This window comes from Pinus tabuliformis, chromosome 6 (assembly GCF_031772625.1).
Source record: "Pinus tabuliformis cultivar Carrire ecotype Pingquan chromosome 6, CPIR1, whole genome shotgun sequence".
In the NCBI taxonomy this organism is placed as follows: Eukaryota; Viridiplantae; Streptophyta; class Pinopsida; order Pinales; family Pinaceae; genus Pinus; species Pinus tabuliformis.
The window spans coordinates 790,846,531-790,918,619 of NC_142292.1; the positions used below are offsets into that span (position 1 = coordinate 790,846,531).

General features: G+C 39.2%; 1 pseudogene; it reads left to right on the forward strand.

Annotated features, from left to right (window-relative positions):
• The first annotated feature begins 18,978 nt into the window (after positions 1–18,978).
• LOC149261141 (uncharacterized) lies at positions 18,979–51,125 on the forward strand (annotated as a pseudogene).
• The last annotated feature ends 20,964 nt before the right edge of the window (positions 51,126–72,089 follow it).

Here is a 72,089-nt window from a genome sequence, read left to right on the forward strand (position 1 = left end):
ATTGAAAAGTTTCCCCGAGATGGAGACATCTTCCAGTGAATGGTCAAGCGAGGAGAGAGAAAAGACTCAACACGAGCTCATGGGATGAGCCCGAGGGTTTGCAAACATCAAGGAAAAAACCAAGGAAGGCTTCGAAATTGGATGCAAGCCAAAATTTTGGAGGGTGTTGCAGCCGCTACAATAGGTTCCCATTGGGGTGTGTTGGGAAAATCTTGTTCAGGTTCCCATGGCAAAGGTTCTGGGCATTCCTTCGGTTATGGGGCAGATGACCTTGTTTATTGTGGGCCTTGGAATTCCCCCTTTGTGCCATCGTCAATTATATGTACCTACAGACGCTCATTAGGGGTTGGTATACATTAATCCACCAACCAATCATTCATTATTTGTGACACTACATTCTCATCAAGCTTGTAACAACACTTCCACCATCACTTGTCAGGGTCTACACGTGCATGTACATACATGTGGTGAGGAGTTGCATGGAGCATTGTGATTTCCTTATATGCTTCAACAACCTATACCGAAATGTGTGATACCTTGAAAATATCATAATTAATGACTTATTTCCATATATAAAATTTCAAATTTGTATTCACCTAGCTCTTTTTATCATAAGTATACTAGAGTGATCCAAACCACAACGCAATGAATTTTGTCTTGTTTGGAATAGGAAAGTTGGCATCCCGAGAGACCTGCCATTTTTACATAGCAATCAGGATCAATAGCCATGCATAATGGAACTCGACATTCCTATCCTTCGCCTACAAACAATCTTGCATAAATTGATTTAGTAGAAAGGTGATCCATTTCATCTAGACACGTGTGACACATTTCGTTGCAATAGCCACTTCTCCTACGGGTCAATGCTCCTTTTGGCACTTCCTAAGAAACTTACAAGAAATTAATAGCGTGGAAAAATTCACCTGCTCATCACTTATAGAGGATATTAATATCCCCCTCCATCCACAAACTGCACTGTATTTTTCTATCACCTCCTTACCAACATCATTTTCATTCTTTTTATCAAAGAGAGGTTATAGATCCTCTCCTACCATGGATAACCCATAAATCCTAGATATGAGTTATGAATCAATCTCTATAGGCTCACAGAGCCACATCTCTATTTTGTACACAACCAAGAGTAATTTAACACAAATATTTACTTCATCACTAGACCAAAATGGGGGATATCTAACAAATTTAAAATTCATGATTTATCAACCCCCTTAGTCCATTGTTGAGGTTCACAAACCCGTGGAAGTCTTGGTTGGACTATGATAGTCATGTACTTTTCCTGAGAAAATAGAGGAAACCTTTTGGGGTATGTGACATCGTGTTCATTAAATTTCAGCTTGTCGATCATGTTGAGCATGGCACCTTATTTGATAACACCTTTCAGAATTGAAGGTGTTAACAATTTATACTTTGGCTCTTTCAACAACTGAGTCTTTTATTTTGCAACAAGTTGTGGAGGCCGCACACCACTAGCAACTTTTGTCCTTGATTTATTGGGAACTAATGATGAGGCCATGGCATATGTATCTAACAAATACAAAATTCATCTGCAACTACATTTTGATTAGTTTTGTGCTTCATACCTCGACTTTACTCTTACAAATATGAGACAATGAGAAAAGAACTGGATGAAGTATTAGTGACTTACATGCCTTGTGCACATTTTCAAGAACAATAACTTTCAGTAATCTTGGTTATGTCTTATAATAACTTCACTAGGCAGGAACATCATTTGTGATTCTAGCCATGGTAGAAGTCATGCCAAGCAACCTTCCTAACATTGCCACTGATCTAGGACATATTTTTGTTTAATAAATTTAATGTCCTTTTTCATATATTTCCACAATATCCCATCCACATGGGTGGCACACGCTTTTTCTGGTGCCTTTTTCGACAATATCTTGGTTTCTATTGCCATCATCGACCACTAGTTGTAGTCCACTTTTCATGTTATCACTGGTACTACAGACTTTCCTTGGCTGCTTATACACCTGACTGTGCAATGTTCTTCGTGCATAGTGTGTTAGTCCTTCACTGCAACAAGATATATCTACTTTCCCAAGTTAGTCACATTGTTCCTACGAGCACAACATTCTCTGAGTTCTCTACTTCACAACTTTGACCTGTGAATGCCAATAAGGTTACAAAAACAAATATTTTTCCCCCTACAAACATATCAACTTTGGAAAGTGGGGAAATTGTCTCTATACAATTTTAGTTGGTACCCATTTAAAAGTTCATTGATGGGATCCTCATTCAGTTTCTCCAATTGTGCTTTCATTGCATTTGTGACATATTGGATAATATACAATCTAAGCCAATGCATCTAAAATTTCCTAGGGTGTTTCAGAAATTCATTGTCATACAACAACACAAGATCATCAACCTGGGATTTGTTTTTCTTGATATGGAAATCATGCCATGCCTTTTCCCTAGCCTTCACCTCCTAATAGGTCAACATTTTTCACCTTTTGAGTTCAATAAATATGGAGAACTAGAAATGAAAAGGTTCATTACTAAACTACATATCAAAGTATTTTTTTAAGAGGAAATCATTTTTCCTAACACACTTGCAAGCAATATTTCAAAATACAATATTTTCAAACATTCTATTTTGGTTTGTTTTTCTCTACAGGAGCATGTAATGTGCAACTTTATAATTTCAATACATAAAGTTGGTTTTTTAGTAAATTGGTATATAATTGTAGTCTAAAACCTCTCTAAAATGACAATTTGAGATACTAAGATTTTGAATAAATTAATGAAATAAATAACACTAATATGATTTTATGGTTATGTAATAGCCATGGTAGCTTGCAATAGAAAATCTAAACACCAAACAAACAAACTTAGGAAAAAAGGACAAGCAAACAAAAAGATAACCCCTGGGAGAACCACATTAAAGAAAAAGTCCACTATCTAATTAAACAAAACAACATATAAGTGAGAGGAAGAAGCTTACCTTAAGAATGTCATTGCAAACAGTAGCACAATAGTCTTTGTGCGATTAATATTTTCTCAAGAAATATTTTCAAGTTGGAAGTGATAGGTTTGGAGTTGAAAGTAAGATCACCAAGTGCAATTATATTCAATATGGAAAGGTCCAATTGTCCCCCACCTTGTGAAGAAGGATCATCCATTTATCTTTCGTTGTTCCTATCAAAAGAACCTTTGCTCCTTTTTTCTCCCTCCCTTTAAATTTTCTTTCAGATTCAATTATCCTTGTCAAATTCTCATAAATTGAAACTTTTCTTAATTTCCCTCACTTTAAATTCGTGTTCCCATTCCCTTTCAATTCCCCTCACAAACCTTTCAAAAATTCCTTCTTGTTTGATAGCACCGTGAAACCCTATATAGTCGCTTTCCCTTTTCGTCTCTACGTCATCCCCAATTCTGGTTCATAATTTGATCCCTCTTTGATAGCAAGCTCCCTTGACTAGACACTCAACCTTCTAGAATATATCCCTTCTCCCCTTGGCTAATTTGTTTTATAAAGCCCTCTGCAATCCATTCCAATATATTTTCTTTATTTGCTAGTGCAAAGTCACTAGGTCGAATCCCAATGAGTTTAGGGTAGTTTTTTTACGAAAAAGAAATTCTCTAACATGCCAAATAAAAGAATCCTTCGTAGGTGACAACATGCAAAAAATGAGTATATACTTTTAATATTTCTATTTTGAAACTAACATGGGTTTTTTTTTGGCTCGGGTATTTCTTGAATATTTGGCAAGTCTCTCATATAAATAAGATTTTTTATCTCTAGCTTGACCTAGCCATTTATTGAATATCTAAAAAGTATCTTGATGATCTTGTCAATAATAGTGGTAAATTCCTATCATGGACCTCTCCAAAGATCGTTATCAATCCATAACACAGTGAAATCTTAGATGGTCACATTCCCTTTCCTTTTCCCTGTTGTCCCCAATTATTGTTCCATCATTATCGTCTTTTTGATAGCAAGCTCCCTTTATCAATCATCGACCTTCCAATTAACTATATCCCTACTCCTCTAGCCTAGGTTATTTCACAAAGTCATATGCAATCCATCCTAATAGGATTTTTTTCATTTGTTAGTGGTAGGTCATGAGGTTGAAACCCTATGAATTTAGGGTAGATTTTTGGTCATTAACTAAAGCCTTTGACATTCCAAACAAAGCCAACACCAATTTACATACTTTTTAGTGTTTTTAAGCTAAAACATCTAGTTTAATACTTTTTACTTTGAAACCAACCCAAAATTTTTCTAGCATGATTATTTCTAGAATGTCTCGCGAGTCTCTCAACTTTCAAGTCAAGAATGTTTTTCTCAAATCTGGTCCAACTGTTTATGGAATATTTGGAAATCTCTCAAGAATCTTGTCAATAATAGTGGTGAATTCCCCTTATGAACATCTCCATAGACCATTCTTGTCCTATAGCACGTTGAAACCCCTGATGGTCATTTTCACTTCCCACTCCACATCATCCCCAATTCTTGTTCCATAATTATGGCCTTCTTCATAGTAATCTCCCTCCATGGTCACTCAACCTTCTAGACTCTATTCCTACTCCCAACCAAAGCCATTTCAGGGAGGCCTTTGTAATGCACTTCAATATGATTTTCTTTATTATCCAATGGTAGTTCGCAAGGTCGAAACTTGGTGAGTCCAAGAGAGCCACTTAAAATCTTTCTTGAATGTATGGGGACCCTGTCATATGAATAATGCCTTGTTTGGAGTCCATCCTGGATGTTTATTGAATTTTTGGAAAGTCTCAAAAATCTTCACAACAACAAGGGTGATTTTTGTTTCATAAATTAAAAGGAATAAATATGTCATTCATTTTTCTCTAGAAATGCTTTAGGTATTAGCTGAAAATGCCACCGAACTCTTGGAGGTGGCGAGTTAGAATCATCTCCTTGTGGGTGCTCTAGTTGGATGAAAACGAAGGAGAAGTATATTTTGCATATATACCCGACTCTTCAACTCTCAAATCAAATGAAAGAAACCTGATGAAAAATTTTTACACAATGATATGGAGGATGTGAGATGTCTTTCATGATTAATTTTGCATATAAACCCAACTCTTGAACTCTCAAATCAAACGAAAGAAATCTAATGACAACCAGAAAGATTGATTTGTTGAGCCTGGATTACAACCTTTTCCATTCGGGTAGACCAAGGGATGTTTAGATGCAAAGGAAATTTATTTAAAAGTATATATATATATATATATATAAATCATTTAATATGGAAAATGTGTAGTAATATTTGTACAAATTATTTAAATGAGTAAGGATTTCGTAATTTCTTTTAATAGAGTTTCAGTGATTTTATTATATAAAATTTGGGTGAAACATTTTTAATGTTTTTTAGAAGAGAGAGAGAGAGAGAGAGAGAATTTAATCTATGAATTAAATTTAGTCTGGAAAGTTTTGCTTATATTAAAATCTAAGTTGTTTTGAACTTCATCCTTCTCAAAATTGTTGAATAGTTGATAATTAAGATGTTATTTGTAATGATTTAAATTATTCCATCGAAGTGGATGATCATTTATCATATATTCAATGATAAATCTCAATCTCATTATGTTACCGATGACAATTATTATATATTATTATGCATGGCATATGTGCTTCTCCCCTCCCCATCACATGTCAAATGTGTTAACGGTATGGAAATCCATGAAAGTAGTGTTTAAGAAGGAGGAAATTAATGAATGAAGATGAAATCAATCTCTTTGACATTTTATAAATGGATAGTGAAGTGACACGATAATGAATGAAGAAAGAGAAGTTCGAAAACATGAACATTTTTCAGTGTATTTGCTTGTAATTCCCTTTAAGATTCCCTTTCCCAAGCTATAATAAGTTTGGTCATTATGAATGGGAGTGTGTTTTGGGCTTCTCATTTTAAATCTAGTTGTTCCCTTGGATAGGTAATTAATAAACCTAAACAACATGAATAGTTTTTTAAAATATTGTGAAACAATTCTAGAGTTGGTAACTTGATTGGTTAGGAGCATTCTCCAATTTACTAAGAACAATTTCAAAAGATAAATTTAACTTTTATTACACTCACCTAAAATATACATTCTTACTAAGTTATAAATTAGTAATATATGTACTTTAAAGCTATAGATATGTGTGTAAACAGAATTGATTTATTTATAATAAAATAAGCACAAAGTGTGAAGTGTAATTGGCCTATGCAAGGCACAAAGTGTGAAGTGTAATTGGCCTCTGCAAGACGTATTCGGGCGCCTAAGATTATCAATGTTTAACAAAAGGGTTACCCACCCTTAGATTATTACAACCATTGAATTATGACAAAATTATCTTCATCACAAAAATTGGCAATCCAAGATCATGTCCCCACAAAGTGTTTTTTCGTTGAGCTGGGAACAAAATTATCTTCACAAAAACTGGCAATCCAAGATCATGTCCCCACAAAGTGCTTTTTTGTTGCGCTGGCAGTCAAGAAAAGTGCTTTTGTTTTGCAGAGGTGGCAGTCAAGAAAAGCTTGACCGTTGAATCCAACGAATATTTGTTTCCGATCCGTGTCCCCATCTTTACCTTTTACGAATCTGCTCCTCCTCCTCCTCCCATGGCTACTGCGCTTCGCTGTATGAGTCTTGTCTTGGAGCTCCATGTCATGTATGTTTGTGAGTCTGGTCTGGTCTCTGTATGAGTTTTGTGTGGTGTGGTCTGGTCTGGTCTCTGTATGAGTTTTGTGTTGTCTGGTATGGTCTGGTTTGCGTGTTGTTGTGTTGCGCGGTACGGGGAGGTGAAGGTAGACATACATCACATCAATTTTCAAGGTAGACAGACATCACAGGCGCGAAAGGTATATGAACGAGGAGATATCCACCCAGATCCTTCTCAATCCCAGGTATGCAAATTTCTGTACATGTAACCTTCACACAGATGTTAGATTGGCTTAGTAATTGGCATACACTGCAAGAATTAGAATTAATATGATTTTGTAATTATTTCATGCAATTAGCTCTGTTCTCGCATATATTGAATTACCAGGCTAAACGCATAAATATGAATGGGCATCCACAGAAATTGCCTAATTATGAATTGGTACATGCCCTGCTTCAGTTTTTGAATGCACATAAATTTCTAGGCTAAACGTATTTATATGAATTCATATTTGCATGGGATGGGATTCAATCAATCGCAGGTAGATTAGGTGAATTTCTATGCATCGAGTCTCTGTTTTTCTTCTTTTTCTAGTTATAAATTCAAATAGAGTCTCTGTTTTTCTTCTTTTTCTAGTTATAGATTTAAATAGAGTCTCTGTTTTTCTTCTTTTTCTAGTTATAGATTCAAATAGAGTCTCTGTTTTTCTTCTTTGGGATCAATGTTGCAGTGTGAGGATCGTTCGGCCGGCCCTTTTCAAGCTCTTAACTGGGCGGTGCAATGGCAAACAGAGACTACCCATCTCTGCGACTGCTGCAAACTACTTCACATGCCCTGCCCCTGATTGGCACAGAATTAAATCCTCCCACATCCTCCTCTCTTCTGGTAAAATCCTGTATAGTCTCTTTGTTTCAACTTTCTCCGTCTTCTTTTGTTAATTCAATTTTGTTAAATTTTGTTTCTGCGTGTCTTCTTTGGTTAATTCAATTTTGTTAGATGCATATATAAGTAGCTCTATTATCAATTCAATTTTGTTGTTAAATGCATACAAGTAGTAGCTCTGCTCTCTGTTTTATATGCAATTCTGTATGATAAGGCCGTCATTGTGCTTTTACTTATACTGTTTGTGCTTTTGCTTATGCAATTATGGATGACAAGGCTCTGTGATTGTACTGTTGTGGATGTAGCATTCCCTTACCTCGTTGGGCTTGGGAAGAAGTCCTTATACACCGATAGGGAGAAACAAAGGGTATATATCTCATTAGGGTGCGACACCCTACCTCTGCTCAAGGGAAGAACGCCGATTCAGGTATACACAGATTATATGAGAAGTTTCAGAGATACTACGTTCAGAGATTATATGCCCATCTAATTCTCTCTCCGATTAATTGAAACATAGATTTCCATAGATTAAGTCTTCGATTGATCTGAATAGGTTCTGTTTGTTTCCTTCCTTCCTGAGAATCAATCTGAATAGGCTCTGTCTGTTTTTGTTTCCTTCCTTCCTGAGAATCAATCTGAATAGTCTCTGTTTGTTTCCTTCCTGAGAATGCAAGTTTGTCATACACGCAGGAAATTCAAGTTGGAGTGGGGCCTTGCGGGGAGCTGAGATATCCCTCAGATCCTGAAAGCAACGGCACCTGAATTGGCGTGTTTCAAGGTAGAATCAGCCTTACTTTTCCAGGACAATGGGAATGCCAAATCTGTGATACAAATAGTAGAATCCAAACTATAATCACCTAAATGTTTTGAATGCCAAATGAAATTTAATACACATTCCAAAGTACATATCCAAATGTCATACACAATCATTGTAAATACACAACCATACAAATGAAACTAAAACAAAAAACATTACTGCAATCATGAATATGCATCAAAATACAAGAATACACAAACATAGAACTATCACATATCAATTAGACCCTAGAAATATTGCAAAAGCATAAGACACAAGCACATGGAGATACTAAGCATTTCCAAATGAAATTTCACACATTTCAAAGTGCATATCCAAATTACATACACAATCATACAAATGAAACTAAAACCACAATCATTGCTACAATTATGAATACACATCAAAATACAAGCATATACAATTTACATAGAAACATCATATATCAATTACACCCTAACAATATTGTAAATGCATAAGATACAAGCACATGGAGATACTAAGCATTGCCAAATGAAATTTCACACGCTTTCCACAGTACATATCCAAATGTCATACACAATCATTGTAAATAGACAACCATACAAATGACACAAAAACCACAAACTTTGCTACAATCATGAACACACATCAAAATACAAGAATACACAAACACAGAAACATCACATATCAATTACACCCTAAAAATATTGTAAATGCATAGGATACAAGCACATGGAGATACTAAGCATTGCCAAATGAAATTTCACACGCATTCCAAAGTACATATCCAAACGTCGTACACAATCATTGTAAATAAAAAACCATACAAATGAAACTAAAACCAAAAATATTGCTACAATCATGAATGCACATCGAATCTTGATCACCATACACAAATAATATTGTAAATACAAAAACATACAAATATCACCCATCAAATTTTGATTAGCACACATAAAATATTGCAAATACGCACATCACATTTTAATCATCACAAAAAACATGTTGTGAATAGTCATTGCTAAAGGACACACACACAAACATTTCAAAATACATATCAACATGCCATACATATCCATTGTAAATACAACCATTAAATATAACTCAAACAACAAACATTATCATAGACAATCATAAACAGGTACAAATTGTCATCAATCATCAAACATTAAATTAAACATTAAACTAAAATAACATGAATACACATCACTACACAAACAAGAACTATTTTAATGCATTTAAAAATTTAAAATGTGTAAAGCATGCATACTAACAATTAAGAAGTTGATTTTGGATTTCAAAATTTAAGTGTGTTCCATGATGTAGATTGATGTATCATTAAAAGTTATTAACTTAAAATCTATGATGCTAATTACTTTTAAACATAAAAAAAGAGGAAAAGTAAAAACTAAAAAGTGGAAAGGGAGAGAGGATGCACAAGCCCTTAAGAATGACCATGGTTCATTCTCAAGGGCATTGAGAAGGGGCTTTTAGCCCCTTCAAACAAAAAAATAATTTTTATTATTATGAGATTTTCAAGAGTAATTACAGAATGAATAAGTAAACGTTAATTTATTTTCTAATCCATTAATGTCATAATCATTTCATGCCTTTTGTCATGAACATGATGGGCATGTAAATGCTTCGCATGTCGTGGCCATGCACATATTCGAGTCATTCTCTGCAAAAATAATATATTTTAAAACTCAGTGAAAATTCATGCTTTCTATATAGTGGAAAAAGAAATGCATAAATTGATTTATCATTTAAGAAAGTGACTATGCTTTCTATATAGCAGAACCAAAAATGCATAAATTGATTTATCATTTAAGAAAGTGACTAACATAATTTGATGATTGAAATCGTTTTCTTAACTTAACTTCTAAAGAGAAACCCTGCTACATATTGAGCATTAGTATTGGAGCATGTACTTTTACTTCAAAAAGAAAAAAATTATTTAGATGAAAATAAATTTGAAAATTAAATAGTCTAGACTCTAATAATGAGATTAAAAAAAAAGGCACTTATTCACTGAAATTGGCTCATTTAGTAGCCTTCATTGTAAGAAGGGAAAATGCAAATGTTGGAAGGTGATGAAGAAGTTGGGATTTAAGAAGGTGAAGGAGTTGGGGCTTACTAGAATATCCATCATTTTGGGACGGCTCTAGTAGCTAGAGGCATATGGAGGCTTTTATCAAATAAGGGTCTATGAAGCCAAGTTATCCTATAAAAATACATTGAACCTAATTCATTAGAAGACCTTCCAAGAATACTCATAATATAATTTGTTGATATGTTGGAAGGTCATTGTCCAAGCCTTCCCTCTTGTGCAGAATTGGCTACTGTGGGAAGTTGGTAATGGAGAAAGAGTAAAGGGCAGGAACTAATCATTCTTAAGGTTGGAAGTGGAGAAGTAAGTCCCTGAAAACAACTATAACTTAGATTAGGCAACCTCCCTAGAATTCTAATGTATATGGCATCAAGAGTGGAAGAAAGCAAACTTCCTAGGTTTGGATGGTATTGAAGGAGATGTATGGGAGGCCTATACAAGAAAACTGAAAATGAGTCATGTTAGAATTAAGAACATAGAGGATGAATTGGTTTGGTCAAATAATGGAGCCCTGAGCCAAACATTATAGGAGAGACTATTTTTTTTAAGATAACTATAATGGAAAAAGCAACAAAAAAAATGGTAATAGTGAGCACCTTGTATCCTGAAGCCTATAAGTTGTTTGTTCCCTGCGTCCCATTCCTGCTGAGAGCCCGGCACACAGCAGCTGAAAATGAATCCCACAACAATGAAATCCAATTACTTACCGAAACAGATAAATAAATTCAGTAAGGAAGGAAACAAACAGACAGAGATATTCAGATTGATTCTCAGGAAGGAAGGAAACAAAAACAGACAGAGCCTATTCAGATTGATTCTCGGGGAGGAAGGAAACAAAAACAGACAGAGCCTATTCAGATTGATTCTCAGGGAGGAAGGAAACAAACAGAACCTATTCAGATCAATCGAAGACTTAATCTATGGAAACCTATGTTTCAATTAATCGGAGAGAGAATTAGATGTGCATATAATCTCTGAACGTAGTATCTCTGAAACTTCTCATATAATCTGTGTATACCTGAATCGGCGTTCTTCCCTCCCTTGAGCAGAGGTAGGGTGTCGCACCCTAATGAGATATATACCCTTTGTTTCTCCCTATCGGTGTATAAGGACTTGTTCCAAAGCCCAACGAGGTAAGGGAATGCTACATCCACAACACTACAAACACAGAGCCTTATCGTCCATAATTGCATAAGTAAAAGCACAAACAGTACAAGTAAAAGCACAATGACGGCCTTATCATACAGAATTGCATATAAAACAGAGAGCAGAGTTACTACTTGTATGCATTGAACAACAAAATTGAATTGATAATAGAGCTACTTATATATGCATCTAACAAAATTGAATTAACCAAAGAAGACACGCAGAAACAAAATTTAACAAAATTGAATTAACAAAAGAAGACGGAGAAAGTTGAAACAAAGAGACTATACAGGATTTTACCAGAAGAGAGGAGGATGGTAACAAAAGAAGACGGAGAAAGTTGAAACAAAGAGACTATACACGATTTTACCAGAAGAAGAGAGGAGGATGGGGATGAACATTAACAAAAGAAGACGGAGAAAGTTGAAACAAAGAGACCATACACGATTTTACCAGAAGAGAGGAGGATGGGGATGACGATGTGGATGTGGGAGGATTTAATTCTGTGCCAATCAGGGGCAGGGCATGTGAAGTAGTTTGCAGCAGTCGCAGGAGGCAATACCAAGACAAGACGGGTAGTCTCTGTTTGCCATTGCACCGCCAAGACAAGATAGGGGTAGTCTCTGTTTGCCATTGCACCGCCCAGTTAAGAGCTTGAAAAGGGCCGGCCGAACGATCCTCATACTGCAACATTGATCCCAAAGAAGAAAAACAGAGACTCTATTTGAATCTATAACTAGAAAAAGAAGAAAAACAGAGACTCTATTTAAATCTATAACTAGAAAAAAAGAAAAACAGAGACTCTATTTGAATCTATAACTAGAAAAAGAAGAAAAACAGAGACTCGATGCATAGAAATTCACCTAATCTACCTGTGATTGATTGAATCCCATCCCATGCAAATATGAATTGATATAAATACGTTTAGCCTAGAAATTTATGTGCATTCAAAAACTGAAGCAGGACATGTACCAATTCATATTTAGGCAATTTCTGTGGATTCAAAAACTGAAGCAGGACATGTACCAATTCATATTTAGGCAATTTCTGTGGATTCAAAAACTGAAGCAGGTGCCCATTCATATTTATGCGTTTAGCCTGGTAATTCAATATATGCGAGAACAGAGCTAATTGCATGAAATAATTACAAAATCATATTAATTCTAATTCTTGCAGTGTATGCCAATTACTAAGCCAATCTAACATCTGTGTGAAGGTTAGATGTACAGAAATTTGCATACTTGGGATTGAGAAGGATCTGGGTGGATATCTCCTCGTTCATATATCTTTCGCGCCTGTGATGTCTGTCTACCTTGAAAATTGATGTGATGTATGTCTACCTTCACCTCCCCGTACCGCGCAACACAACAACACGCAAACCAGACCATACCAGACAACCCAAAACTCATACAGAGACCAGACCAGACCAGACCACACAAAACTCATGCAGAGACCAGACCAGACTCACAAACATACATGACATGGAGCTCCAAGACAAGACTCATACAGCGAAGCGCAGTAGCCATGGGAGGAGGAGGAGGAGCAGATTCGTAAAAGGTAAAGATGGGGACACGGATCGGAAACAAATATTCGTTGGATTCAACGGTCAAGCTTTTCTTGACTGCCACCTCTGGAAAACAAAAGCACTTTTGTTGACTGCCAGCACAACAAAAAAGCACTTTGTGGGGACATGATCTTGGATTGCCAGTTTTTGTGAAGATAATTTTGTTCCCAGCTCAACGAAAACACACTTTGTGGGGACATGATCTTGGATTGCCAATTTTTGTAATGAAGATAATTTTGTCATAATTCAATGCCTGTAATAATCTAAGGGTGGGTAACTCCTTTGTTAAACATTGATAATCTTTGGCGCCCAAATACGCCTTGCAGAGGCCAATTACACTTCAAACTTTGTGCCTTGCATAGGCCAAGTACACTTCACACTTTGTGCTTATTTTATTATAAATAGATCAATTCTGTTTACACACATATCTATAGCTTTAAAGTACATATATTACTAATTTATAATTTAGTAAGAATGTATATTTTAGGTGAGTATAATAAAAGTTAAATTTATCTTTTGAAATTGTTCTTAGTAAATTGGAGAATGCTCCTAACCAATCAAGTTACCAATTCTAGAATTGTTTCACAATATTTTAAAAAACTATTCATGTTGTTTAGGTTTATTAATTACCTATCCAAGGGAACAACTAGATTTAAAATAAGCCCAAAACACACTCCCATTCATAATGACCAAACTTATTATAGCTTGGGAAAGCGAATCTTAAAGGGAATTACAAGCAGATGCACTGAAAAATGTTCATGTTTTCGAACTTCTCTTTCTTCATTCATTATCGTATCCATTTATAAAATGTCTAAGAGATTGATTTCATCTTCATTCATTAATTTCCTCCTTCTTAAACACTACTTTCATGGATTTCCATACCGTTAACACATTTGACATGTGATGGGGAGGGGAGAAGCACATATGCCATGCATAATAATATATAATAATTGTCATGGTTTGAGATTTATCATTGAATATATGATAAATGATAATCCTCTTCGATGGAATAATTTAAATCATTACAACTAACATCTTAATTATCATCTATTCAACAATTTTGAGAAGGCTGAAGTTCAAAACAACTTAGATTTTAATATAAGCAAAAAATTCCAGACTAAATTTAATTCATAGATTAAATTCTCTCTCTCTCTCTCTCTCTCTCTCTCTCTCTCAAAAACATTAAAAATGTTTCACCCAAATTTTATATAATAAAATCACTGAAACTCTATAAAAAATTTACGAAATCCTCACTAATTTAAATAATTTGTACAAATATTCCTACACATTTTGCATATTAAATGATTAAAAAAAATATACTTTTAAATAAATTTCCTTTGCATCTAAACATCCGATGGTCTACCCGAATGTAAAAGATTGTAATCCAAGCTCAACAAATCAATCTTTCTGGTTGTCATTAGATTTCTTTTGTTTGATTTAAGAGTTCAAGAGTTGGGTTTATATGCAAAATTAATCATGAAAGACATCTCACATCCTCCATATAACTGTGTCAAAAAATTTCATTAGGTTTCTTTCATTTGATTTGAGAGTTCAAGAGTCGGGTATATATGCAAAATACACTTGTCCTTCGTTTTCATCCAACTAGGGCACCCACAAGGAGATGATTCTAACTCACCACCTCCAAGAGTTTGGTGGCATTTTCAACTAATACCTAAAGCATTTCTAGAGAAAAATGAATGACATATTTATTCCTTTTAATTTATGAAACAAAAATCACCCTTGTTGTTGTGAAGATTTTCGAGACTTTCCAAACATTCAATAAACATCCAAGATGGAGTCCAAACAAGCCATTATTCATATGAAAGGATCCCCATACATTCAAGAACGATTTTAAGTGGCTCTCTTAGACTCAGCGAGTTTCGACCTTGCGAACTACCATTGGAAAATAGACAAAATCATATTGAAGTGCAGTACAATGCCTCCCTGAAATGGCTTTGGTTGGGAGTAGGAATAGAGTCTAGAAGGTTGAGTGACCATGGAGGGAGATTACTATGAAGAAGGCCATAATTATGGAACAAGAATTGGGGATGATGTGGAGTGGGAAGTGAAAATGACCATCAGGGGTTTCACCATGCTATAGGACGAGAATGGTGTATGGAGATGTTCATAAGGGGAATTCACCACTATTATTGACAAGATTCTTGAGAGATTTCCAAATATTCCATAAACAGTTGGACCAGATTTGAGAAAAACATTCTTGACTTGAAAGTTGAGAGACTCTCCAGGTATTCCAGAAAGGATCATGCCATAAAAAATTTGGGTCGATTTTCACAGTAAAAAGTATTAAACTAGATGTTTTAGCTTACAAACACTAAAAAGTATGTAAATTGGTGTTGGCTTTGTTTGGAATGTCAGAGGCTTTATTTAATGACCAAAAGTCTACCCTAAATTCATAGGGTTTCGACCTCATGACCTACCACTAGCAAATAAAGAAAATAATATTGGGATGGATTGCAGATGACTTTGTGAAATAACCTAGGCTAGAGGAGCAGGAATCGAGTTAATTGGAAGATCGGTGACCGATCAAGGGAGCTTGCTATATAAAAGGCCATAATGATGGAACGATAATTGGGGCAACACGGAAAAGGAAAGGGAATGTGACCATTGAAGATTTCAACGTGTTATGGATTGATAATGGTCTTTGGAGAGGTCCATGATAGGAATTTTCCACTATTATTGACAAGATCATCAAGACACTCTTCATATATTCAATAAATGGCTAGGCCAAGCTAGAGATAAAAAATCTTATTGACATGAGAGACTCGCCAGATATTCAGGAAAGACTTGAGCCAAAAAAATTCCATGTTAGTTTCAAAATAGAGATACTAAACTTGATTTTAAAGCAAATGAGCGCTTAAAAGTATTAAACTCATTTTTTGCATGTTGTCACCTACGAAGGATTCTTTTATTTGACATGTTAGAGAATTTCTTTTCTATCAAAAAAACTACCCTAAACTCATTGGGATTTGACCTAGTGACTTTTCACTAACAAATAAAGAAAATATATTGGAATGGATTATCGAGGGCTTTATGAAACAAACTAGCCAAGGGGAGAAGGGATAGATTCTGGAAGGTTGAGTGTCCAATCAAAGGAGCTTGCTATCAAAGAGGGATCAAATTATGAACCAGAATTGGGGATGATGTAGAGACGAAAAGGGAAAGCGACTATATAGGGTTTCACGGTGTATCGAACAAGAGGGATTTTCTGAAAGGTTCGTGAGGGGAATTGAAAGGGAATGGGAACACGAATTTAAAGTGAGGAAGACAAATTAAGAAAAAGTTTCAATTTATGAGAAGTTGACAAGGATAATTGAATCGGAAACAAAATTTAAAGGGAGGGAGACAGAAGGAGCAAAGGTTCTTTTGATAGGAACAATGAAAGAGAAATGGATGATCCTTCTTCACAAGGTGGGGGAAAACTGGACCTTTCCATCTTGAATATAATTGCACTTGGTGATCTTAATTTCAACTCCAAACCTATCACTTCCAACTTGACAATATTTCGTGAGAAAATATTAATGGCACAAAGACTACTCTGCTACTGTTTGCAATGAAATTAAGCTTCTTCCTCTCACTTATACGTTGTTCTGTTTAATTAGATAGTGGACTTTTTCTTTAATGTGGTTCTCCTAGGAGTTATCTTTTTGTTTGCTTGCCCTTTTTTCCTAAGTTTATTTCTTTGGTGTTTAGATTTTCTATTGCAAGCTCCCATGGCTATTACATAATCGTAAAATCACATTAGTGTTATTTATTTCATTAATTTATTCAAAATCGTAGTATCTCAAATTGTCATTTTAGAGAGGTTTTAGACTACAATTATATACCAATCTCCTAAAAACCAACTTTATGTATTGAACTTATAAAGTTTCACATTACATGCTCCTGTAGAGAAAAAAAACCAAAATAGAATGTTTGAAAATATTGTTTGCAAGTGTGTTTGGAAAAATGATTTCCTCTTAAAAAAATACTTTGATATGTAGTTTAGTAATGAACCTTTTCATTTCTAGTTCTCCATATTTATTGAACTCAAAAGGTGAAAAACGTTGACCTATTAGGAGGTGAGGGCTAGGGGAAAGGCATGGCATGATTTCCATATCAAGAAGAACAAATCCCAGGTTGATGATGTTGTGTTGTCGTATGATAATGAATTTCTGAGACACCCTAGGAAATTTTACATGCATTGGCTTGGATTGTATATTATCCAGTATGTCACAAATGCAATGAAAATACAATTGGAGAAACTGAATGAGGATCCCATCAATGAACTTGTCAATGGGAACCCACTAAAATTGTATAGAGACAATTTCCCCACTTTCCAAGGTGATATGTTTGTAGGGGAAAAAAATATTTGTTTTTTTAATCTTATTGGCATTCACAGGTCAATGTTGTGAAGTAGTGAACCAAGAGAATGTTGTGCTCGTAGGAACCATGTGACTAACTTGGGAAAGTAGATATATCTTGTTGCAGTGAAGGACTAACACACTGTGCACCAAGAACATTGCACAATCAGGTGTATAAGCAACCAAGGAAAGTGTGTAGTACCAGTGTGTTGATGGTGCTGGACCCACCAACATGTCAAGGGGATCTCCTCGGTAAGAAGCCCCAATTAGACCTCAAACCGTTTGGCGTGGGATTCCCAGCAGTAGGTCGTAAGGTAATGCCTTGACCGCGATGTTGCACGGAGGCAAGTAAGATAACTCTGTCAGTAGCAAGGGTGTGACTGATGCAGTGAGTCAAGGAAGGTGTATGAGAGGTTCTAACACTTCGAAGGCGGAAGGAGGTGAAGGTGAGTTCCAGGTTGAAAGGGATCAGTCCCAACTCAGCTAGGAACACACAACACAAAGGACATGCATAGCTTCTGGTGGAGCAGTCCACTCGGATGAGGCCATCACACCATACAAGGTAAGATAACACGTACAACACTCACGGATTAGTCCGAGACGAGTGCGACAGTTGTTACAGCAAGGTTCATGTGAAAGGTCTGTCTAATGTCCGGCAGAGCAGTCGACACAGATGGTGACAGCATTAACAACATATACAACACATTAACAACAAGATTCATATAATTGAATGTGAATCAGTTCATACACAAATACGTAAGTTAAACAACATATATCACTAAGGCAACCGGAGCAGTCCAACTACAATAGCAACATATGCAAGAAAATGTGTTGGCTCTTATTATATAAAGAAGTGTAAGTCACAATCATACAATACATCCATGTAAACCTACTAGCCCCAACAGTGGAACATTACAGCCACATTCGCTTGCTCCTCCAAAGAGATGTACTAGCTCCGTGCAGTGGAGAAGCCAAGGCGCGTTACAATACTGTCCAAGCCTTCTTCAAGATAGTCTTAGTAGAAGATTGGTTGACCAAAATCCTCTACAATGAGCTATGAGGGACTATTTATAACAAAGGATGGGATGACCCTTGGCATTCCCCTTTGTGACAGTTCAACTACCCTCATGACTCTTCACCTACTCTATGACTGTTACATCCAACTGTTGACACTTGACTTACACTTGACATGACTCAACATTACAATGCACAGGTACTCATGTGAGACAACATGGCTTGAGCAAGCCTTGCAAGACATCACTGGCACTCGGTCCGATGTGGTGAGACCAACTCTTTGAAATGATTGTGATGGTGAAGCTGGTTAGCTGACGCCAAGCTTGGTCATCTGTGATGGTGTGCATGCACGTCATGGTGACATCTTGCTGAAGCGAACTCTTGCCTTTGTTGCAACTGGTGCATTGGTTCGGCCCCTTCATTCAACTTGTTTGCTAACATGTGCATGGTCTTCTTGGGTGTGGTTGAACTGACAGCACAATAATGCATAGTGTCCATGCTGATATTCAAGTGTCTGCTGCTGGTCATACACATCAACTTGCCGAAGTACCCGTTCGGCTCCAATTGGACTTGGTTCTTGTCTTCGCCTTGGTGAGTGTGTTGAATGGCTGGATTGCATGTGTGCACACAACGACATGCATGTTGTTGAATCCCTTTCATGCGATCAACCACACTGCTCACCATGTCTGCTCCGTGTTAGCTGCTGGGATGGATCTTCAACTTGTCTAGGTGTAGTTTCATCCTTGAGCGCATGTTGCGCCCACTGTTATTCCTGATCCTACTCCAACTCATTCGCCTGTCTGCACAGTTTCATGTTCTTCCTGAGTTTTTGCTTCAGCACATACAACTCCTTCTTTGTTACATCTTTTTCCTTCGCGCGATCTTCATTTCGCTTTGTCACTCCATAGATAGAGTTTCCAATGTTGCTTTCATCATCAATGGACCTGCTTGATCTTGCAACATTGTTCCACCTCCATGTTGTCAACAACACTCCTCTTGCATTCATTGCATTTGTTATGTTGTCTTCAGTTATTGTTCATGGTGTTCCTCGTTGTGATGCTGTTGCTTGATGTTCTTGTCTACAAATAGCTTGATGTCTTCATGAGTAGGGAAGCTCATAGACACTTGATCGACTACATCCCCAAGCATGCTTTGAATGGTGTCTTCGTCTTTGCTCTCCTGGAAACCATTGTACCTGTACTACTGAGAGGCAGATGAACACCTACGATACCTGGAGACATGGCAACACTCATAGGAAGCAATTTGTCAGTCGAAACCAAAATGATATGATATTCACCCTATGAGTGCCATCAGTTAATGATTTATTAAACTAAAGGTATTACGAACTCATGTGCTGGTGTGTGTGTGTTCTGTGTTATTAAAACAACGGATTGATCAGATTACCAATACACAGAAAATAAATGGAAAGACAACAGAGAAATACAGTAAGAAACAAAAAGACACAAATAGTTTTAATAAGGAGTTCACCCTATTCTCCATGGCTACGTCTCCAGTCTAGCTTTAGTGGTGGCCTTGTTTTATTGTGTCTTTCAGCAGAGAAATTACAATATAGGAACTCAATATGAGTTCTCCTGAAGTAGATTTTGCTTCGCAAGGTGGTTCTTGGATCCCCCAAGCCACTTGGAGTACACAGACTCTTCTTCTTCCTACCAGCTCTGTGACCCTTGGTCTACAGTGGAAAGAGCCAAATGTGATGCTCAGTCCGGACAAATTCCTCTATGGGAAGGCTTAAATCTTCAAGCTCTCTGGTGCTCGACGTTGCTTGTGGTCAGCTCGGCCCTCTGTCTCTTCTGCTTGGCTTTACTGTTCTCTGTGTTCAGCCCTCCTCTCAGGGTTCACTATTCACTATCTCTCTTGGTTGTTTGGACTCTCCTCAATTCGGATTCCAAATCAACTCTTACTGGTTCGACTGTCTCTGTTCATGGCTTTAGCCATTCGATCCCTATGCCTATTCGGTTCCTCTTCTGCCTATGTCGATTCACCTTTTGCAGCTGCGCTTGGAGTTCCCTGCGTTCGACGTCATCATGAGCGCTCAGGGAGTGGCCACTTGTGCTCCTCTAAATGGTGCCAGCATGCTTCGTCGGTTCGTTTCTTCAGTTACGCCTGTTAGAGTCGGTCTAGTAGCCCTCCATCAGCGATCAAAGCTCTTTGCATTTGCATAAATAGGTGTCTCATCAGTCTCATCTTATTGCATTCCGTTAGGCATGCCATCACCCTGATGGAGGAGCTGGTGTCTTTATTCCCCTCTTGGCACTACTGGATCAAGTTGTTTCAGTCATTAAACTTTTTCAAAGTTACTTGTCTTGTCTTGAGAGCAAAATTCTAGGTCTAGAGTTTTGGTCAAGTTTGTTTACAAGGTCATGTCTCTGAAGGTCAATAAGTGCTCAGCAAGCCAGAGGGATGATTTTCAAAATGTTTCTTCGCAAATTTCTATCTTGTACAGTTAATTTTCACCTTGGATTTAAAAACCATGTTTTTAAAGCCAAGGTCATTTTTCAAATTTTTGTAAAAAGTGATGAAATTTCAAAAAGCTTCCAAGGACAGCATGTAACCCTGGCTCCCTTGCCAAGATCCCTCAGATGATATCCCTGCAAAAAGTATCGAGAAAAAGCATTAAATGAGTCAATTTCAGGACAAAGGAAACCAAAATGGTCAATTTTATAAAGTGTCAAAGAAAAACATTATAAAGTGGGTTTGGGCATGAAATTATTTCAAATCAAAGTTATAAAAGCCCAATCTCCCTCCATTTACCCTCATTGTGCATCTAACTCACTTGCAAGAGAGATTGGGCGAGGCTTGGAGCGAAATTGTGAGCAGACCAGGCGCGCGACCCGTCAAGCGCCTTCCAGCAGTGTTATTTTCTAACGGGCGCGACCCGTCAGTGGCGCGCGACCCGTCAGCGCCCTCCTTACCAAATCACCTGCAAATTCATCCAAGGAGCCAACAAAATTGCTAAATTGCCTAAGGTAGGCCCTCCAACTTACAAATTGCTGCTTGTTATGGTTAAAGACATCATGAATACATGTTTTAAAAATCTCATTGTGCAAGAGAAAAAGCTCTATATGGCTGTGGTTTAAAATTGTAAAATATGCCTAGGGTTTTATGCTGTTTTAAGGTTTTTCCCTTGTAAATCATTTTTCCCATTTCCCATGTCATTTTCCTTGTCTTTCTATATAAATTTCCCTTTTAAATTTGTAAAGAAAACCTAAACCCTACCCCTTTCCCTAAAAAATGAAGAATCAAGCCCTAACCCTACCTCTCATTATACCCATGTAAACAATGTATATAATGATGCATATGCAATGATTTTTGCCTTAAATCCCTGTTTTATATATTTATTCCCATTTTCCCTTTAAAGGTGTCCCTCCCCTAACATTCCCCTCGTGCTCCTTGTCCCCTTGAAACAGCATATAAATCAGCATTTTACAAGGTAGAAACAACAGTACATTTTGGCCACTCTGCTCCTTAAACAATGTCAGAAACCGAAACCTATGAGCAGAGTGATGACCAGGCATCAGCTTCAGAGATTGAGGTACAGAGGAGGCCTCATAAGGGTGGAAAGGGCGGTCATCATAGGCGAGAGGAGCCCACCTCTTTGACAGATTTACAAGCTTGTCCTATGGCAGTCTCATGTTTCTAGTACATGTCTTGCTATGAGTTTTGCGAGAGGATCTCTCGGATTCAGCACCACAGAGAGTTGGCTCGCCTATTTGTTTTACACTTGCATGATGGACATGTCAACCTTGCCGGGGTGGACTTTACATTGACACCCGAGATGATTGCACAGGCCACAGGGATACCTAATGTCGGAGAGGTATGGAATAAGCGCAAGGTGTTGGACAGTGTTCATTTTGAGCCTTTATTTAGACCAGCACTCATGAGACACTTGACAGGAGTGTTTCCCTTCAAATTTCTCGGGAGTGAGTATGCTCCCATGATGAGGCTCATCATGCTCTATTTTACCTGTGAGGGCAGATTTTCACAGGTATATTCGTACCATATTCGCCTACTGATGCACTTCACACGGGTACGGATGATGAACATCCCTGTTTTCTTCTATCAGAACATTGAGAGGATGGTGTCCATGATGCAGAGGAAGATCCCAGCACAGCAGTATAGGAGCCTTTACCATTATGGTTTGATTCAGCTTGTGGTATTACATCAGTTGGCTCAGCAGGGCATCTCATGGGAGGCGTTCATCTCTCGTGAGATTTTCACAGCACCACCACCGCCACATCCTAAGGTTATTCACGAGGAGGGATGACCATCACAGCAGCATGACATCCCCGTCACTAGACATGTCAGTTGCTCACCTTTGGTCACCTATCAAAGAGGCCAAAGGGCCTTATTTGCAGCAGCTCGGCGAGTATTTTCCCCACATCAGGTGGAAGGGGTCTCGCCTTCTTCATCAGCTCAGCGAGTGTTATCTCCACAGCAGGTGGAAGGGGCCTCGCTTTCTTCAGCATCACAGGTAGCACAAAGGGGCAAGCATCCCAAGATTGAAGAGGGACCATCAGGTGTTCCAGCTATCAAGCTTATTGATCTTGATGTCAGTTCTCCTAGCCTAGAGTCGAAGGATATCATTCAGCACCTTAGAGTTGAAAATGATGCATTGCAGAGGAGATTAGAGGGGGCACAATGGACAATCTCATATCTAGAGCAGCGCAACAAATAGTTGGAGGATGAGCAAGCTCTTGATGAGTTGTGGAGGATCCGTAGTGACCGCAACTTGAATCGAAGAAGACCCGGTGATCCATTGCCCGCTGAGCGAGAGTCCATGCTTATCCAACTCAATTCTCACTTGGAGAGGTTGTTAGCTAAGGCCAACCAAGATAAAAAATTGTTGAGAAACATGAAGAACCATTATTGGACGAGAATGCACGTGTGCAAGGCAAAGATGAAGGTGTTCCAAAGGCGGTTGGCCAAGGCACAAAAAAGAGAAAGAGGCCCGATCCCCTCCATATCTTGGCCGAGGCCAACCGCCAAGAAATTTTGAGCATTTTTGGTAAATCTTGGTTTTTTCAGGCAATTTACAGGTTTTCTCCATTAACGGGTCTCACCCCCCGCGCGACCCTTCATCCTGGCAACTCCATTTTGAAAAAACTCAACATTTCCAGATTTTTCATGAGAAGTTACATATGCGCATCCATGGCCAAGAGATTTTATGAAGTTTTGGGCCTCCAGAAAGTCAAAAAACAAGCAAAAAATGACTTTCTGCCACATTTTTGAGACATAGAAAGCAGTCTTGGGAGATTGCAATTTTGGAGGGGCAAATGACCACCAAATTCAGAAATTCTAGTTGGGTTGGAAAGTAGACTCACAGACCTTTCCAACAAGCCTACTCTTGCTCAATTTGGACACCTGGAAGTGCCCCAAAAGTGGTCCCAAAGGTGCGCGACCCGTCAGGCAGAGCCACGCGACCCGTCAGGCAGAGGCGCGCTACCCGTCAGGCAAATTTCTCCAAATTTCAGTGTACAGCTCAGAAAAACGCAGTTTGACCCTATTTGACTTTTTGGGGTGGATTATTATCCTCTTTTATGTAATTAATGCACTTTTATGACACTTTTACACTTATGTACCTCTTCTAGAAGATTCATTCATGAAATAGGTGAAAATTAAATGAATGAATTGGTTTCCTAGCTTATAGAGGCAAGTTGTTTTGACTACCTAGTTTTCAGTGCTTAGTTTAGAAGTGGTTGAAACAACTCCTAGGATACTGAGCTCGACCCTTGGAGGCAGGGAAAGAGGTTAGATTATCTATATTATGTACTTTCTTGCTCATTTTCATGGTTGGACTCTTGAGGGAGAAGCTATCATTGTATTATTCATTGTATCTCTGCAATTTTTGGCTAAGGAAGACCAGGGTTTTGCAGTCCTTTTTGGGATTCTTGTGGTTTCATGTATTGATGGTGTGTTTCTCTATGTACTTGTAAGTGTGTTATGTGAATCATTTCCTTTCTTTTTCTTCTGCACATTAAACAAATGAAGTGTTAAAGTAGAACTCATGACTGTCATGCTCTGCTTTTAAGTTTGTTTAATTTCAATGTTTTCTATTGTTTAAGGAGAATTCAAAGTTATTGTTTGCTCTCCTTAGCTCCTCATCTGTCATTCTTAATCATCCACCTCAATCAAAGGCATCAATATTGTCTCCTACCTCGCCCCAAAGAACCCCCTGCAGAAACTGTGTCCTATCCCCGCGCCCAAAATTGTCACTCCTCAATTTGCCACCAAAAAACCTAAAAATCCCAAATCAACCCTTTTGATCAGTTTACTAGCCTAAAATCAGTGTTACCCTATTGGTTATCTCGCCCATTGAAGATCTTTATCGAGATAGACCGGAGAGAGCCCTCTCCTGCCCCGTAGGGCTAGCTACGAGGCTAAGTGGTTTGATGTTGCCTTGAGGTTTACCTTTCTCAGCCTGAGGTGAAATTTCAAGTGCTAACATATTGGCGACCATACTGGGGAGAACAAACTTGTTTGTGGGTTGATGTGTTTGTTTTATAAGCTACAAACGGAGCCTGAAGTTATGGCAGGTATCCTTCGAAACGCTTTTGCTTTGCATTAGCGGAAGTAGATAAACGTTGCTTCAGTCAATCTCCGGTCTAGCTTGTAAACGTAACATCTAACTTGTTAATTACCCCAGTACATGTATCAAGTTCAGATCTGATTGTTGATGGTGGACAACGATCAGACACTTGAAAGGCTGAAATCATTCACTTGGCGACTCTAAATCATTTTCGAGATCAGATCCAAAGACTCCACTGGAGGATGATCCGGACCAGCAAAAACATGAAAGGACAACATGGACAGACCAGATATTCAAGTTGGAATTTCATCCAAGACATTTTGTTCTTTGTCATAAATTATTTCTTCTCTTTTCCCAAGAATGTCAAGAAGGCTTTGCAAAGTATACTGTATTTGAGAGGAGATCCTTGGCCTGCAGTTGATTCCTTCCCTTTGAAGATTGTAAATACCAAAGATTTGCATGCCTTTGAGCTTGATCCGGATCCTTTTTCCGAACTTTGTGATGACCATATTCAAATTCATGAGCCTCAAGAGACCAAGACTAATTCTATACTTGTTGTACATACCCCTACACCTTGTAAAATTCCAGATCGGTATAAACCTCTTGTTTTACCTTCTGTTCTTCATGCTTTCCCCAAAAATTATGATCTATACTTGTCGAGGTTTGATGGTGAATGTAAGAATGTCAACGCTGAGCAACATGTGCAGAATTTTGAGAATTTTCTAGGTCTTTTTGAAGTTGATGAAGAAGATGTTAGTATAAGGATTTTTGCTCTTTCTTTGCAAGCTAAAGTGAAGAGTTGGTTCAAAACCCTGCCTGATGCAAGCATTTTAGATTTCCAGCAGTTTGTCAAAGTTTTTCTCGACAGGTGGATGATCGGGCAGAACCTTTTCCTGATTATAGAAGAGTATAACCAGCTGAAAAGACTACCAGGGGAGACAGTACAGTTTTCAGCCAGATTTAACCAAGTTTATTATTCGATGCCAATTGATATAAGGCCTACTCCTAGATCGGCTCTCTTGCACTATTCGGGTTTTGATCCGGAGATGGAGTTTCAGCTGAGAGAAAGGGATATTGCAACACTTCACGAGATGCAAAACAATGCAGTAAATGTAGAGGATCATCTGCTGATCCGAAGGGCAAGGTTGAAGGAAGAAGAGATGAAAAACATAGATCCGGCCGAATCAACATCTCTAGAGGTAAAGCTTGACATTTTGGTAAGTGCAGTGGAAAAGATGATGGACAAGATCAACACAAGGAATGATTATGATGTTCAAGCTCATGGCTCGCTGATTGAAGAAGAACAAGTTGTTGATCCAAAACATTTTGTTTCTTATCCCAATTGTCATAGATCTGATAATGATTGTTCTGTAGATCACCTTGGTGAAGAAAAAACTATTGATATGACCTGCATGCTTGATGATATGTTTTATACCGATGATTTGCCTCGGTTTGATCAGTATGATGATGATTATGTTCTCCAAAAAGAAGCTAATCTTGTAGACGAATCAACAGCTAGTTTGTGGGAGGAAGAAGTTCATTTTCAGCAGTTTGAAAACAATGTTCAGCCATCACATATCAGCTATGACAGTGATGAGGAAAGTGCAGCAAAGTTTGAAGTAAGTGAAGGATCTTTACCTTTTTGTTTTGATTCATGTCAGTTCATTAGAGACAACTTCCATGAAATTAGAAATCAGTTGTCAACAAGTCTTGATCTAGACCATCTTGAAGGCAATAAAAACCTTGTTCCAGACTTCTCACATTCAGATTTGCAGCCCCCAAATGCCATTGGTTGTCAAGTTGCAGATGAAGGCATGGAAGCTGACATATTTGATCAAATGATACAAGAAGGTTCCCTACCATTCTGTTTTGAATCATTTCAGTATTTGAAGGGAAATTTTCATAGTCCATCTTCAATGAAGAATGAGCAGCATGTAGGCAATCATGTAATCACAATGGAACCAATAGAAATGGGATTGCAGCAGTCTTTTCAAGTTTTTCATGATCCAATAGCTGATGTTTTGGATGAGGTTTGCAGTCAAATTTTTTCTCCATTGTCTATATGTGAGCTTGAAACATGTGCTGATATGAACTTGATCCGGCAGTCGGTTTCTTTGTCATTTTCAGCAGAGGTCTCGTCACAAGGCTCAGATCAAAGGTTGCATTCATGGCATGAGGAAACGAGAAGTAATCCATTAGATGAGCTAAGTTCCAGTGTGCTTGAATTTCAAGATCCTTATGCAGTGTTTTTGGAGGCGGATAGAGAATTCATATCATTCAACGGATCTGTTTCTAAGTTATCATGGGAGTTTCCGTTCAGTAGTTCTCTCTTGTTGTTCATAAGTGAGCACTTGCGGAGATTTCAAACAGCAGACGGAATACTTACTTGGTTGCATTGATTGTTTCATTTCACTTGATCAGGTGATGAATGAAACTGTCAGAGTAGGTTGTGATGAATAAGCTCCCCTTTGAGCATCTTTTCCAGTTTTTCGGTTTTGTCTAAGTATTGAGTCAGTTTTTAGTTGAGTGAGAGTCAATTTGTGTTGTCAAGTCATCAGTTTTCAGTCATGCCTTTCAGCTTGAGTTTTTGACTCCATTGCCCAATGATTATAAAGCATTGGTCTGCTCTCCCAGAGGTCTAAGGTTCTTGGTACCTCCAAGGAGCTACCATCCCCATTGGAGCCAATGTTAGAGTCGGTCTAGTAGCCCTCCATCAGCGATCAAAGCTCTTTGCATTTGCATAAATAGGTGTCTCATCAGTGTCATCTTATTGCATTCCATTAGGCATGCCATAACCCTGATGGAGGAGCTGGTGTCTTTATTCCCCTCTTGGCACTGCTGGATCAAGTTGTTTCAGTCATTAAACTTTTTCAAAGTTACTTGTCTTGTCTTGAGAGCAAAATTCTAGGTCTAGGGTTTTGGTCAAGTTTGTTTACAAGGTCATGTCTCTGAAGGTCAATAAGTGCTCAGCAAGCCAGAGGGATGATTTTCAAAATGTTTCTTCGCAAATTTCTATCTTGTACAGTTAATTTTCACCTTGGATTTAAAAACCCTGTTTTTAAAGCCAAGGTCATTTTTCAAATTTTTGTAAAAAGTGATGAAATTTCAAAAAGCTTCCAAGGATAGCATGTAACCCTGGCTCCCTTTCCAAGATCCCTCAGATGATATCCCTGCAAAAAGTATCTAGCAAAAGCATTAAATGAGTCAATTTCAGGACAAAGGAAACCAAAATGGTCAATTTTATAAAGTGTCAAAGAAAAACATTATAAAGTGGGTTTGGGCATGAAATTATTTCAAATCAAAGTTATAAAAGCCCAATCTCCCTCCATTTACCCTCATTGTGCATCTAACTCACTTGCAAGAGAGATTGGGCGAGGCTTGGAGCGAAATTGTGAGCAGACCAGGCGCGCGACCCGTCAAGCGCCTTCCAGCAGTGTTATTTTCTAACAGGCGCGACCCGTCAGTGTCGCGCGACCCGTCAGCGCCCTCCTTACCAAATCACCTGCAAATTCATCCAAGGAGCCAACAAAATTGCTAAATTGCCTAAGGTAGGCCCTCCAACTTACAAATTGCTACTTGTTATGGTTAAAGACATCATGAATACATGTTTTAAAGATCTCATTGTGCAAGAGAAAAAGCTCTATATGGTTGTGGTTTAAAATTGTAAAATATGCCTAGGGTTTTATGTTGTTTTAAGGTTTTTCCCTTGTAAATCATTTTTCCAATTTCCCATGTCATTTTCCTTGTCTTTCTATATAAATTTCCCTTTTAAATTTGTAAAGAAAACCTAAACCCTACCCCTTTTCCCTAAAAAATGAAGAATCAAGCCCTAAACCTACCTCTCATTATACCCATGTAAACAATGTATATAATGATGCATATGCAATGATTTTTGCAATGTTTTTTCCCTTAAATCCTTGTTTTATATATTTATTCCCATTTTCCCTTTAAAGGTGTCCCTCCCCTAACATTCCCCTCGTGCTCCTTGTCCCCTTGAAACAGCATATAAATCAGCATTTTACAAGGTAGAAACAGCAGTACATTTTGGCCACTCTGCTCCTTAAACAATGTCCGAAACCGAAACCTATGAGCAGAGTGATGACCATGCATCAGCTTCAGAGATTGAGGTACAGAGGAGGCCTCATAAGGGTGGAAAGGGCGGTCATCATAGGCGAGAGGAGCCCACCTCTTTGACAGATTTACAAGCTTGTCCTATGGAAGTCTTAAGTTTCCAGTACATGTCTTGCTATGAGTTTTGCGAGAGGATCTCCCGGATTCAGCACCACAGAGAGTTGGCTCACCTATTTGTTTTACACTTGCATGATGGACATGTTAACCTTGCCGAGGTGGACTTTACATTGACACCCGAGATGATTGCACAGGCCACAGGGATACCTAATGTCGGAGAGGTATGGAATAAGCGCAAGGTGTTGGACAGTGTTCATTTTGAGCCTTTCGTTAGACCAGCACTCATGAGACACTTGACAGGAGTGTTTCCCTTCAGATTTCTCAGGAGTGAGTATGCTCCCATGATGAGGCTCATCATGCTCTATTTTACCTGTGAGGGCAGATTTTCACAGGTATATTCGTACCATATTCGCCTATTGATGCACTTCACACGGGTACGGATGATGAACATCCCTGTTTTCTTCTATCTGAACATTGAGAAGATGGTGTCCATGATGCAGAGGAAGAGCCCGACACAGCAGTATAGGAGCCTTTACCATTATGGTTTGATTCAGCTTGTGGTATTACATCAGTTGGCTCAGCAGGGCATCTCATGGGAGGAGTTCATCTCTCGTGAGCTTTTCATAGCACCACCACCGCCACATCCTGAGGTTATTCACGAGGAGGGAGGACCATCACAGCAGCATGACATCCCCGTCACTAGACATGTCAGCTCCTCACCTTTGGTCACCTATCAGAGAGGCCAAAGGGCCTTATTTGCAGCAGCTCGGCGAGTATTTTCTCCACATCAGGTGGAAGGGGTCTCGCCTTCTTCATCAGCTCAGCGAGTGTTATCTCCATAGCAGGTGGAAGGGGCCTCGCTTTCTTCAGCAGCACAGGCAGCACAGAGGGGCAAGCAGCCCAAGATTGATGAGGGACCATCAGGTGTTCCAGCTATCAAGCTTATTGATCTTGATGTCAGTTCTCCTAGCCTAGAGTCGAAGGAGATCATTCAGCACCTTAGAGCTGAAAATGATGCATTGTAGAGGAGATTAGAGGGGGCACAATGGACAATCTCATATCTAGAGCAGCACAAAAAACAGTTGGAGGATGAGCAAGCTCTTGATGAGTTGTGGAGGATCCGTAGTGACCGCAACTTGAATTGAAGAAGACCCAGTGATCCATTGCCCGCTGAGCGAGAGTCCATGCTTATCCAGCTCAATGCTCACATGGAGAGGTTGTTGGCTAAGGCCAACCAAGATAAAAAATTGTTGAGAAACATGAAGAACCATTATTGGGCGAGAATGCACGTGTGCAAGGCAAAGATGAAGATGTTCCAAAGGCGGTTGGCCAAGGCACAAAAAAGGAGAAAGAGGCCCGATCCCCTCCATATCTTGGCCGAGGCCTCACTTAAGGACCAAGGCACTAAATAGCCTAGCCACAACACAAATCCCAAGAAATTTTGAGCATTTTTGGTAAACTTTGGTTTTTTCAGGCAATTTACAAGTTTTCTCCATTAACGGGTCTCACCCCCCGCGTGACCCTTCATCCTGGCAACTCCATTTTGCAAAAACTCAGCATTTCTAGATTTTTCATGAGAAGTTACATATTCTCATCCATGGCCAAGAGATTTTATGAAGTTTTGAGCCTCCAGAAAGTCAAAAAACAAGCAAAAAATGACTTTCTGCCACATTTTTGAGACACAGAAAGCAGTCTTGGGAGATTGTAATTTTGGAGTGGCAAATGACCACCAAATTCAGAAATTCCAGTTGGGTTGGAAAGTAGACTCACAGAAATTTCAAAAAAGCCTACTCTTGCTCAATTTGGACACCTGGAAGTGCCCCAAAAGTGATCCAAAAGGCGCGCGACCCGTCAGGCAAATTTCTCCAAATTTCAGTGTACAGCTCAGAAAAACGCAGTTTGACCCTGTTTGACTTTTTGGGGTGGATTATTATCCTCTTTGATGTAATTAATGTACTTTTATGACACTTTGACACTTATGTACCTCTTCTAGAAGATTCATTCATGAAATAGGTGAAAATTAAATGAATGAATTGGTTTCCTAGCTTATAGAGGCAAGTTGTTTTGACTGCCTAGTTTTCAGTGCTTAGTTTAGAAGTGGTTGAAACAGCTCCTAGGATAGTGAGCTCGACCCATGGAGGCAGGGAAAGAGGTTAGATGATCTATATTATGTACTTTCTTGCTCATTTTCATGGTTGGACTCTTGAGGGAGAAGCTATCATTGTATTATTCACTGTATCTCTGCAATTTTTGGCTAAGGAAGACCAGGGTTTTGCAGTCCTTTTTGGGATTCTTGTGGTTTCATGTATTGATGGTGTGTTTCTCTATGTACTTGTAAGTGTGTTATGTGAATCATTTCCTTTATTTTTCTTCTGCACATTAAACAAATGAAGTGTTAAAGTAGAACTCATGACTGTCATGCTCTGCTTTTAAGTTTGTTTAATTTCAATGTTTTCTACTGTTTAAGGAGAATTCAAAGTTGTTGTTTGCTCTCCTTAGCTCCTCATCTGTCATTCTTAATCATCCACCTCAATCAAAGGCATCAATACTGTCTCCTACCTCACCCCAAAGAACCCCCTGCAGAAACTGTGTCCTATCCCCGCGCCCAAAATTGTCACTCCTCAATTTGCCACCAAAAACCCTAAAAATCCCAAATCAACCCTTTTGATCAGTTTACTAGCCTAAAATCAGTGTTACCCTATTGGTTATCTCGCCCATTGAAGATATTTATCGAGATAGATTGGAGAGAGCCCTCTCCTGCCCCGTAGGGCTAGCTACGAGGCTAAGTGGTTTGATGTTGCCTTGAGGTTTACCTTTCTCAGCCTGAGGTGAAATTTCAAGCGCTAACATATTGGCGACCATACTGGGGAGAACAAACTTGTTTGTTGGTTGATGTGTTTGTTTTATAAGCTACAGACGGAGCCTGAAGTTATGCCAGGTATCCTTCGAAACGCTTTTGCTTTGCATTAGCGGAAGTAGATAAACGTTGCTTCAGTCAATCTCCGGTCTAGCTTGTAAACGTAACATCTAACTTGTTAATTACCCCAGTACATGTATCAAGTTCAGATCTGATTGTTGATGGTGGACAACGATCAGACACTTGAAAGGCTGAAATCATTCACTTGGCGACTCTAAATCATTTTCGAGATCAGATCCAAAGACTCCACTGGAGGATGATCCGGACCAGCAAAAACATGAAAGGACAACATGGACAGACCAGGTATTCAAGTTGGAATTTCATCCAAGACATTTTGTTCTTTGTCATAAATTATTTCTTCTCTTTTCCCAAGAATGTCAAGAAGGCTTTGCAAAGTATACTGTATTTGAGAAGAGATCCTTGGCCTGCAGTTGATTCCTTCCCTTTGAAGATTGTAAATACCAAAGATTTGCATGCCTTTGAGCTTGATCCGGATCCTTTTCCCGAATTTTGTGATGACCATATTCAAATTCATGAGCCTCAAGAGACCAAGACTGATTCTATACTTGTTGTACATACCCCTACACCTTGTAAAATTCCAGATCGGTATAAACCTCTTGTTTTACCTTCTGTTCTTCATACTTTCCCCAAAAATTATGATCTATACTTGCCGAGGTTTGATGGTGAATGTAAGAATGTCAACGCTGAGCAACATGTGCAGAATTTTGAGAATTTTCTAGATCTTTTTGAAGTTGATGAAGAAGATGTTAGTATAAGGATTTTTGCTCTTTCTTTGCAAGCTAAAGTGAAGAGTTGGTTCAAAACCCTGCCTGATGCAAGCATTTCAGATTTCCAGCAGTTTTTCTTTTTCTCGACAGGTGGATGATCGGGCAGAACCTTTTCCTGATTATAGAAGAGTATAACCAGCTGAAAAGACTACCAAGGGAGACAGTACAGTTTTCAGCCAGATTTAACCAAGTTTATTATTCGATGCCAATTGATATAAGGCCTACTCCTAGATCGGCTCTCTTGCACTATTCGGGTTTTGATCCGGAGATGGAGCTTCAGCTGAGAGAAAGGGATATTGCAACACTTCACGAGATGCAAAACAGTGCAGTTAATGTAGAGGCTCATCTGTTGATCCGAAGGGCAAGGTTGAAGGAAGAAGAGATGAAAAACATAGATCCGGCCGAATCAACGTCTCTAGAGGTAAAGCTTGACATTTTGGTAAGTGCAGTGGAAAAGATGATGGACAATATCAACACAAGGAATGATTATGACGTTCAAGCTCATTGAAGAAGAAAAAGTTGTTGATCCAAAACATTTTGTTTCTTATCCCAATTGTCATAGATCTGATAATGATTGTTTTGTAGATCACCTTGGCGAAGAAAAAACTGTTGATATGACCTGCATGCTTGATGATATGTTTTATACCGATGATTTGCCTCGGTTTGATCAGTATGATGATGATTATGTTCTCCAAAAAGAAGCTAATCTTGTAGACGAATCAACAGCTAGTTTGTGGGAGGAAGAAGTTCATTTTCAGCAGTTTGAAAACAATGTTCAGCCATCACATATCAGCTATGACAGTGATGAGGAAAGTGCAGCAAAGTTTGAAGTAAGTGAAGGATCTTTACCTTTTTGTTTTGATTCATGTCAGTTCATTAGAGACAACTTCCATGAAATTAGAAATCAGTTGTCAACAAGTCTTGATCTAGACCATCTTGAAGGCAATAAAAACCTTGTTCCAGACTTCTCACATTCAGATTTGCAGCCCCCAAATGCCATTGGTTGTCAAGTTGCAGATGAAGGCATGGAAGCTGACATATTTGATCAAATGATACAAGAAGGTTCCCTACCATTCTGTTTTGAATCATTTCAGTATTTGAAGGGAAATTTGCATAGTCCATCTTCAGTGAAGAATGAGCAGCATGTAGGCAATCATGTAATCACAATGGAACCAATAGAAATGGGATTGCAGCAGTCTTTTCAAGTTTTTCATGATCCAATAGCTGATGTTTTGGATGAGGTTTGTAGTCAAAGTTTTTCTCCATTGTCTATATGTGAGCTTGAAACATGTGCTGATATGAACTTGATCCGGCAGCCGGTTTCTTTGTCATTTTCAGCAGAGGTCTCGTCACAAGGCTCAGATCAAAGGTTGCATTCATGGTATGAGGAAACGAGAAGTAATCCATTAGATGAGCTAAGTTCCAGTGTGCTTGAATTTCAAGATACTTATGCAGTGTTTTTGGAGGCGGATAGAGAATTCATATCATTCAACGGATCTGTTTCTAAGTTATCATGGGAGTTTCCGTTCAGTAGTTCTCTCTTGTTGTTCATAAGTGAGCACTTGCGGAGATTTTAAACAGCAGACGGAATACTTACTTGGTTGCATTGGTTGTTTCATTTCACTTGACCAGGTGATGAATGAAACTGTTAGAGTAGGTTGTGATGAATAAGCTCCCCTTTGAGCATCTTTTCCAGTTTTTCGGTTTTGTCTAAGTATTGAGTCAGTTTTTAGTTGAGTGAGAGTCAATTTGTGTTGTCAAGTCATCAGTTTTCAGTCATGCCTTTCAGCTTGAGTTTTTTACTCCATTTCCCAATGATTATAAAGCACTAGTCTGCTCTCTTACAGGTCTAAGGTTCTTGGTACCTCCAAGGAGCTACCATCCCCATTGGAGCCAATGTTAGAGTCGGTCTAGTAGCCCTCCATCAGCGATCAAAGCTCTTTGCATTTGCATAAATAGGTGTCTCATCAGTGTCATCTTATTGCATTCCATTAGGCATGCCATAACCCTGATGGAGGAGCTGGTGTCTTTATTCCCCTCTTGGCACTGCTGGATCAAGTTGTTTCAGTCATTAAACTTTTTCAAAGTTACTTGTCTTGTCTTGAGAGCAAAATTCTAGGTCTAGGGTTTTGGTCAAGTTTGTTTACAAGGTCATGTCTCTGAAGGTCAATAAGTGCTCAGCAAGCCAAAGGGATGATTTTCAAAATGTTTCTTCGCAAATTTCTATCTTGTACAGTTAATTTTCACCTTGGATTTAAAAACCCTGTTTTTAAAGCCAAGGTCATTTTTCAAATTTTTGTAAAAAGTGATGAAATTTCAAAAAGCTTCCAAGGACAGCATGTAACCCTGGCTCCCTTGCCAAGATCCCTCAGATGATATCCCTGCAAAAAGTATCTAGCAAAAGCATTAAATGAGTCAATTTCAGGAGGACAAAGGAAACCAAAATGGTCAATTTTATAAAGTGTCAAAGAAAAACATTATAAAGTGGGTTTGGGCATGAAATTATTTCAAATCAAAGTTATAAAAGCCCAATCTCCCTCCATTTACCCTAATTGTGCATCTAACTCACTTGCAAGAGAGATTGGGCGAGGCTTGGAGCGAAATTGTGAGCAGACCAGGCGCGCGACCCGTCAAGCGCCTTCCAGTAGTGTTATTTTCTAACGGGCGCGACCCGTCAGTGGCACGCGACCCGTCAGCGCCCTCCTTACCAAATCACCTGCAAATTCATCCAAGGAGCCAACAAAATTGCTAAATTGCCTAAGGTAGGCCCTCCAACTTACAAATTGCTGCTTGCTATGGTTAAAGACATCATGAATACATGTTTTAAAGATCTCATTGTGCAAGAGAAAAAGCTCTATATGGTTGTGGTTTAAAATTGTAAAATATGCCTAGGGTTTTATGTTGTTTTAAGGTTTTTCCCTTGTAAATCATTTTTCCAATTTCCCATGTCATTTTCCTTGTCTTTCAATATAAATTTCCCTTTTAAATTTGTAAAGAAAACCTAAACCCTACCCCTTCTCCCTAAAAAATGAAGAATCAAGCCCTAACCCTACCTCTCATTATACCCATGTAAACAATGTATATAATGATGCATATGCAATGATTTTTGCAATGTTTTTTCCCTTAAATCCCTATTTATATATTTATTCCCATTTTCCCTTTAAAGGTGTCCCTCCCCTAACATTCCCCTCGTGCTCCTTGTCCCCTTGAAACAACATATAAATCAGCATTTTACAAGGTAGAAACAGCAGTACATTTTGGCCACTCTGCTCCTTAAACAATGTCCGAAACCGAAACCTATGAGCAGAGTGATGACCAGGCATCAGCTTTAGAGATTGAGGTACAGAGGAGGCCTCATAAGGGTGGAAAGGGCGGTCATCATAGGCGAGAGGAGCCCACCTCTTTGACAGATTTACAAGCTTGTCCTATGGAAGTCTCATGTTTCCAGTACATGTCTTGCTATGAGTTTTGCGAGAGGATCTCCCGAATTCAGCACCACAGAGAGTTGGCTCACCTATTTGTTTTACACTTGCATGATGGACATGTCAACCTTGCCGGGGTGGACTTTACATTGACACCCGAGATGATTGCACAGGCCACAGGGATACCTAATGTCGGAGAGGTATGGAATAAGCGCAAGGTGTTGGACAGTGTTCATTTTGAGCCTTTCGTTAGACCAACACTCACGAGACACTTGACAGGAGTGTTTCCCTTCAGATTTCTCAGGAGTTAGTATGCTCCCATGATGAGGCTCATCATGCTCTATTTTACCTGTGAGGGCAGATTTTCACAGGTATATTCGTACCATATTCACCTATTGATGCACTTCACACGGGTACGGATGATGAACATCCCTGTTTTCTTCTATCTGAACATTGAGAGGATGGTGTCCATGATGCAGAGGGAGAGCCCGGCACAGCAGTATAGGAGCCTTTACGATTATGGTTTGATTCAGCTTGTGGTATTACATCAGTTGGCTCAGCAGGGCATCTCATGGGAGGAGTTCATCTCTCGTGAGCTTTTCATAGCACCACCACCGCCACATCCTGAGGTTATTCACGAGGAGGGAGGACCATCACAGCAGCATGACATCCCCGTCACTAGACATGTCAGCTCCTTACCTTTGGTCACCTATCAGAGAGGCCAAAGGGCCTTATTTGCAGCAGCTCGGCGAGTATTTTCTCCACATCAGGTGGAAGGGGTCTCGCCTTCTTCATCAGCTCAGCGAGTCTTATCTCCACAGCAGGTGGAAGGGGCCTCGCTTTCTTTAGCAGCACAGGCAGCATAGAGGGGCAAGCAGCCCAAGATTGATGAGGGACCATCAGGTGTTCCAGCTATCAAGCTTATTGATCTTGATGTCAGTTCTCCTAGCCTAGAGTTGAAGGAGATCATTCAGCACCTTAGAGCTGAAAATGATGCATTGCAGAGGAGATTAGAGGGGGCACAATGGACAATCTCATATCTAGAGTAGCGCAACAAACAGTTGGAGGATGAGCAAGCTCTTGATGAGTTGTGGAGGATCCGTAGTGACCGCAACTTGAATCGAAGAAGACCCGGTGATCCATTGCCCGCTGAGCGAGAGTCCATGCTTATCCAGCTCAATGCTCACTTGGAGAGGTTGTTGGCTAAGGCCAACCAAGATAAAAAATTGTTGAGAAACATGAAGAACCATTATTGGGCGAGAATGCACGTGTGCAAGGCAAAGATGAAGATGTTCCAAAGGCGGTTGGCCAAGGCACAAAAAAGGAGAAAGAGGCCCGATCCCCTCCATATCTTGGCCGAGGCCTCACTGAAGGACCAAGGCACTAAATAGCCTAGCCACAACATAAATACCAAGAAATTTTGTGCATTTTTGGTAAATTTTGGTTTTTTCAGGCAATTTACAGGTTTTCTCCATTAACGGGTCTCACCCCCCGCGCGACCCTTCATCCTGGCAACTCCATTTTGCAAAAACTCAGCATTTCAAGATTTTTCATGAGAAGTTACATATGCTCATCCATGGCCAAGAGATTTTATGAAGTTTTGAGCCTCCAGAAAGTCAAAAAACAAGCAAAAAATGACTTTCTGCCACATTTTTGAGACACAGAAAGCAGTCTTGGGAGATTGCAATTTTGGAGGGGCAAATGACCACCAAATTCAGAAATTCCAGTTGGGTTGGAAAGTAGACTCATGGAACTTTCCAACAAGCCTACTATTGCTCAATTTGGACACCTGGAAGTGCCCCAAAAGTGGTCAAAAAGGCGCGCGACCCGTCAGGCAAATTTCTCCAAATTTCAGTGTACAGCTCAGAAAAACGCAGTTTGACCCTGTTTGACTTTTTGGGGTGGATTATTATCCTCTTTGATGTAATTAATGTACTTTTATGACACTTTTACACTTATGTACCTCTTCTAGAAGATTCATTCATGAAATAGGTGAAAATTAAATGAATGAATTGGTTTCCTAGCTTATAGAGGCAAGTTGTTTTGACTGCCTAGTTTTCAGTGCTTAGTTTAGAAGTGGTTGAAACAGCTCCTAGGATAGTGAGCTCGACCCATGGAGGTAGGGAAAGAGGTTAGATTATCTATATTATGTACTTTCTTGCTCATTTTCATGGTTGGACTCTTGAGGGAGAAGCTATCATTATATTATTCATTGTATCTCTGTAATTTTTGGCTAAGGAAGACCAGGGTTTTGCAGTCCTTTTTGGGATTCTTGTGGTTTCATGTATTGATGGTGTGTTTCTCTATGTACTTTTAAGTGTGTTATGTGAATCATTTCCTTTCTTTTCCTTCTGCACATTAAACAAATGAAGTGTTAAAGTAGAACTCATGACTGTCATGCTCTGCTTTTAAGTTTGTTTAATTTCAATGTTTTCTACTGTTTAAGGAGAATTCAAAGTTATTGTTTGCTCTCCTTAGCTCCTCATCTGTCATTCTTAATCATCCACCTCAATCAAAGGCATCAATATTGTCTCCTACCTCGCCCCAAAGAACCCCCTGCAGAAACTGTGTCCTATCCCCGTGCCCAAAATTGTCACTCCTCAATTTGCCACCAAAAACCCTAAAAATCCCAAATCAACCCTTTTGATCAGTTTACTAGCCTAAAATCAGTGTTACCCTATTGGTTATCTCGCCCATTGAAGATCTTTATCGAGATAGACCGGAGAGAGCCCTCTCCTGCCCCGTAGGGCTAGCTACGAGGCTAAGTGGTTTGATGTTGCCTTGAGGTTTACCTTTCTCAGCCTGAGGTGAAATTTCAAGCACTAACAACGTCATGGATGCGTTCTTCCTCCATCATGGCGGTTAAATGGATTCCAAATCCCTTTAGAACGTGGCTTAATTCCCTCTTGATTCCGCTTCTTTCCATCGGGCGCAATCTCATCCGTCTGATCTGGGCCCTCCAGATCCGACGCCATACGCACGTTTCGCATAGTTGACTTGCTCGACCGATAGCGCACGATCAACGGCAATAATCTCTCACCTCTGCCTGCCATGCATCGATCGGTTTATGGAATCACTCCGCTCCTGTCCAAAACCTCTTACCGTTCAAGGGCGCCCCAATCAAAACCGCCAGTTTCCAGAGCACAGGTCTCACCTTTGTACTTTAGCGCTTTTACCTTTTCCTACCCGCGGTCCTCAGGTTCCCACATGCGACCGGGTGCTCTGGCTTTCCCATTTTGGCCCTGTTCTCTTAGCGATGCACGATTAGCACTAAGTGCTAATCGTGCATCAAAAACCTCACCCTTTTTCCATTCCGGGGCTCCCAAGGGCTACTTTGGCCTCCTGCGCGGTCTCCATGGGCTTCGGTCAGCGTGCTTTGACCGAGGTCCTCATCGTTCCACGTCGGCTGCCATGGCCACTGTTTCAGGGTGTTTTTGACACTGTTTTGGATTTCATTAGAGATTTGTTCGACCTGATTCAGTCATGGTTCTTGACAGTTTTTCTATGGATCCAATTCGGATCACGGCCTCCCTACTTAAAAAAGGCTTTTTGATCACCAAATGTTGGTTTTCAAGCATCGACTAAGTGAGGATATTGTTTCTTCACTTGTCCAATATCAATCCACTTTGCGCTGCTCGGCTTTGAACCTTTGAGCCCAATCCTGAGGTATTCAACTTCTCCCCTGCGCGTTTTCCTCACCTTCCTGTCCAACACTATGTCCTCCTGCAACTCATTGAGGTATTCAGGTAGCAGGTCATCAATAGAAGGCAATTGACTTTGCTCTTCAGGGTCCTCAATCATTGAAGGTTCAAACAATTTCAAACAATCTACATTTACGATTGAGTAGATGTGCATGTAACCTGGTAGATCAAGGCGAAACACATTTTCACCAATCTTCTCAAGTATCCTAAAAGGTCCATACCTGATAGCCTTTAGTTTTTTACCTTCACCTTGCATCCTATCCTTGCTGATATACAGCTAGACTTGGTCTCCAACTTGAAAACTATGCTCCATCCGATGCTTATCTTGCCTAGCCTTATACTTGGCCCGGCTCCTTTCTAGTTGTTTCTGTACTGCCTGATGGATCTCCTGGATTTGTTCAATGAACTTGGTTGCCTTATCCACATCACTGTGCCCATCAACCATGGTATCTTTACCAAAGACAAAATCCAAAGGATACCTTGGTGTGAAACCAAAGCAGGTCTCAAAAGGAGATCTCTGTGTAGAAGAATGTTTGGCTCTGTTGTAAGCATGCTGCACATAACACAAGTGTTCATCCCAAAGCTTAGGATGTTTACTGCAATATCCTATCAGTAACTGGATCACAGTCCTGTTTACTACATTTGTCTGGCCATCTATTTGTGGATGAAAAGCTGTGCTTTTCTTTAACTTGGTGTCCATCAGTTCCCACAGACTAGACAAAAACTTCCCCACAAATGGGGTGTCTCGAACAGACACAATGGAAGTGGGTAATCCAAAATGAACCCATACATGTTCAAAGAAAAATTTTGCAGTGTGTTCAGCTGTGGCTTGTTTACTACAAGGTATCAAAATGCACATTTTGTTGAACCTATCCACAACAACATATAGATAATCATGATCTTTCCTAGATTTAGGCAGTCCTCCTACAAAATCCATGGAAACGCTTTCCCAAGGGTGAGAAGGTACTGGCAATGGAGTGTACAAGCCTCGTTTTCTATTGTTGGTCTTGCTTTTAGCACACTTGGCACACCCTCTTACATATCTAGAAACTGTCTCATTCATTTTCGGTCAATAGCAGAATCTTTGCAGCTGTGCAACTATTTTGCCTACCCCAAAGTGACCTGATATTAGAGAAGCATGTGCTTCCCTAATTATCTCTATCCTCTCAGTTTGTGGAATGCAGAGTTTCCCACAATGGTATAAGAGTCGGTCCTTTATATGATAGTCCAATTCTTCTACTCTTTTGCCTTGACTCAAAGTTGCATATACTTCTTTAAAATCCATATCCTGAGCATATTGTTCTATGTAGCTTTCATGTAGTACAAAATTATGCTTAAGTATGGTAGATGCATTTATAATGGGTCTAGATAACATGTCGGCAAACTTGTCATGTATGCCCTTTTTATATCTGATGACTAAGTGAAAGTGTTGTAGAAAACCCATCCACCTGTAATGTCTTGATTGTTGCAACTTGGTTTGGGAGTGTAGATATTGGAGTGGCTAGTGATTAGTATGTATTACTGTCTCTTTACCCATTAAGTAATGTTTCCACTTTTTCACACTCTGAACTAATGCATACAATTCTTTATCATATGTATGATAGTTAACTACTGCAGGATTAAAAGTCTAAGAATGATAGCATATGGGTTTGTCGTGCTGTGTCAACACTGCTCCCATGGCATAGTCACTGGCATTAGTTTGGATCTCAAACGGTCTTTGCAAATCTGGCAGTGCTAGTACAGGTGTTGTACTTATTTTATCTTTCAAGGTGTCGAAGGATTTCTGATGTTTTCCTCCCCACTGAAACACCTTATTCAATCCTGCTAAATCATGTTAGGGAGCTGCAATCGTGGAGAAGTTAGAGATGAACTTCCTCCAATATTGTGCTGCTCCTAAGAAGCTTCTCACTTCTGTAGCAGACCTGGGTTTACGCCAGTTTACAATGACTGCCACTTTAGAGGGATCTATTTTCAATTCACCTCCCGCTACTATGTGACCCAAGTAGTTTAGAGATGTTTTGCCAAATTAACATAAAGTTTTTCTCTTTTCAAAAAATCTAATGTCTTCTTAACATGCTTTAAATGTTATTCCCATGTTTTACTAAAAATCAGAATGTCATCTAGATACACAATAACAAAATCATCAAGAAAAGGTCTGAGTACATCATTCATTAATCTCATGAAAGTAGCAGGAGCATTAGTTAAGCCAAAAGGCCTAACTAGCCATTCATACAATCCCTGCTTTGTTTTGAAAGCAGTCTTCCATGCATCTTGCTCTGCAACTCTGACCTGATGGTATCCACTGTGCAAATCCAGCTTGGTGAAATAAATAGCTTCTTTTAATTGATCTAAGAGATCATCTATGTGAGGAAGGGGATAACGATTCTTGATTGTTATCTTATTCAGTGCTCGGTAATCAATGCACATTCTCCACGAGCCATCTTTCTTTCTCACCAAAACGATTGGTGACCCACATGGTGATGTGCTAGGCTTGATGAAGCCCTTCTCGAGCAACTCCTGCACCTGCTTCTTGATTTCATCATTCTCTAAAGCAGACAACCTGTACATCCCAATGTTAGGCAATGGAACATCTTGCTGCAAAATAATATCATGTACTATTCCCTTTTTGGGTGGCAAACCTTTAGGTTCTTGAAACAAGACATCATACTCTGAAACAACCTTTTCTATATCAGCTTGTTATTCAGCATTACAACCCTCAAATACATTGGTTTTGTCAGGTTTCTTTTCCTTTACAACCATCAGTAAGAATTGTTTGCATGAATTAATCATTCTTTTCATTTGCCCTGAGTTTATGAGAGTATAGTTATTCTTGAGCTTATGAGCTCTTACAAAGTCTGGGTGAGCAGCTTCTGGGGGAATGGATCAACTGTGATCGAAAGGTTGCCTTTGTGCGAGGAAAACACTTGAAGCTTGAGTACTTGACAAAGTGCTATGTAGGGTTGGTAGGGAGGCTCCAAAATAGGCTAAGGAAAAATTTTGGAGGGTGGATGTAGCTGCTACAACACTTGGCAACACACTGGTAGAACTCCAGCTCTATGAATGGACCTTGTTCGTGAAAAGCAAGTCTAAAACCTCTGGAATTATTGTTCAGCTCTCAGATCATCTTGGCTTCACACTAGTTTGATTGTAAGATGTAGCATCTGCCACACTCTTTGTCGATTGACACACATTCCAAGCCAAGGCAACACAATTGTTTCGATTGGGGTTGAGGGGTACATAGGTGCACAAGAAGTATAGTCATTAGAGTATTAGTTTCATCTCTGGTGTTTCTCCACTGCCAGTAGGCCTGGACAATACCTTGGTGGAGTCACATAGGAACAGAAGCATGGCTCCGCTACCAACGAGCCTGGTCAGTACCTCAGCGAAGTTACTTGCATCACCTCCCTGCGCAGGAATCCTTTCTCTTCTTTCGCCTTATTCATTTTTCATTTTTTATTTTTTTCATTTTAATTTTCATTGTGCATAGCACTTATTCATTTCAGAGGCGGAAGAGGGATCCCAACTTATTGAGAGGAGAAGAGGTTGTTCTAGAAGAGAAGTAGTTTATTGTATCTCTGACGTGCTTGTTAAGGTTTTCCCCCTCACCTTACTCTACTTGACTTAGTTGACAAGGGTTAACCCAAAAACAATCGATTAGAGAAGGTGACACTAGTTAGCATGCAAGCATTGTGTTTTCACCAAGGTTCACTTCGAACAATACGTATTTTCCTTCGACGTATCATGGACTAAGAGTAACAAGCTCATCATATAGAGGCAAGATGACATATAACCAAGTAGTGATAGTTGTACAAGCCCTCTTGTACTTTACCCAGTTTGCTTCAAGATTCATACATGGTTTCATGTAAGACTAACCTACGAATGAAACAAATGAACGAACTAACAATCAACAAAGCAAAGCAAGAGCACAAGCAAAAATGAAAGCGAAGCAAGTAAACAAACAAGCAAACAAACTACATAAGAAAACAAGCATCCAAGCAAACAACTGAAAGAAACCACTACTCCTACTCCTACACTAACAGTGCATGGGCCTGGCCACGTGAAGTGATACTTCCAATGCAGCCACCGGTGCATTGGTAGACCCATGTGGGTGAAGGCTTGGTCTGCAAGTAACCCAGTTGTGCAGACCAACATACAAGAAAGATATAATAGTGAAGACAGCCACACTTCGTGTTTCAAAGTGCCCACGGGACATAAGCGAGTGCATGTCCATGATGGACAGTCCGTGGACTTTTCATGGTGTTGTGTGACAGTACGTGCAACTTTGAAGCATAAACACACTCTTGACTGTGACAGGCAAGCAAACGAAAGAAACAAAGACAACTTGCATCGCGAACGCGTGCTTACAATGTAAGACTCCTGCAAAGCATGATCAATGGGATCGTGTAGTTCAAGTGGAGGAAGTGTGATCTGTGAGTGAGATGGATCTTCAATTCATACAGACGAGTGATGAGGAGCCTTGGGTGATTGAACAGTTTCATGATCGGAAGTGAGACTAACCCAAAGAGAGCGAGGGCCTGACATAACCATCATCTCGGGTTGAAGTGCCTCGACAGTCTTGGGTGTCTCAACTTCATCATCAGGTAGATCATCATACACTGGTGGCTTCAAAAAATCAACTGTGATAGATTTGTGATCGTGATCGAAATTGGAAGCAAATGGATCATGACCGCCATGATAAGAAAAATCAATGAATTCTTCGGCATCCTCATGATCAGATGAATCAAACAGAGAGGTAGATGAAAAGTGAACGGACTCATCCTCTGTGTTTCCAGAAAAAAAAAAAGATGAAGGATCAAGTGGATCTTCAATGAATAACTTATCCTCTCCATTGTCGAATGATGGACTAACATCCGGTGAGTCCTACGAGAGATCGAAAATGGGTGCATCTGTGGATGAAGACACACATGCAAAATCATGGATGGTAGGTTCCCCAAAGAAGCTAGGAAAGAATGGAGGGGACTCGGACGGATGGGAGTCATCCTTCGCTGAGCGTTGATGTTCAAGCTCCCACTCATACTCTTCATGAATGAAAGCAAATGTTGGTTGTGCAACACCAACTCCGTCAGTGGGTTGTTCCTCGTTCACAACAAGTGAAGAGTCCGAAATGGACGAACACAAGACAACATCATCCGGAGGAACACCTGAGTGTGAAGACGAAGGTTGAAGAAAATAATGCATCAGGTGGAGTGATGTTGGGAGGGTGTGAAGGGTGAACATATGTGCGAACATGTTCCTCAACATCACTGGGCGATGGTGGAACTGTTGAATGAGAGGGAAACAGACAGTCCGTTGAGACAGTGCCTACTCTCACATGGGATTGTGCAGTTCCATCAATGAATAAGGTTGAGCGAGGCTTGACATAAAGCTTCCTCTTAGGATGGGCATATTTCTTAAGACATTACTCGAACCGGTCCTAGAGATAATCGAACTTCGTCTGGCTCCTCGGAGCTTGAAATTGCAAGTCACAGAAGCGCTGCCAAAAATCAATAACGGATTCATGCGGAGCCATCCATTCTTGTAACAGTTTTTGGTCAAGATGGTCTGAATCAAAATGATAGAACGTGCTTCAATAAGATCACAAAAGTGCTCACATGAGTGCACGATGTCAGCCGGTAGGATGAGCACCCATCGGATTGCAGGTTTCTGTTTATGGATGATTGATCAAGTTGGGAAAAATAGATGGACTTCTATTTTTGATGAAAGTGTGAGTGATCACAGTGTGAGTGATCAAAGTCTATTTTTAGACTGGCTGTCAAAAATAGAAAAGTCAAATATTATTATCTCATAATAATATTTGGACTATAAACTTGATCTTATTCTCTTGGAGCACTTCAGTTTGAGCTACAGAGGTGGCACATGCAGTTGTCAGAAGGAAATACGCTTTTCTTATGAGTCAGTTGAGTTGTTGCATGCATGACTTCAGTTAGAACTCAATCAGTTGAGTTTGGTGGAGTTGATTGTGGAGTTGATGGAGTTGTGTTCAGTTTAGCTTTGTTAAACTGGTTGTATTTAGTCTAACTGGAAAATAGACTAGAGATGAGTTGAGTGAATTAGTTATTAATTAATTCACAAGTTATTAACTCATAATACAACTAATGAATACATCAGTTAACTCAGTTGCATGTCAGTGCATGTTCAGTTCAACAGGGACAGGTGGTAGAGAATCATATTGCTATCAGTTGTGACTATAGTTGTGCACCAGATCTTGCACAATCAAGGGATTGAGTATGCCAATGAATTTGCTCACGTATTTGCCCACATTATAGCTTGTGCTCACGTCCAACAAAGTGTGAGTGACTATTTGCAGGTGAAAAACGAGTTTGGTGAGCCATTCTCATCAGTTCTTGAGCAGGTATTGAGTAGTGGAGGCAGGCAAGCAGTGGAAGAGATTTGGAGATCAGATCTGAGCTGTATTGTGTGTAGCAGAGGTGGAGATACCTGTGAGAATTATTATGCTGTGTAATGTTACATGACTCAATCATTAATATACAGATAGTTGGGGTTTTTAGCGAGATGCTTTCCCCGGGATACATACTGTGTTAATGTGTGAATGCTCTTGATGTTTTATTGTTATTGATGCTGCTATATTGATGATCAACGTAAAGGAGCTTATGTATTGTGTATGTTTTCCGCAATAGTACATGATCAGGATAATCTCCATTGAATAAGTGTTAAATTATTCAAAATTTCTACACTGTATAACCTGCCCAACTCCTGCTTCTTACCCAATTCACCTAGAAACCTTTGTAACCAAATCATTTCTTTACTAGCCTCTATCGCAGCAACATACTCTGCTTCCGTTGTTGAGAGTGCAACAACACTTTGTAGTTTTGAGACCCAACTGACAGTTGTTCCACCTACAGTAAACAAATACCCTGTGGTGCTCCTCCTGATATCTCTATCACCCGCCATATCTGCATCAACATATCTCGATAGAGAAATGTTTGAACTAGCAAAGCATAATGCTTGATTAGTGGTGCCTCTCAAATACCTAATAATCCACTTTACTGCCATCTAATGTTCTTTTCCTAGATTTTTCATGTACCTTCCTACAACTCCCACTGCATGTGAAATATTAGTCCTGGTGCAGAACATTGCATACATTAAGCTTCCAACCGTTGATGCATATGGAACTTTAGACATATAATCCATTTCTTCCTGAGTCTTGGGACACGTTTACTTACTTAGTTTCAAATGGCTAGCCAAAGGTATACTAACTCGTTTTGCATTCTGCATGTTAAACTTTTTCAACACCTTTTGTATGTATTCACTCTGAGACATTGTTAATTTGCGATTCTTCCTGTCTCTAGTTATTCTCATACCAAGGATTTGTTTTGCAGCACCCAAATCCTTCATTACAAATGAGTTTGCCAATTTTCTTTTGAGCACATTTATTTCCTGCATGTTAGAACCTACAGCAAGCATGCCATCTACATACAATTAACAATATAATATAGTTTCCATCATTTTTCCTTTTGAGATAAACACAATGATAAGTCTGCTGGATTTTGAGTGAGATCTAAAATTCTACTTTCTCCATATGAAATCAAATGAGGGCGAAACCACTCTCAAACATCTTGAGTCATTTCATGGTAATGTTAAAAATTTAAGTAGAAGGATGAAAATGAAAAATAAAGGAGAATATCACTTTTACTTTTACCATGAACTGCATATGCCTTAAACTTCTTGATGAACTGCATATCAACACTAGGGCAAAAGTTCATTTTTATAACTTTAGACAGGCATCTAGAAGCAACTAGAAGTCATTAGGAAAACCTAATAATAAATTAGAAAACAAATAAAAAAACACAAGTTACAAGTGGAAACGTGCGTCGTACGACCGTGAAACGCGTTTCCGGCAGTACTGGTCACGTTTCCGCATCAAGAAACATGCCAGTACGGCTGGAAACGTGTTTCACGGCCGTACCGCACGTGTTTCAGGGTTTCGTTTCAGTTTCCATATGGAAACAGCCTCCTACCTTGCGTTTCCTGCAACTTGGTTTTATATATATATATATATATATATATATATATATATATATGTGAAGTCTGCGAAACGTTAAATGTTTTATATTTGTATTATATTGTTTATTTATAATATATGTTTTTTTAATATCATTAGGAAAAATATTTTATTATTTTTTTTTATATTTGTATTATATTGTTTATTTATAATATATGTTTTTATTTAATATTATTAGGAAAAATATTTTATTATTTTTTTTTTTAAATTTAGTATTTTAACATTTTTTCTATCAAAAAAATTAAATATTTTAGTTTTAGATATTTTTCTAATTTTTTTATTATTAAAATTTTTTAAATGATATTTTTATTATTTTAATTATTATATTATTTGATTAATTAATACTTTTATGATATTGATAAATGAAAAATTACTTTTAATTTGTTATATTATTTTAACAGAAAATATGTTTCTCTTTCGTATCTTTAAATTTTAAATTATTTATTTATTATTATATTTTATTTATTTTACTTTGTTTCCGGATAATTATTTTTCTTTTTATTTTTGTCTATGTATAATTATTTTTCTTTTTATTTTTGTGAGTTTTAATATTTTAAAATAAAATTTTAAACTAAGTTTTAATTATTTTTTGAGTTGTATTATGTGATAAATGTATTTTTTTTTCATTCATAAAATTTGAAATGTATATTTAAAATGTGAAGATATTGATATTATAATTGTTGGACACCTAATTCTATATGGGTTGGTGTGGAATGTGAACAACCACCACAGTATAAGAGACCACTTGGAATATGAATTCAAGGGTCACATCAATGTACTATAAATGTATATCATGTCAATAATATATTAATTGAATGTTTATCCTTCATATTATGCATTCGCCATGTACTTGTTTAACATGGTATGAGAGTTGTAGACATATCCTACCCAAGTGTGAGCAGCTTGTGTTTTGTGGCCATTTATATCTTTGTTTGGTACTTATTTCCTCGTCTCTCTTTCTATATGATGGTTTCTCTCACTCGTTATTAGCCATCTAACAAATTAAGTATCTAAATCCATTTTTATGTCATGAATCCTATCTGTGCCCTTAAGAAACGCCTGCGCTGACATTTATGTTACCCTTGCTAGCCCTGCAATCCATGGTCTTTCCTGCCCTACTGAATTTAAATCACTAGTTTTGAGGTGCAGTGATTTTGGGAATTTGTGCAGAACTGTCCCTTTGTCTGCGCTATCTACATTCTCGAAATAGCAACAAAAAAAGTGTGTGGTCAACGTTAAGCCTCAGGAAGCAAAAAAAAAATGTACGTAGAATAAGTTGCTCCCTTTCCGCGACCTGAGATTTAAGCAACATCCACAAATTCCATTCCACCATGTCCAGTTGTATGTTAAGACCGCCACTTTCAATTGCTTCAAAGTTGTGTACATAGTAGTTGTGGGTAATATTCATTTATTTGCTTCTGTTCCAGTTCATTCTCACGCCATCCCATGCCTCAAATTCTGACATTTCCATGCGCACCAAATTCCCATATATTGCTAGTCGCACATAGCTAACTAGTGAAGGAACCTTCACTCTCAAACAGTCTGTGTTGTGATATTTGATTCTCTCTGACATGGTACATACCTCCTCCTCTATCTTACAATAAACACATGACCTCCTCCTCTGGCTTTCAATAAACGCTTATGATCTTTGACCCATGCCCCATATAGCAATTTTGGCATTTAATTTAACCTGTAACCCTTGTTGCGTGAAGTTTACATCACCCATCAAATCTTGTCTAATCTTTTATATTCGAAATTCATTTTTCCAAAAGCGATGAAGTGAACGAATTAAAAATACTAATTGACTTCAGAAGTAAAGTTTAGGGAGTAGTCTAACAAGGCAAAGGAATTGCCCGGTTTCCGTTGCTGCCTGGAAAAACATCCGGCTCTAGCCGTTGACAATTCCTCCGCCCTCCGCGAGATCCGTCACCCTCCACCACCTTTTCACATTAAAGTCGTGATATGATCTGGTCTGACAGAGTTTCCCGATTTCCGCCAGATTCTTGTCGTGGAGAGTTAATGCAAAAATGAATGTGGGGTAGTCGGCTTGACTTCCAAACCAGACAAAGAATTCAAACCAGAGGCAAAATCGAGCTGTGCTAGAACTCATCGACCTCCCACTACACCAGAGCCCTTCGACCTCCCACTGCGCTAGAGCTCCTCGGCGTCCTACCTCTGCCTCGTTAGACTACTCCCTTATTTTACTGGAAGTGCCAGAGTCCTCGAAATAAGAGGATCACTAATGTCGTCCCTAAATCCATGGAGGGAGGCTTCAACTTCATTGGTGAAGGACTGGTGGGTTCATTGTGTTCTCACTCGATACGGGAGGCATCAGACCCAGAGATTTCAACTCTATTTCTAGTTAGTCCCAACGTTATTAGTAGCAACGCTAGCCTCTATATGCAAGGGATGCTGGGAGGGCCAAGGTTGTTGTTCACTATCAAAGAAGAGACTAAAGAGGATATGGAGGACAAAGAATCTGTGGGTGAAGTTAAGATTGTGTTCTTTGTTTCAGAGCAAGGATGGAAAAATATCAATGCCCTGTTCGCTCTAAGTTTCCTTCTAAGAACAATACGCGGAACGTTGTATCAACTACAGAAGCAATGGCGGGACTTGTATTTAATTGGATTGCTGTTGCAACAACACAGGGTGCAAGAATCGGGTTGCTATTGGAAGCCTGCTTCCTCGTCTCCTCAACTAATGAACTTGTCAGACTTGCTTTCCCAACCGTTTTCATGCGGTTGTTCCCCTCGTTCGGCACTTGGTCGATTCGCTTCCCTCTCGTCTCCCAGGTCTTCCCCATGGCGAAGTAATCATACACTCTCGGCCTCTTCAAAAAATGAATCTTTGAGGCAAAGCGTCTATGCTGTTACTTCGAATCCCATCTATGATATTGATAAAATGCCTTCATTACTACTACATTAGGCACTGTTGTTTCATCCCCCCATGGGCACGATACTCCCCCCTTAACTCCCATGAGGGCCCCTTTATTACCAATGCTTCAACCACCTTCATGTGTTTGATGAAAAGTGTGTTGCGCCCTAATCTAGATAAGTTTGTGATAGTATTTATTGATGACATATTGGTCTATTCAAAGAATGAGGAACAACATGCAGAGCACCTAGAAGAAATATTGAAATTGTTGAAAGAGCATAAGTTGTATTCCAAGCTCAGAAAATGTAGCTTCTTTTAGTCTTAGATTCATTACTTAGGAGATGTTGTTTCCAAGGAAGGGATAGCAGTGGATCTGGAAAATATTAAGGCTATCATGGAGTGTCCAAATATAAATCATATGGATGAGGTTACATCATTCATGGTAGTAGTCGTTTATTATAGGAGGTTCATTGGGAACTTCTCTAAGATTTGTTATCCTATTACATCCTTGTAAACGAGGGTAAATTTTTTTGAATGGACTGATGAGTGTACAAATAGATTTGATCAATTGATGAAATTTCTTACCAATGCTTTGGTTTTGAAGATTACAGATCTTGATAAGGAGTTTGTGGTATGTACAGATGCATGTAAGGAAGGACTTGGTGGAGTCCTGATGCAGGAAGGGTACGTGGTTTGTTAGGTTAGAGAATTATATATTACAAAGCAATGAAACAAATAAAATATATTGCAGAAACATAAATACAGAAACGACATAAAACAAGAGAGACACATATATACGTGGTTCACCAAATTTGGGCTACATCCATGGAGAAACAACAGTCCTTCCTTTTATTATCCAACAAATTAAAGAGATACAACCTACAGCAGATCCGTTGTAATTCCCTCTTCGTTCTCACACAATCTCCTCTCTCTTTCTCACTCAGAATACAGATCTACATAGACGCAATACAATTCCCTCATATATAGTGAGGGGTTTCCTTCTAGGGCAAAAAACCCTAAATTAAACATAACTTCTACTGCCAGATCTCCGCCTAATGAACGACCCAGATTGAGTACGAAATTACAACATTTTTACAAGGCAATTTTACATCTATTTTTAGCTTCGGGGGACTCCCAAAGATCGCAGCCGCCCCCCTTGGACCCCCCTTGCAGCGTACATTTTGTGGGCAGCGTTCCCACCACATTTCGAACTAGGTTCCAATGTGGCGATACTTCTAAATAAAGAAGATAATCAGGTTCCAGACCCAACAATCTCCCACTTGAAGGCTGATTATAACAACTCCACCGCTACTTCATTTGTTGGACAGTGACTCCACTTTGGACCTGGTTGTTTCTCATCTTCTTCATCATACTTGAAGACCAATTGAAACTGAGCAGACTCTCAGTTTCTCCCTAGTTGCAACTTTTGTTAACATATCTGCAGGATTCTGCCTAGTGTGTATCTTTTCCAGCTTCAACTGTCCATCTTCCAATGTTGACCATATGAAATTGCACTTGAGTTGTATATGTTTAGTCTTGGAATGAAATGCAGAGTTATTTGCAAGATGTATGGCACTTTGGCTGTCACTGTATAACCTGCCCAACTCCTGCTTCTTACCCAATTTATCTAGAAACCTTTGTAACCAAATCATTTCTTTACTAGCCTCTGTCGCAGCAACATACTATGCTTCCGTTGTTGAGAGTGCAACAACACTTTGTAGTTTTGAGACCCAACTGACAGTTGTTCCACCTACAGTAAACAAATATCCTGTGGTGCTCCTCCTGATATCTCTATCACCCGCCATATCTGCATCAACATATCTCGATAGATAAATGTTTGAACTAGCAAATCATAATGCTTGATTTGTGGTGCCTCTCAAATACCTGATAATCCACTTCACTGCCATCTAATGTTCTTTTCCTAGATTTTTCATGTACCTTCCTACAACTCCCACTGCATGTGAAATATCAGTCCTAGTGCAGAACATTGCATACATTAAGCTTCCAACCGCTGATGCATATGGAACTTTAGACATATAATCCATTTCTTCCTGAGTCTTGGGACACGTTTACTTACTTAGTTTCAAATGGCTAGCCAAAGGTATACTAACTCGTTTTGCATTCTGCGTGTTAAACCTTTTCAACACCTTTTGTATGTATTCACTCTGAGACATTGTTAATTTGTGATTCTTCCTGTCTCTAGTTATTCTCATACCAAGGATTTGTTTTGCAGCACCCAAATCCTTCATTACAAATGAGTTTGCCAATTTTCTTTTGAGCACATTTATTTCCTGCATGTTAGAACCTACAACAAACATGTCATCTACATACAATTAACAATATAATATAGTTTCCATCATTTTTCCTTTTGAGATAAACACAATGATCATAGTGACATCTAGTATAACCTTGTTAAGACATAAAGCTGTAAAATTTTAGATACCACTGCCTTGGAACCTATTTTAATCCATTCAATCTCTTCTTCAACCTGCACACGAGTTTCTCCTTCCCTTTTACCTCATATCCTTATGGTTGTTGCATATATATCTCTTCCTCCAAATCCCCATGGAGAAAGGTTGTCTTTACATCTAACTGCTCAAGATGCAAATCTCCATTTGCTATTAGACTTCTAATAGTTCTGATTGAAGTCATTTTAACAATAGGAGAAATTATATCATCAAAGTCTATACCCTTTTTTTGTGCCAACCCATTCACCACAAGTCTAGCTTTATACCTTTTTCTACCTCCATCTTCTTCCTTCAACCTGTAGACTCATTTATTCTGCAATGTTGTTTTACATGCAGGAAACCTGACTAAATCCCATGTCTGGTTATGTGCTAAGGAGTCCATCTCTTCTTTCATGGCTTGCTCCCACTTCTTCCTGGTTTCTACCTACACCGCTTCTTCATAACATTCTCGTTCACCAAAACTAGTCAACAATACATAATATAATGAAGGAGAGTATCGTTTAGGGGGTCTACTTATCGTGGCAGATCTTCTAACAACACTTTCAGGCATTTGAGGTGCTTGTTACTGTTGTGGTTGTTGTTGTTGTTCTGGCTATTGATCATTAATGTTTTTAGGCACCTTCACTTTTTCTATGATCTCATCAAGCACCGTGTATTCTTTGTTTTCTTTTTCCTGTTTCTTTTCCTGCATCTGATCCTTATACAAAACCTTTTCATTGAATATGACACCTCTTCTCCTAATGATTTTTTGTTTTTCTAGTCATAAAAACAATAACCAAAATCATTAACACCATATCCAATAAAGGTACATTTCTTTGATTTTTCCTCAAGCTTTGTTTTATTTTCTTTATTAATGTGGACAAAGGCTTCACAACCAAAAGTCTTTAAAAATGAGTTGTTTACCTCTTTACTTGTCCATGCCTCCTCTGGAATACCACCATCAAAGGTACCTAAATTCCCTCTGTTTATTAGATAAACAACACTATCTACATCATCTGCCCAAAATTGTAAAGGTAATCCTGCATGCAATCTCATGCACCTTGCACGCTCCATGATTGTCTTGTTCATCCTTTATGACACACCATTTTTTTGTGGTGTTCCTAGAATTATCTTCTCTCTGCAAATTCCATTCTCTGAAAAATACCTATCAAACTCTTTGCTGCAATATTCACCTCCATTGTCTGATCTGAGACACTTCAACCTTTTTCCTGTCTCATTTTCAACCAAAGCTTTCCATTTCTTGAAAGTAGCAAATACATCATATTTATTTCAAATATAATAAATCTAGGTTTTCCTAGTTGCATCATCAATAAAAGTAACATAATAACGAGAGCCACCAAGAGATGATAGCTGAGAAGGTCCCCATACATCTATATGCACAAGCTCTAATTTTTCGCTCTTCTTTTCTTTCCCAACTCTGAGGAATCTGACTCTCTTCTGTTTTCCATAAACACAATTCTCACAGAATTTTAAATCAACATGCTTCAAACCTGGCAACAAATTTCTTAAGTGAAGAATATGCATCCCCTTCTCACTCATGTTCCCGAGCCTATGATGCCAAAATGTCGTATCTCCTCCTGTAGAGGTTAAAGAATTAACAGAATTAGAAATACCATTGCATAAATACAATGTACCAATTTTTTCTCCTTTTGCAATTACCAGGGCTCCTTTAGTGACCTTCCAGGTTTTATCTGTAAAATTAGTTACACAACCTTCACCTCCCAACTGCCCTACTAAAATTAGATTTTTCTTCATATCTGAAACATGCCTTACCTCCATCAATAGCCATTGATTTCCATTTTGTTGTTTTATGAAAACTGTACCCATTCCAATGATTTTACAAGGTTTATCATCACCCAATCGAACCTGTCCAAAATCTCCTTGAACATAATCAGGAAAATGTTTCCTAATAGGTGTGGCATGGAATGAGGCCCCTGAATCTACCACCCAGGTATCAATAATATTTTCTAATGAAATAATCAAAGCATCTTGCAACACATCACCTGTCACATTGGCTTCATGATTGTTTTCTTGCTACACGTCTCCTTTTTCCCTTCTGAGATTTGAAGTCTTTCTTTAGGTGTCCTTTCTTCCCGCATTTCCAGCACGCTATCCCAGATCTGGACTAGGATCTACCTTTCTTTGACTTACTGTGATATCCTGGGCTCTTTCCTCTTTCCATTTTTCTTCCTCTAGTCTCTACAGTCAAAGCATTACCTGATGTCTCACCAGATTTCTTCACTAAGGTTTGCATCGACAACATCATCAAACTTTAAAGTACTAGATCCAAAGATAGAGTTACTAATGGCCATAACTAAACCATTCTAACTTTTTGGCAATGAGCACATAAATAACAGAGCCCTAACTTCATCATCAAAAGTTACCCCTACAGAACTTAACTGACTAGTAACTGTATTAAATTCATTTAAATGATCAACAACAGATCCACCTTCTGACATCTTCATATTAAATAAATGCTTCACAAGAAATACCTTATTTGAGGTTGAGGGTTTTTCATATGGTTTGGCCAATGTCGACATTAAACCCTCCGTTGTCATTTCCTTTGAAATATTAAAGGCTACCGATGCCGCTAGGCACAGCCGTATTGTTCCAAGTGCCTTTCTGTCGAGAACATCCCATTCTGTGTCTGTCATACTCGTAGGCTTCTTTGCTTTTCCGCTCAATGGTAGGTATAGATATTTTTGATACAGATAATATTCCATCTGCATCTTCCACAGCTGGTAGTTTTGGTCGTTAAATTTTTCAACCCTAAACCTACCATCTTCCACCATTGCTCCCACTCGAACTAGGAACCTTCTCTCCTGCAAGTTTATCAACCAAATAGACTTTCGGTTCTGATACCAATTGTTAGAGAATTATATATTAAAAAGCAATGAAACACAAAATATATTGCAGAAACATAAACACATAAAACAAGAGAGACACAGATATATGTGGTTCACCCAATTTGGGCTACGTCCACGGAGAAACAGCCAGTACTTCCTTTTATACTATCCAGCAAACTAAAGAGACGTACAACCTACAACAGACCCGTTGTAATTCCCTCTTCACTCTCACACAATCTCCTTCCTCTTTCTCGCTCAGAATACAATCTACATAGACGCAATACAATTCCCTCATATATAGCGAGGGTTTTCCTTCTAGGGAAAAAAACCCCTAAATTAAACATAACTTCTACCGTCAGATCTCCACCTAATGAACGACCTAGATTGACTACAAAATTACAACATTTTACAAGGAAATTTTACATCTATTTTTAGCTTCGGGGGGGCTCCCAAATATCGTAGCCGTTCTCCCTGGACCCCCCCCTTCAGCATACATTTTATGAGCAACATTTCCACCACATTATGAACTGGGGTCCAATGTGGTGATACTTATAAATAAAAAAGATAATCAGGTTCCACACCCAACATGTTATGAATCACAAAAGCTGAATGAACATGAGCAGAATTATGTGACTCGTGATCTTGAGTTGGAAACTATCATTCATGCATTGAATATGTGGATACATTATCTCCTTGGCAGGATTTCATCTTGATGAGTGATCACATTGGTCCGAGGTACTTGTTTGACCAACCTAATTTGAATGCAAATAAAGCTAGATAGTTGGCTACTCTCAATGAGTTTAACTTTGAAATCAAGTATATCAAAGGAAAGGAGAATTGGGTTGTGGATGCACTCAATAGGAGAGTACAAGTGAATCATATTTCAGTTGTGAGCTCTTATGGGACATATTTGAAGGAGAACATCTTACATGTTGGGCAATAGGATGAGAGGTACCAAAAAATGAAGTAGAGATTGCAGCGGAAAGGTGATAAGGATGAGGAGTATCACCTCACAACATATGGCTTGGTTATATTCACGAGTAGAATCTATGTGTCTGATAGTGATGAATTGAAGAAGCTCATTTTGAGAGAGTTTCATGTCAAGCCATATTCAAGGCACCCAGGATACCAGAAGACTTTGACAACTATCAAGAAGTTATACTATTGGCCTAATTTGAAGAAAGAGGTGGTTGATTTTGTTGTTAAGTGCTTGGATTGTCAACAGTTGAAATTTGAAATAAAGCATCCAATTGGTTTGTTGAAACCTATTCCAAATCCCGAATGGAAATGGGAGGTCATTTCCATGGATTTCATTATAGGTTTTCCTAGGACATCAAGGCAGCATGACTCCATCATGGTGTTGGTTGATAAGTTGAGCAAGGTATCTCACTTCATTGTAGTGAAGTCTACTAATTCAACTAGTGGAGTGGCTCAAATATTCATTAGGGGGATAGTGAGGTTGCATGGATTTCCCAAGAGGATTATATTAGATAGAGATGCCAATTTCACTTCCAAGTTTTGGAAGAAATTATTTGTAGGCTTGGGGACAAATATAGCTTTCAGTACAACTTATCATCCGCAAACACATGGGTATACAGAGAGAATCAACAAGATCATTGAGGATATGTTGAGGATATATGTCATGCATAATCAAAGGAAGGGGGAGGAGTATCTTTTTTTTTTTGATAGAAACGGTTAGTTGATGTATTAATTCTCGGCAAAAAATGCCTCATTGCAGGTTACAATAATTAGGCAGAACTCAGTTTTCTCTTCGGATAGGAACCAGATGGTTTCCCCCTTAGTGAGTCTGCGAATTCTTTGGACTATCATTCGATTGGTCTTCTCTATCTTTCCTGATTTACATAAGCAAACAAACTGCTCCAATAAAAGAAAGTAAAACATTTTAAGCTAATAGTCAAGGGATGGGATCCCAGCCTTCGTCTTCATTTCTTAGCAAGACTCTGGGTGGGAGGGGAGCCGCTTTGTTGGCTTCAGCATCGACTTCTTTATTGTTGTCTCTCTTTACATGAAGAAATTCCAGATTTTGAAAGGAGTTTATAAGAGTTCTAATTCTGTTCATCAATCTTGAGAGCCTTAGATCAGTAGGAAGGGAGCTGTCTACAATGATTTTTATGATGGATTGGGAGTCCCCAACAACAGTTGCATCTTTGATACCTAGGGATATGAGCTGTTTGAGACCCTGAAAGAGAGCCAGAGCTTCGGCTTGGATGCTTGTATTAAAGCCCACTCCCCAGGCAAATCTTATTTCAGCTCTGTTCTCTGCATTTTTTATTACTCCACCTGTACCGAATCTGTCAGGATTACCTTTTGCTGCCCCGTCAAAAAGGAGAGTGTATCTTGCCTTCTTGCTGCAAAACTCAGAAAATTCTACAGCCTCAAGTCGAATTTTCCATTTTTTTTGGAGAGGATGGGGTCTGACAATATCAGTGAAGTTGAGCTGAAGGTAATCACCCCATACAGCTTCTTGGCCACTTAAATCTGCTCTGTCAAGCTGATCGCCCAAACAGTCTCTTAGATGGCATTTGATTTTTTCCCATATGATCTTGAGGTCTCTTTTTTTGTCTCTAAAAATTCGCTGGTTTCTTTCCAGCCATATATGCCAGCAGATGAGTTTAGGGAGGACGAGCCAGGCATCTTTAATGTGGACGTTCTGGGGGGAGCCGCCTGGATACCTTGACTTCCAATTTGCAAACAGATCTGCACAGCGATTTGGCAAGGCAAAGTCAACATTCCATGGTTTTAAGGCCTCGGTCCAAAGATCAGAGGAGAATTTGCAGCGGAGCATAACGTGGGGGGAATTTTCCTCATCAGTCTCACATAACGAGCAGCGGGATGGCCCACTGTATCCTCTTCTACGCAGCCTGTCATCTGTCAAAATATTTTGATGGCATAAGATCCAACTGAATACGTCAATTTTAGGAATTGAGGGCCGCGACCATATCCCTTGCCAAGGCTTCGGATCAGGGGGAACGTGAGGTCGAAGGGAGAGGAGTTTATAACCTTGTGCCACTGTGTAGCGACCAGATGATGGCCCCCATCCCCTAATGTCGGGTTTCCTGGAATTTAAAGGCGCTTTGCCTGCTAATAGGGATCGGAGGAAGATGAGATCTTTGGAGAGGTTATGAGGTACCGCGATATCAATCCAGTTCTTCCATTTGCTATTTTCCCATTGAGAGATATCCCATAACGTTTTTAGACCCGCTCTGTCCATCCATTCTCTCAACATAAGCAGAGAGCGGTCTTCAGAGAGGGGTTCACTGTCCATGATTCGATCATCCCAAATGTTGATGCGCTTACCATTTCCAGGAATCCAGTGCGCGTGAAGATTGATCAAGGGGGCCGCTTTGATGCACAGTTTGTGAACCAACGTTCCAACTTTTGGTTTGGGTTTTTCAAGGCAACGGGTTCTCTGTGCACCAAAATATTTCCTTCACATCGCAACCTGAGCCCAACCCGGCTTTGGAGCTATTATCCTCCATAGAAGCTTTGCGCCCAAGGCAATGTTTTGCTTGCTGAAATTCTTGAAATTGAGACCTCCTTCCATTCTGGGCAGGGAGACTGTGTCCCAGTTAATAAGGGGAATTTTTTTCTCATTACCTTTTCCCCCTTTCCAGAAGAAATTCCTGATATAATCCTCCATTTTTCTCATAATACCTATAGGAGCCATCATGACTGCAGCTTGGTAAGTAGGAAGGCTGTTCAAGACAGCTTTGACCAGCACTGTCTTTCCAGCCAGATTGAGCCAATTGAAGCCCCAGGTGTGAATTTTAAGCTTAAATTTTTCCAACAACGGCATCCAATCTTTGCTGAGGGCCTTTCTTTGGAAAACAGGGAGCCCCAAATATTTGAAAGAGGTCCATGAAGAGGAGGCTGCGAATCCAAAGCAGTTGGAGATAGCTTCGAGAAATCTGGGAGAAGAGTTCCAACAGTAAATGTGACATTTGCCTTTGTTAATTCTGCTTCCTGAGCCTTCACAATAAGCATCCAACACTTCTTTGAAATGATTAGCCGTGGACAAGGAGGCAGCACCCAGCAGAAGAGAATCATCCGCAAATAGGGCATGGTTTATGTTTTTTACACCTCTTGCAATGCTCAGTCCCATTATTTCTTGGTCATTATGCTTTTTGATTAGAAGGAAGCTTAGGACAGAAGCTTGGAGGACAAAGAGCAAGGGGGAAAGGGGGCACCCTTGTCTCAGCCCTCTAGTGGCTTTAAAAAAGTCAGTAGCCCTCCCATTTACCAAAGGGGCAATCCAGGGCTCGCTGATACAAGCTTTGATCCAATTGATGAATTTGAGACCAAAGCCAAATTTGTGGAGGACCTCGAACAAGAATCTATGTCTTACCCTATCAAAGGCACTTTCAAGGTCTAGTTTAATGACCATTCCTTTCTCTTTCTGAATCAGACTTGAATGAATCGCCTCTTGGACCAGAATAAAATTGTCAACAATCTGCCTTCCCTGGATGAAGCCTCCCTGATTCTCGGGGATGATGTCAGGAAGGATGGTTTTTAATTTGTTTGCAATTACTTTTGTTATCAACTTATAGCCTATACTGCAGAGGGGAAATAGGGCGAAATCTGGAGAAGGAGTTGGCACCTTTTTCCTTAGGAATAAGGGCCAGGAAAGCTAAGTTGGTGCTTCCCCCAATTTTCTGACATGCTTGAGATTTCCTCACCATTCTGCATAAGTCTTTTTCCACTATCTGCCAACAGCTCTGCAAGAATCTATCTGTGAAGCCATCCGGCCCTGGGGCCTTATCTGGCTCCATTGCAAAGAGAGCGATTTTTATTTCATTGCTGGTGACTTCTGCTTCAAATACTGCTTCTTTCTGGTAGTGACCAGAGTGGGAACCTCATCCACAGGATTTAATGCAAACCCCTGTCCCTCTTCTTCATTATACAGCTTTTTGAAATGGAGGTATGCATCCTTTTTTATATTTTGCATGTCTTTGTGGCTTATATTCTCTTCCTTGATTTCTGAGATGGAGTTGAAACTTTTTCGGGCTTGGGCTTGCTTGTGGAAGAAGGAGGAGTTTTTGTCTCCAGCCTTGAGCCAAAGCCTACGGGATTTGATCCTCCAGTACTCTTCCTCAGCCAGACTTTCCTTGAGAAATTTTCCTTGTAGCTCGGCTTCCTTATCTAGGGTTTCTTTTGTGATTTCTTCATTTTCTGACTTCATATGATGAATCTCAAGGCATTCTTGGATATTTTTCCTTTTCACTGCTGGGTTAGGGAGGGATTTGACCCAGGATTTCAAAGCAGCTTTCTCTCTCCTAAGCTTTTCCTCCCATACAAAGAAGGCAGAACCGTTGACTGGTTGCTTCCAAGTATCTTTTACTAGCTGCATGAAGGTCTGTTCTTTAACCCAGAGGGGGCTGAATTTAAATGGAATGGGGCCTTGATTCATGTGTTCCAGTAGATCGAGCTTGATGGGTTTGTGGTCAGATACACTGCATGGAAGAATATGCATTCTAGAATCTAATCCAAGGAGAAGAAAAGAACTTTGAACAAAAAAACGATCTAACCTTGCAGCGATGTGCCTCGGTCCGAGTCTTTTGTTGGACCAGGTGTATTTGCCCGACGAGGGTTTTATGTCAATCAGGTCCCAATCCTGAAGCAGATCCTCAACCCATTCTCACGCCGGATCCCTTACAATGCTTCCTCCACGCTTTTCAGCCAAAGAGAGAGTTAGATTAAGGTCCCCTATGATGATGACATTCTTTAAATCTTCCGAACCTGCCATATTTCTAATGGAATCCCAACAGCTCTTTCTCTCACCTGCGCTGGTTGGAACATACACATTGAAGAGGCAGAAGGTCTCATTTGAATCCATGTGTTGCAGCTTGGTGAACAGCCAATGGGTGTTGGCGACATCTTTGATTTTTGAAACTTTATTTGCATTCCAAAGGGTGCCCAGTCCTCTTGACGTACCGCGGGCTGAAACAGCTTGCCCTTCACTTCTTTTCCATAGGTTTCTGACTGTATGGAGGAAGGACTTATCCTCCATTTTGGTCTCCTGGATGAGGAGTATATCATGATATTCAGTTCTTATCAGGCTTTTGACAGCTTCTTCTTTTGTTCTGCTCCCTATACCCCTACAGTTCCAGGAGACGATCTTCATCACTTGATTTTTGAGTGGGGAGCTCCTTTAGAGCTCTGGTACTGGTTTCTAGTCATCTTTGGAGTTTTTTCCAAGAGTTTCTCGAGGGTTGGTTGACTTCCTTGTAGTTTGTCTTTATAAGTCTCCTATTCTCTTTTCTCGCGAGCTGATTTGCGGCCTCTCAATGATCTTCTAGGCGAGGTGTGTGAATCCCCTATTTCACCTTCTTCTTCTGAATCCTCCGATCCTTGCTCTTCCTCGGCCTCTTCTGTGGGTATGTCATTCTGCTTTTATGAGTTAGGTTCAGCTTGCTTTGATCCCGAGGGGACCTCCATGTGGGGCGATGCTTCCTTCTGACTCTCTGTTTCTTTAGGGTCTTCTGATGCTGAGCTTAACAGCGTAAATTTTTTACCTTGATCTTCCATGGGGGAAGCTTGAGTCGTAGGGCCTGGCTGGGAGGCCTTGTCGTTTTTATTTCCGGATCTAGGGTTTTTATGAACATTTTTGGTCCTTTTAACCTGTGTCTATCCTTCCTCCTTGTTTTTCTCCCCTTCACTATTCTTTGGGCAGCCACGGGCAAAGTGGCCATAGACATGGCAGTTTCTGCACTTAAACGGAAGCTGCTCATAATCCAACTTTTGGAGGTGCACCCAGTTTCCAACCTTTATCTTTATTGCCTCAGGCAAGCCCACCTCAAGATCCACTTCGACGCAGATTCGAGTGCAATCAAATTGGTCTTTGCTATTGGCTCGATTTATAAACTTGCCCAAAGTGTTCCCAATGTGTTTGAGGGACTCCCAGTTCCAGCAGTGCATTGGCAGGTTGGGCAATCTAACCACACTGGGACGGCTGTGGGAACGTTGATTGCTGGATCGAAGTCAGGCGTCCACTTGTTGAGATACAGCCCTTGAGGGCCCATGAAATAGGGTCCATTACGGAATATCAGTTCCTTATCCTCCTTTTTAGCGAATTCAAAGAGGAAGAAGCCCTTCCCTAGAAAGTATGAGGTGACTCTGTTGTTGATCAGCGGTGCCCAATTCCTTGCTACCCAACTCTCTATGGTTTTGGGGGAGGGCCAAAGTCCAGTGAATTGCCCGACCAAATCTCTCTCTGCCAATGAGAGGGCAACCTGAATCAGCCCCTCAGGAGGGAGCTCAATCTCAGGAATATCATCTAGGCGCTTGACAAACTTCATGGCTTCGGATGCTCTCTTCTTTGGGAGAGATTCCAGCAGTTTTATGAACACCTCTGCAGCAGAACAGTGAGGCGTTGACGGATCCATATCACCAACGGCTTAGCTCGGACGGGGTGAGCTTGCCCAGACTTCAGCTCTCATAGTCCTTGATCCAACCAAGAGAAAGGAGGGATGCCGCGCAGGATGGGGTATAAATCGGGGAGGGATCGCCAGAAAGGAACACCGCACAGAGACGGATCCGCGCAGAGAGCCACCGAGGCGGCCATAGGGCCGAGGCTAGACTCAAGCGCAGCGGATGCAGAGTAGGTCTCCTCGCGAGCTCGACCTTGACTCCGATTTCAAACAATATCGTTATGCACTCTCCGAAGGGGGAGGAGTATCTTACACTAGTGAAGTTTTCTTATAATAATGGGCATTATGAATCCTTGAATATGAGTCCATTTGAGGCTCTCTATGGGAGGAGTTGCAATAATCCTATAGTTGGAGTGATCTAGTAAGCAGGTCGTTGACTGGCTCGGATATGTTGAGAGAGATGGAGCAGGAGATACAAGTTATCAAAATGAATTTGAAGGAAGCATGTGACAGGAAGAAGAGTTATGCGGATGACATAGAGCATTCAAGGAGTTTCAGGTTGGAGAGCATGTGTACTTGCGCATCAAGCCTAAGGAGATCTCTTTGAAGATTGGTTCATGTGCTAATTTGGCACCTCGATATTACGAGCCTTTTGAGATCCTTGAGAGGATTGGACCAGTGGAATATAGGCTTGCTTTGCCTCAATCAATGAAATTTCATGATGTTTTCCATGTTTCATTGCTTAAAAAATATGTATAGAATGTTGATCATGTAATTCACTAATCTGTATTTCAAGTGGAAGCAGAAGGAAAGTTCCAGCCAAACCTCATTGCATATTGTAGCGGAAGAAGCTCATGCTCTGGAACTGAGCAATAGAGAAAGTTAAATTGCAATGGAAGCACTTTGGTCCCAATAAAGCTACATGGCAGAATTAGGGGAATTTTGAGGTCTAAAATGGGCCTCCTAAGGAAATTATAAAACAATAGTGGAAATACTAAAATAAGATTAGATTACATCACCAAATTTTAGAGGGAAAAAAAAGAAAAAACTATTTTTTCAACTTATCTCCCTATGGGTTTACTCAAAGTTTGAACGGAAACATTCATTGGATGCAAAATTCAATTCCTCATCCAAGGAGTACCCATGTTACATACTTTCGAGGGACCCTACTATATGAAAAATGAGAAATACATGAAAAACGTGATTGCAATCACGTTTTTTCATGTATTTCTCATTTTTCGTGTAGCAGGGTCCATCGAAAGTATGCAACATGGGTACTCCTTGGATGAGGAATTAAATTTTGCATCCAATGAGTACTCTCGCTCAAAATTTGAGTAAAACCTTAGGGAGATAAGTTGAAAATACGAGTTGAAAAAGTAGTTTTATTATTTTATTATTTTTTAATCTTTTTACTTTTTTACTCCAAAAATGGTGAATCATCCCCCATGGTTGACATCATCATCTTGAATCCTATTGGTTCTTATAAAGTTTATTTTGGTTGTACATTTTTCTTAGGAGGCCCATTTTAGATCTTAAAATTCCCCTAATGATAGCTGATAATATGTGAGCAATATATCCTTCTTTATTTGTTGGTTAAAGAAAATGTTCTTAGTTTATATGTGTGTGTGTGTGATTGTAAATACTGCATTGAGTTGTGTTATAAAGCTCCAATAAGAGATATGTTTGTCATGTTTTCAATAGTTTGTCATTGTAAATACTACATCGAGCTGGGTTTACAAAGCTCCATAAGAAGTATGTTTGGTAGGTTCAACAATTTTTCTTGTTATAAGTGTCATAGAACACCAAGGACGATGTTCCCCAACGGGTAGAAGTTTATAACAACCCCAGGTTATATTTCCATGTTATAAAGGACATTATAAAGGAAAATATCAAATCATGGTCATGGGACACGTATTCCAAGTTGAATGAGAGGAAAAACATTAGATTGGACATTACTTGTGGTTAGTTATTAGCTATGGAAATTGGCATTGGCATTGGCAAAAGGAAAAGGTCAATAAATGGAAATTAATTCAAGAAATAAAGGAAAATAAGAGAAAATGAAGATGAAGAGACAAGAATATGCATGCAAATGAAATTGAAGAAAAATGAAAAGAAAAATAAAATAAAAAATCAGAGAGAACATTCTAACACACTCTTGGACATTCTAGAATTCACTTGGACAAGGAGAAAAAGAGAGAGAGAGAGCTAGGACATAAGGAAGAGACAAGTAAACAAGCAAGGAAAATCAAGGGAGTGCAAGAAGAATATTGGACAACAATAAGCAAGGGCAGAAACCAAGTAAGGAAAGAGCAGCCAACAGGAGGATTTTGCAGGTAACAAGTTGCATGTCTGATTATCTTATTGGGATTTGAATGCATGGTGCATGCATTGGTTTACAATTATTTTTTTGTCATTGGCATGGTGATTTTCACAGAGTGATAGTCATGAACAACCTTACCTATGCCATTTCTTGGATAACCATGATGTAGTGCATTTCCTATTTGGTTGAGCTTTGGATTGCCGGTAGATTTTATATCCTAGTTGAGGTGGTCTCAAGAAAATCCCAATGTTGGGGGCGGAGATTGTTTTCTCTGGGAAGCCCTTGACAGGTTGGTGGAGATAGGAAAATTCCTCTGCGTATGGTGAAGAAATTCTGAGGCATCCAAGCTTATATTTGTTTTGCTAATCTCTGGATTGTTTTAGGTGAGATCACTATGGCTTGAGGGTGGAGGTGGTTTAACCTCTGGATTCCTTGTTTGGTTATGTTTTGGTTTATCCCATGAGATCCCACATTCTTGCTTGGAATACGGCATGGGGGTGATTGGTTGAAAGAAATATTTGGTTTAGTTCAATCTATGGTCAGGTGGTATGTGGAAGTCCCTAACTTGGTTGGCGTTATGCATATGTTATTATGTGTCGTTATTTGGTAATTATCTATGAGCACAAATTTTGGTTTAATTTGTGATTTTATGACTAGTTTGTCATGGTTTCGTTCTAGTTTAATGTTGGTTACATGCATGGTATATTTCTCATTATATTATGTGCTCTTTTAATGGTTCTATTCCATGAGTTTACAAGCTCTTAGTTATTTTATATGAATGCATGAGTTAATATTTGTTTTTACAACTATTATGAGAGGGAAATAAACCTTCTTGATGAACCTTTGATGAAACTAATGAAACAGTGAAGAGATATGCATTCATGACCTACAGGTATTGTGTTTACAAAATGTTTGTATAAATGATTCACATGGGTTGGACAAGTTTTGAACAAGAATAGAACCTAAAACAAAGAATATAGACACACAAACATCGTTGACGAGTTATGGAGAGAACAGAGCATATAGACACACAAACATTGGTGAGAAATTTCTGGAGAGTTAGCTTGCAGGAAAGCCCTAAAATTCCGAAACAGAGTCCTTGGATGCACCCACAGAACTGAGAAATTTCAGTTCTAATCATATGGAGGATGGGTTGTTTGTGCCGCTGGATATTTCTTGCCACATGCACTAGCCTGCATGTGTGCGGTTGGGTTGTAAATTCAGGTTGAAAGTGGTTCCATATCAGCGAAATGGTCACCATTGAAAATTGTTTGGCATATGTGTGATCATGAATCCCTAGATGTTTGCATAAGTTTGCAGTAGGCCCCACTTCCATAAATAGATCTTAGATGTTGGGTCATGCATAGTAACTCTCAACTCATATTTACCCTAATGAGCTTGTAAGAGCGAGTAATTGTGGGGTGGGGTGTTATAATCGCCCTCGGATGAGGATCAAGATCTGAACCAGAACCATCTCTCAAAGAAAGAGGACAAAATACTCTACCCATGGAATGCTAAAGCATGATTTATGCTTGCTAGTTTAGGAGAAGAGAAATTGGAAGATGAGAAGGGAAAAGAGAAAGAGAGGCATAAGTGAAATGTGGATAGGGAAAAGAATAAGGAAGTACACAAATATAAGATAGAAAAAGAGAAATAGATGGGTTACCAATGCACCCTAGAGCCAAAAACAATATAAGTTAGAAGCACTAGAAAAGTAAAGAGTTCTGCCCCATCTCATGGGGCCCCTCAAATTCATGGTAAATTATGAAAATTACAAGGGTCTAGGGTAAAAACAAGTAATGGCAGAGGTAAAATCCCTAATAAAAAGAGAAAATCCCTAATAGCCTTGATCCAAGAGACAAAAATGGGGGACCAAGAAGTCCTCCAAAGGTACCATGAGATATGGAATGGAAGTCTGATAACTATAGTTAATTCAAGGGGAGATTCCAATGGTCTATGCACGATGTGGAATTCTCAACAACTCAGGCTATTGAATCAATATTCTACTATCCACTAGTTAGTAGTTCAACTCTTGCACCTTCCCACTAATTAGATATGCTCCATAATCAACATTTATATTCTAGTTCAATTTTGGGAGAAACAAGATTGTTGGACTTCCTTGTTATCCTTGGAAAAGACCATATATCATTCAAACAACATTATGGGAGGTGACTTTAATACCACTCTTTATAAGTGGGAGAGAAAAGGGGGATCTCCAATAAGAGATCCATTCCAAGAAAATATGGAATACCTCATTTAGAAACTTAGGCTAATGGATATCAAGCCTTCCCCAAAAAATACACATGGAACAATAGAAGATCAAGGCCTGCTCAAGTTGTTGCTCATATGGACAGGTTTATGATTTCAGACTCTTTATTAACTTAGCACATCAAATTCTAGTCTCACATTCTTCCTTGGTGTGGATATGACCACAGACCAATAACGTTGGAATTGTTGAGTTATATCAATTATAGACCAGTCCCCTTTAGATTCTACCCTGTATGGATTGCACAACCAGGGTTTACTAATTTAGTAGAAAAAACATGGAAGGAATGGGTCACAGGTAGCCCAATTAGCATTTAGGAGCAAAAAATTAAGAGACAAAAGGATAAAATAAAATTGTGGGCTAAATAAATACAACCATAAAGACAAACAAACCTCCAAAAATATAAGAAATAGTTGGAGGAAATATAAAATAAAATGGAATTAGGTCAGGCTACATCTGAGATCCTCTATCGGGAAAAGGAATACTTTGTTGCAATCCATACTCTACTGAAATAAGAAGAAGAAGTGTGGATATTGAAATTAAGAATTATTTGGCTCATAGTTTGGGATCAAAATACTAAGTTCTTCCATGAGCGAGCCAGTAGTAGAGAATGGAAAAACTATATTCAAGAATAATGGTACAAGGGAGAAATATAGAGGGCTAACAAATTAAATATGAGGTTGTCAACACTTAAACTCTATATAGTCAAGCTAACATGCCACTAGAAGAAGATGAGAAATTCATGTTGCAACATGTTCCTAAGTTAAACTTAGTAGATTTGAACCAAATTCTCACACAATTCCCCTTAGAGGTCAAAATCAAACAGGTCATGTTCTCCTTTGGTCTGGAAAAAGCCTTGAACCTCAATGGCTTCCTGGCACACTTCTTCTAATTCGACTAGAATGTTATCAAATTGGGCCTTTGCAGAATAGTAAGTTACCATTAAAACATAAATACATTGGTGGAGGAATCAACTCATAGTTTCTGGTTTTAATTCTAAAAGATCCTAACGTTTTTCTTTCTCTCGTTTATGCCCAATCTCTCACTTTAATGTTTCTTAGCAGGTGATATCCAAAATTATTTTCAATCGTCTCAAGATAATTCTTCCATAAGTCATCTCTAAAAATAAAGGAGGTTTTGTCCCTCAGAGACAAATTTTAGATAATATAGTCTTGGTCCAAGAAGCAATTGTTTCCAGTCAAAAACTACACAACAAAGGCATGGTTATTAAATTGGAAATGGAAAGTTCCTTCGATTGAGTGAGGCGTAATTTTTTATTTAAATCCATGTAGAAACTAGGCTTTAATGGGAAATGTTTACAGTGTATTAGGCTTTGCATCAGTTCTCCTTGGATCACTTCACTTGTGAATGGAAGACTAGCTAGTTTTTCCAAAGAAACCAAAGGACTTCAGCAAGGTTTCCCCCTATCTCCATTCGTATATATAATTATGGTTGATACTCTTAGCTTCAAGTTGAATCACGTGCAAAGGAAGGAGAACCTTCTTAGAATAAGATATGTAAGAGGAATAAGAAGTCTCAGTCACTCACAATTTGTAGGTGACACGTTCCTCCTAGGAGGTGCATCTATAATTGTTCCCAAAAGATTCAAGCATGTTCTGGACCACTTTCTCCTAGCCTCTGGTGGACAGATGAATACAAAAAAATCTCGAGTCTACTCCTGGAAAATATCAGTGGTTACAAAACATCAAACTAGAGAAATATTTGACTTTCAATCCATGAAAAATTGGAAAGGATTTAAATTTTTTGGAATCCATATTTGCTTTAAATCACACATGTCATAGGCTTGGGCATTATTTCATTCCAAATTCAAAGGGAAATTTGAGGCTTAGGGAGAACTATGGATCAATTTGGCTGGTTGTATTGCACCAATAAAATCAATTTTATCTACCTTTCCCCTCTACCAATTCTCTGCTCTCCTGGTGCTCTCGGTTGTTCTACATCAACTAGCTAAAGAAATTTAAAAGTTCCTCTGGGAAGGGGGAAAAAGAAGTGAAAAAAAGTTCCACTTGATAAATTGGGCCACGGTTCATACTCCTAAAATTCATGGGGGTCTAGGAATTCATGATACCGTCCTCGCGAATTAGGTGATGGGAGAAAAGTTGGCCTGGTGCTTAATTACACAACCTGCAAACTGGTGGTCAAGGGTGTTGCAATCCAAATATATGCAACCTAGAAGTGATCAGAGCCTCAAAAAATTACAAGCCATCTGAACTGTATTGACAGTATGGAAACTCATCCCTTTAGTGGCTTCAATAATTCATAAAAACCTTTGTTGGATCCCAAGGAGTGGTGCTCATATCAGTATATGCTTGGCCTAAATCATGGGAAAACCACCTCTAGAGGAATCTTGGGATATACTACCTATTAAGGAAGCCCTTCATGCACAAGGTATATCCCTATTCGAAAACATCTCCTTGTGGGATGCAAGTTGGAATTGGTTTGGATGGTACTTCAATGGGATCCTCAATCATCTAATTGCATGTATGGAAACTATGCAAGAATGCTTGGTTGGTTGCGTTCCCTAGAGCCAATAAGTGAAAGTTTGGTTGGGTTGGAAAAATTATTCCTACTTTTTTAAAGGAGGCTATGAGGAATTTTTATACTTTGGTCGCTTTCCCCAAAAATCCTCTCTCTATAAATGTGTATGGCACAATAATGTAAATCCAATGATCAATGATTTTAGTCAAATGCTTTCCCACAAGAACCTCTAACCATTGAGAACCTCTGGAAAATAGGAATAAAAGGGCCTTCAAGATGCCCCTATGCAAGCAACAAAAACAAATGCTTGTCCAACTCTTTCTATTCTACCCATTCACCAAGTTGGTATGGATGGAGGCTTTCTCCTTATTGTACAATAGATTTTTCTAGCCTTTTGATCTCCATGTGCTCCTTTCCTCATGACCTAAATTTTATAGTGGATCATTCATGTAAATTTAGTTTTAAATGGTATTTGGAATCCCTCCCTAAGTTCTTATGTTGGAAAATATGGCTGGCAAGGAACTATGCCACTTTTAAAAATCATCACCCTATCCCTCAATCAACTTTTATGAAAGCATTATGCATGTGTGTTGAATATGGAAACTTAAACTCAGGCAAAGTAGATCAAAATTTGGACATAGGGGAACATGAATGACCAATCAAGATCAAGGGTCCTATGAAAATAGGCATTGCATCAACTTGCAATCGACCTTATCGCGATTGGCTACTCAGATTAACAGATCAATGCCTAGCAAATTGAAAGAAGGAAAAGGCAAGCTATATACTTCACTTTGATGGTGCCTCAAAGAAAAATCCAGGGGTGGAAGGAGGGAGAGGAGTTTTGTATAATCTCGAAGGAAAATTGGTTATAATTTATGCATGAGGGTTGGGATATATGACCAAAAATTAGGCCAAAAGGCATAGCCTGTTACAAGGTCTAATTTTAGCTAAAGTTATTCGATTGACTACTATGTCATCCTTAGGGACTCACTTATCATTATTCAACATCTTCATACTAGAACTTGGCCAAAATACAATCTCTTGGAAAAACATTCTGAAGAGAATCACAATGCTATTGGATGAATTGTTTTCTAAATATTTATTTCATGTTCCAAGAAATCAAAAAATGAAGTTGATAAGAGTGTTATTTGTGCATGTCATCACTATGCTGGGAAACTTGAAACCGATGGTCAATAAGGATGTTGTAACCTACCATGGCACCAAAATGATTAACATGGAAATAAAGAACCATATGGCCAATGCTAATATTAAAATTTCACCCCTAAGGAAAATTTTCAATAACCTTAAGTTAATAAAGAGAAAAAA